Here is a 72089-nt window from a genome sequence, read left to right on the forward strand (position 1 = left end):
ATATTTTCAACTATGGAAGAAGGCGTTCTAGTCCAATTTAATGGAAAAATGATATCTCCGCCGCCTCCGTAAGGAAGAAAGCCGCCAAGGTCGGCGCCAGAGTCGACGCTACAATCTTTCTTCTCTCCCTCATCGTTTTTTCTTCTCTTCCTCATCGTTTTTTCTCCATTGAAGACCTTCTCAAGAAATTGATGTCGTCTTTTTTCAATTGAAGACGTCTGTTTTTATTTTGATTATTGATTATTGATAAATTTTTGTAGAAAGTTATTGTATTAAGTGTGTAATTGACCTCTATGGTTTTCTCTATTTGTTTGTGATTAGTTTGTTGTTGTATTTAGTTTTAATTTGCATCAATTGTCGTTTTATTTTCATGAAATCATCCATTGTTTACAGATTTTAGTGTTTTCTTGTCGTAAGTTACAGCTTGTAAATTTTCGACAAGTAATGTACTAAATTAAGTATATAATGTAGATTGTATTAATGTACGATTATGGTTGTATAATGTACATGCAAGCTTTGAATAATGTACATTACAATGGGTTTAATGTGTGACAGAAGTTGAATCCATTCCCCTTTGGGTTTAGTAATCCATGGGGCTAGGTTAGTAGTACCCACTCACAAAGGGAACCATCACAAAGGGAAGCGAGTTTGAATCATTCCCCTTGGGTTTAGCAACCCATGGGGATAGGCTATAGCACCACCACATGAGTTAAATTTTATTTTTTAATGCGTTTAAGATTTGGTACAGTAAATAATGTACTAATAGTATCTAATAATGTGCAGATTGAATAGATTAATGTTGAAAGGAAATTGAATTCATGCCCTTTGGGTTTAACAATCCATGGGACTAGGTTGTAGTACCCACTCACAAACGGAACCATCACAAAGGGCAGAGAGTTTGAATCATTCCCCTTGGGTTTAGCAACCCATGGGGCTAGGCTATAACAAGAAATTGTATAATGGATGAAATTAGATGAATAATGTACAGAATGTGCTTATTAATGAACTGCCCCGGAAATGTAATATACACCAAGTTATGTCATTGCGTACAATAATGTACATCTTCATGAATAATAATGTAGGTTAACAGTTTAATAATGGAATCATATTATGTGTAATGTACAAAATGTATCTAATAATGAACTCTACTTCAATAATTACGTACAGAAAGTTAAGTGCTTGTAGACAATAATGTACAATTTCGTTACTAATAATGTACATTAACAGACTAAAAATGTAAAATTATTATGCATAAATTGTTAAAAGTGGTAGGATTAATAACATTCGAAACGAAATGATAACTAAGACTAAACCGAAAACTAGAACTAATAACGTTTTTAGGTACAAGATACATCAAGATTTCCTCTTTCCCTTATGAAGCTCTTTATCTTTCACCGTCTCTTTAAACATTGGACAGTTTCTAGAGTCGTGATGTCCCATCTCATCACAAGCCTTGCACCGTCTAAGAGGCCTAGTAGCCTCCTTTATAGCCTTTTCCCTCTTGGAAATCAGACGGGAGGCAATAGGACCTTTGCTGCTCAACCAAGCTCTCCCTGAACTTTTGCGCAATCGCAAGTGGAAGAACATCATCCACCGCTTCGTCAATATCTAACCTAGGCTGCTTCGCCGCTGCCCAAAAATCAATAATGTATCGCATTAATGCACAATACTAACTGTATAATGTACAAAAGTAAGCAAATAATGCACCAATGAATATTACATTCTATCAACCATTGACCTTTTATAAAACCGATGCATTTAAAGTAAAACAAAAAACATAATGTACACCACTCCATACAATAATTTACACCACTCCCTACAATAATGTACAAATTGAAACAAATAATGCAAATATGAATACAAATTTCACTCAATTTTCAGGAATTTTATCAAACCGACTGATGTAGATTCAATCAAAAAAGTAATGCACGCCACTACCTACAATAATGTACACATTGTATCAAATAATACACGAATAAACATAAAGGCTAATACAAGACAAACCAAAAATCAACCCAGATACGATTTCATCTACCAAATCGCCCAAAACAAATTGGAAATCAGTCATTCACTACAAACTTCAATAATGACAGAACCCTATCAAAAATGAACACGATTTTACGATTTACGAAAATCTTGACCAAAACAAGTGTGAAAAACGTGATATTGTTTAGGAGAAAATATTGAATCGACGATTAGGTGGTGTGTCGGCTGTGAAAATAGGCGATTAACAGTGGGTATTACGAAAAATTGAATCATTAAATGTGTCGACCAAATGTGTGACAAAATCGTCACTGTTTTAATGACGAAAATTGACGATTAGAAGTGTTTCTTACCAAAAATCGGAACTTTTGAAACCCGCCTTGTTGTCGACTGTAAATCTATAATCGCGTGGCGAAGGAATCACATTAGAACTATGAATCGTCGACCGGCGGTGCTTTTCACGGTGAAAAATCGGCGCGAGTGGTGGTGTCTCTTCAATTTGAGTAGCGGCTAGGGTTTTTCCTATTTGGAAATGGGGGAGACGATTTAAGAATCGTGGGCTGATGGGAAGAGACGTTTGGAGTGAGAGAGAGAGTGAGCATATGGAAGGATTGCTTATATCTCGCTCATGCCGTTTTAATTCAAGGCTGTTTTACAATTTTACCCATAAAATGCACAGAATGAACCTAATAATGCAACACGGGATGATTTTGTGAGGCTTCATCTAGTCCGTCCATCATACTATTCTAATGGTTGATATTAAGAAGGAAATAGACACTAATGGGGCAATAGGACCTTAATGCTCCCCTATATATATATATATAGAGTTGTGATCAATGTCGAACCAATTTTAAAGACCGAACTAGAGACCAAATCTGGGCCATTAGATCTAGTTTTATACTTCATTATATAGGTTTATTACTTCATTCTGTACTTCAAATGCTTCTACACATACTTCATTCCAATAATTCATTACATTATTCCATGTGTTTATTAAACCATATTAGCGCCATGGCGTTGGTGATAGATATTGTAGAGAGAAAGAACGGCACGCGACGGCGAAACCACATTTACGTACTGGAATGAAGTAAAAACCTACTAGAATGAAGTAAAAACCTACTAGAATGAAGTAATATATTCTGGAACGAAGTTAAATCTTCGTAGCATGTTAGTATGACTTATTTACCTTCGTATGAATTAAAATAGGCTCGTGATGAAGGCGAAAATAATTTATAAATTTATGTATCTTATCCTAAAAAAAACTAGATCTAAAAGCTTTAATTTGGTAGGGTTCGGTGGTTCGGTCTTTAAGAGTGGATTTGTGGATAATGGGACTCTATATATATATATATATAGGGTCTTGTTAGGTTGAGATTATTTACCTTAATTGAGAAATGAGATGCAATATGGGCCACTAATCCATAAGATTCATGAAATGTCAACAGCTAGCACATTATGTCAACACAAGGGTATAATTATAATTTTATTAATAAAATGGGGGAAAACATAAAATTGTATTTCAAATCATTTTCTAATTTCGAAGACCTTCAAATCTGCAAATCTGCAAATCTTCATACAATTCACACAATTGTGCAAAATTGAAAACCTTCAAAATCCCACTGAAAAATCAGCTGGTCTTCAAATTTCAATTCGTAGACCTTCAAAATCGAAGAGCAAAATCGAACAGTTTTCTTCAATGACGATCGAAGAGCACAATCGAAGACAATCGGCTGAAGTGTCGATTGTAGCTGAATCGGCTGAAGCAACGATCGAAGAGAATCGGCATTCCAAATCGGCGGAGATCATGAGAGATGAAGGCGGAGAAGTGGATTTGACTAGCGTTGTTTCTACATTTCTGTTCCGGTTCATCGATTGATACTTTCAGTTTTGGCTCGGACTTTCACTTTTTTTCTTCACTCAAGTTAGAGATTCGATTTTTTTTTCCGTGTTATATGTCTTCTTTTTAATTATTTGTGTAGTCATTTTGATTTTGAACTGTCTGATGATTCTTGTGCAATGCCCTGATTTTCTGGTGTTCAATTGCTGAGAATAAAGTCTGATCGTCTTTTCTCATTTTTTAATTAGTTTAATTTGTGTTCTGTTTTTTAGGTTTGTTTATGTGATTTTGTTGAAATATTTTTAGCTGATAGTGGAGTGGTGAGTCTCTACATTTACTTTTTTGACATTTCTTTTAAATTTTGTAGGCGATCTGGTAGTAATTAGGAATCTTTCATTGCGACCTGGTTCTTGAGGGCATTGGAAAATTTGAGGTTTATTTTGTCATTTAATTGAAATTTATTTTCACAGATCGTTTCAGGAAAGTGTTTGTTCTTGATATTTTGATTGGTAATAAGCAGTGAAAGCTTGAATTTTTAAATTTTAAGTAATTGATTCAGGTTAAGAAATTGATTCAAATTTTAAGTATATTACTTCGATTTTAGTGAATTAAAACACATCTGCATTTGTTTTCTTATGAATTCGATCTCTGCTGAATTTTTTTGTTGATTAGTGATGGTAGAATCAGGAGAGATGGATGTGTTTAAAGTTTTAAGATTATTGACATTTTATACAATAGCTATTGACATAGCTATAATAACAAACTGTATGATTGTTGAATAGCTGTTGACATAATTTTATTCACATAGTGTATGCTTATTTGAATAGCTATTAGGATGACTATAGAAAACATGTGTATGGTTGTAGTAGTAAGTCAATAGCTATTGACATAGCTATAATAACAGATTGTATGATTGTTGAATAGCTGTTGACATAATTTTATTGACATAGTGTATGCTTGTTTGAATAGCTGTTGACATAATTTTATTCACATAGTGTATGCTTGTTTGAATAGCTATTAGGATGGCTGTAGAAAACATATGTATGGTTGTAGTAGTAAGTCAATAGCTATTGACATAGCTATAATAACACAGACTGTATGATTGTTGAATAGCTGTTGACATAATTTTATTGACATAGTGTATGCTTGTTTGAATAGCTGTTAGGATGGCTGTAGAAAACATATGTATGGTTATAGTAGTAAGTCAATAGCTATTACTTTGATTTTATTGTTATAAAACATATGTGGATTTGTTTTCTTATGAATTCAACTTCTGATGAATTTTTTGTTGATTAGCAATTGAAGAAGCGCAAGCTAATTAGACAGACGTGTTCAAGGCATCAACATGCAGCAAGCCATCTTGATATATTAATGTTCAAGGCATTTTGTGTTCTTAACTCTCTATCAGCTTCAACTGTCACCACATGCAGCAAGCCATGCTACATGTGATTCAGTTCAATTAATGATTAAGTTCATCCTCAACATCATAATCTATATTTCTACGTTTCAGTACCTACATTTCACAAGGGAATAGAGAGTGGTTGGGAGAGTGGTTGGATGTTGCTAGCTCGACGTGGCTACTTCGCGCACTTCCCCTTGCAGCGATTGCAGTTATTAGCTTCAGTGGACTTCCCCAACAAGGTTCGTTTTAACTCGTTGCTTCATTTTTGTTAACTGTTTTAGTAAACTAGGGCAGCTGTTTGAGTTATATGTAAAAATATTTGAATTGCATTAGACGTTAAATCCCTGGTAGAAGTTTATGTATTGATGAATTTTTGTGATGATCAAAAAAATCCAGCTGATGTAAGTTTTTGCATATTAGGATAAAAAAGCTAAGAAATCTATCAGGTTGTGCCTCTTGGCTTGCTGCAGGAAATTCGTAAAATTCATGAACATTTCACAGTCACTACATGCTTTCAAATTTGGACATTTCTTTGATGAAGTAAGTACATCATTTTATTTACATATGTTTCTCTGAGTTGACATTAGATTACTCCTACAGTTTAGATACTATAATTGTAGAAATAATTTACATGCAGTATGCAGAAGAAAGAAACAAAGAAAATATCCCTACATCGCCAATTTCTGATCCTAAAGCGGTGAGCCAAATCTTGTCTTTTGTTATTTAGAATTAATTCAAATTAATTTGATATTAATTATAAATTACTAATTCAATAGGCTGCTAAAGAAGAAGAAGTAGAAGGAACAAAAGAGGACACGATCAGTGATGACAATAATGAATCAGCCTCTGCAGGCCCAATGGATAACACACAGGTTGAAACGAACAAAGAAAAACAACAGGAGAAAGGGAAAGATAAAGAAGAGAATATTGTTAAAATAACTAAAACTAAGATTAAATAGCATATTGTTTTTATAAAATGACTGAATTGTTGTTGACGTGGCTTGAAAGTGTAGTTGACATTTGGCTATAATTGTTGTTGACATGATTTGTACGTGTTGTTGACATGACTTATAATTGTTGTTGACATGGTTTCTATGTGTAGTTGACATGACTTATAATTGTTGTTGACATGACTTATAATTGTTGTTGACATGGTTCTATGTGTAGTTGACATGGCTTATAATTGTTGTTAACATGATGTAACATAGTTGACATGGCTTGTACGTGTACTTGACACGATATGTACCGTAGTTGACATGACTTGTATGTGCCGTTGACACGATATGCACCATAGTTGACATAATTATATTAGTTGTTGACATGATTTTTAATTATAACTAACCTTAAAAACATGAATTATAATTTAGCATAATTAAATTATATGTTTAAGTAATCTTAAATTATATGACTATATCTCCATGTGTAAGTAATCTTAAATTATATAGTTGGATGGGTTTTAAAACTATTATTGTGGATTCTGAATTTTGAGCTTAGCAGTTATATCAAATGTTAATCAGTTCAACAAATTGTATTGAAATGTCAACAACCTATAACCAAATGTCAACAGTTTGTATAAAGTGTCAACAACTCTGAAAACAAATATTATAATTAATAAAGAAAATTATAAGATAGATGTCATTAGAGTGCAAAATTAAATATCAACAACTAATAAGATAATGTCAATAACTTTTAGTATGTGTTAACAACTAAAAAACAACCCTGATTGTTATTGACATGGCTTGTACGTGTAGATGACATGACTTATAATTGTTGTTGACATGGTTTCTATGTATAGTTGACATGGCTTGTACGTGTAGTTGACATAGTTTGTAACATAGTTGACATGGTTTGTACGTGTAGTTGACACGATATGTACCGTAGTTGATATGACTTGTATGTACCATTGACACGATATGCACCATAGTTGACATAATTATATTAGTTGTTGACATGGCTAGTATATATAGTTGACATGAATTTTAATTCTAATTAACCTTAAAAACATGAATTGTAATTGTAATTACCCCTCCAGGCAGGACTGGGGCAGCCTGGACGCCCTCATCAGTGAGTAGCACGGAGGCAAGTCTGACTCCAACTTGTATTGAAATGTCAATAACTTATAACCAAATGTCAACAGCTTGTATAAAGTGTGTGCAACTCAGAAAACAAATCTTAAAATTAAAAAACAAAATCATACAATAGATGTCAATAGAGAGCAAAATCAAATATCAACAACGGGTCTTGTTAGGTTGAGATTTTTTAGCTTAATTGAGAATTGAGATGCATTTTCAGTCACTCATTCACAATTTTCGCGCAATGTCAACTACTCAAACATTATGTCAACTAGGGGGCATAATTGTCATTTTCGTGATGTCAACTACGGAGACATTATGTCAACTACGATGTCAACGGCGAACATTATTTATGTCAACTACGATGTCAACAACAAACGTTATTTATGGGAACCACGATGTCAACAACAGACGTTATTTATGTTAACTATTATTTCAACAACAACATTTTACAAATAATTAATGTCAACAATGAATATTTTCATGTCAATGACCTATATTATTTATGTCAACAACAACAACGTTTTACATATAATTCATGTCAACAACAACGTTTTATATATAATTCATATCAACAACAATGTTTTACATATAATTCATGTCGTTGAAGCCGGATTTGACTGCAGAACAATACGGCAATGATCCAAGGGCCTTTGCTGCGAAGTCCACTATACGCTCTCTCACAGCTGCTTTAGACTTGATAAATGTCACCTTCCCATAAAATAGTTCCTGTTTTAATTTTCAATCAATCAATCAATCTTAAGTGCAGTTAGCATGTTATGCAGCATTGCAATCTTCAACTAAGTAATTCGAGCTTTATACTACACAACCGCGCTTGAATAAAAAGAACCACACACAAGATTTCATGAATTATAAGATCAAGAACTGATGTAGGAGATTCACAATGTACCTGATGGTGGAAAAAGCTTCCAATACATGAAATGTTGATGATGAGTTGATCTTATTAGCTATATGCAGAGCCTTAGAAGTTGCAAATGAATTATCATGGTAACTGCAATCCAATCAGATTCATCTCTCAAATTATGCAAATTGCATAAGCAAGCAATCATAAATTGGAATAACAAATCCTACAACATAATGGGAAAATATGTAAACAAACTGAAACAGATAATGCCAACTAGCATATCTTAATTGACCCACACCAGCACCAACATCTCAGACATCATATCATGGACTCTCAACCCTATCCATAACACCTTCCTCCACCAACAAACACCACAGCAGAGGCTGTTCAGACATGGGAGGTTGCATTTTGCATACAACTATTTTGTATTATCAACAAAATGTCAACAAAGAGTATAGCTACATAGAATATTTAACAGGTAACATACATCAGACATCCTATCATGGAATCTCAACACTATCCATAACCCCTTCCTCCACCAACAAACACCACAACAGGGGCTATTCAGACAGGGGAGGGTTCATTTTGCATAAAACTATTTTGTATATCAACAAAATGTCAACAAAGAGTATAGCTACATAGAATATTTAACAGATAACATACATCATGCCAACAGATTTGCATTTATGTCAATAGAACATCAATTTAAATATCAGCAGTGCAGTTATGTCAACAGAGTATAATTCACCAACATAACACAAAAAAATCATGTTGATGAAACAGAATATCAACAAAGACTATAGCTACAGAGTATAATTCACCAACATAATACAAAATTTGACAGGCAACATACATCATGTCAACAGATTTGCATTTATGTCAACAGAGTATAATTCACCAACACAACACAAAAAAATCATGTTAATGAAAATCAAACCAAATACCTCCACCATTCGTCGACGTCGACTCGGGATAAGATGAAGAATCCATCAGATAACACTTGGGTGTTGATTATGAAGTGAAATCGGAGCTAAAGATGAAAAAGCAAAAAAACAAAAATTGATTAGGAAGAAATTTGACTGGGCATCAATAAATAAAACATAAAAACAGAATCAAAGTAGATAAAATCGACCTAAAAACTTCAGATTCAACACCGAAATCCGTCGATTTGTCTTCTGTTTTTCGAAAATTGATATCCTGAGGAATCGTCGAATCAGATATCGTTGAAATCGTCTGCGTTCTAATTTTTGAGTCAATTGAATCAGAAATCGTTTCAATCAATTGAATCAGAGATCTCACGAAATCGCAATTCTCACCAAAATCACAATTGAAAGCTGAAGAACTTCAAAATCGGTAAAATCGACCGAAAAACTTCAAAATCAACACAGAAATCCGTCGAACTGGTCGTCTGTTTTTTGAAATTGTATCGCAAATCAGATATCTTTGAAATCGCTGAAATCGTCTGAGTCTAATTTCCGAATCAATTGAATCATAAATCGTTAAAATAGATTCAATCAGTGATCTGATGGAAATCGCAAAATCTCATAAGAATCGCCAATCTCACGTTAATATGCTGAAGAACCCTAGATTAAAACGCGAAAAGACAGTTTTACCCTTTCATATTAAATTAATCTAAAAATATTTATTTTGGGGCAAAATCTGGACCACTCATTTAATAAAAATGAGTGGCTGATATTGCATCCCATTTCTCAATTAGCCTAAATAATCTCAATTGATCACAATCCTATATATATATATATATATATATATATATATATATATATATATAGAGTCTCATTATCCACAAATCCACTCTTAAAGACCGAACCACCGAACCCTACCAAATTAGGGCTTTTAGATCTAGTTTTTTATGGATAAGATACAGAAATTTATAAATTATTTTCGCCTTCATCACGAGCCTATTTTAATTCATCCGAAGGTAAATAAGTCATACTAACATGTTACGAAGATTTAACTTCGTTCCAGAATATATTACTTCATTCTAGTAGGTTTTTACTTCATCCAGTAGGTTCTTACTTTATTGCAGTACGTAAATGTGGTTTCGCCGTCGCGTGCCGTTCTTTCTCTCTACAATATCTATCACCACCGTCATGGCGCTAATATTGGTTTAATAAACATATGGAATAATGTAATAAATTATTGGAATGAAGTATGTGTAGAAGCATTTGAAGTCCTACTGGAATGAAGTAAAAATCTTATTCAATGAAGTAATAACGTTCCTCAATGAAATAATAAACTCACTTGAATAAATTGCATTTTTAATCAAGCAAAAACCCACGTCAATGAATTTGAATGAAACATATGTTGAATCATTTCAAAACCTACTAGAAGCAAGTAAAAACATGTTGTAGTTTCAAGGTATTAGGTACAGAATGAAGTAATAAACCCATTACAAGCTTCATTTTACTCATTACAAGCCCATTTTACTTCATTACAAGCCCATTTTACTTCATTCTGTACTTCAAATGCTTCTACACATACTTCATTCCAACAATTTATTACATTATTTCATGTGTTTATTAAACCATATTAGCGTCATGGCGTTGGTGATAGATATTGTAGAGAGAAAGACCGACACGCAACGGCGAAACCACATTTACCTACTGAAATGAAGTAAAAACCTACTGGAATGAAGTAAAAACCTACTAGAATGAAGTAATATATTCTGGAACGAAGTTAAATCTTCGTAACATGTTAGTATGACTTATTTACCTTCAGATGAATTAAAATAGGCTCGTGATGAAGGCGAAAATAATTTATAAATTTCTGTATCTCATCCATAAAAAACTAAATCTAAAAGCCCTAATTTGGTAGGGTTCGGTGGTTCGGTCTTTAAAAGTGAATTTGTGGATAATAGGACTATATATATATATATAGAGGGATGTGATCATATCATAACCCATATTTATGGTGATAACCCAATAACCCTCATTTTATGGACGAAAAATATCATTTTATGGAACAGAATATCATTTTATGGAATAAAAGTATCATTTTATGCATGCTGAAAAAATATCATTTTTAGTAAAAATGATACTTTTGACCCATAAAATGATAGGGTTATTAGGTTATCACATAAATATGAGTTATGATATGATCACACCCCTATATATATATATATATATATATATATATAGGGGTGCACTAGGGTGCCACCATAGATAGGATAACACCATACCACCAATATAATCCGTTAGATCTCATCTATGGACGCCTAGGATTAAGTTTCGTGAAAAAACACGGGTTTGCAGTCTACTGTATTAGATATTGCAGTCTACTGTATTAGATATTGCAGTCGTGGTAAATTGCAATATTGTTGTGGTAAGACTGCAATATTCAATTAATAGCACTGCAATCTGGTAACGTAAAATCAGAAATTGCCTATTTTACCCCTCCGTGTTTTTACACGTGGCAGCATGACAAGCACACGATTTCCAGATCCAATGGCCTAAAATGGTGGTATGGTGTTACAATAAAGAGGGTTGTCATCTTAGTACATCCATATATATATATATATATATATATATATATATATATATATATATATATATATAGTCCTATTAACCACAAATCCACTCTTAAAGACCGAACTAGAGACCGAATCTTGACCACATGATCTTGAATTTGATGGATTAGATTAGATAATCAAAGGTTAATTTTCGCACTTCATTATATACTCAATTTACCTCAATGCGGGGGTATTTTTGTAATTTCATAATTAGGGTAAAAATTTAAAAATTTACTCATGCCCGCTCACGCAATTTCGCTGCATCTTCTTCTCTCCTCTCTCAAAACTTCTCTCCAAACCTAGTTCATCTTCATATCTTCATCTTCCATCAGTTATGGAAAATATAGAAAGTAATCGAAACATAAAAAATGAAATGGCAATGCCTACAGAGTTTCTTGCAGGACGCCTTGATAAATTTAAGCCGACCAAATCCCGGAGATACAAAATGCCAGGAGCAATACGCGGCGGAGTCCGGAGCCATGAGACTCCATTGCCGAATTTGAGATAGCCGCCGTACGAATTCTCCGGCGATTATCCTATTTCTTAGCTGCGGTGGAACGTACGAGAATATTCTGTGTTTGCCTATTGATATGTCGACCGAAATTTGTACAGAGGCGAAGTGGAGATTAACTGAATTGACACGAGAAGCTCTCCATCAATTTCATAGTAATTGATTTGCTTATACAGTTAGGTTTATTACCAAAATGAAGTAATAAAACATGATAATGAAGTAATAAATTGATAAGATGAAGTAATATAAATGATCTGTGTTCCTATTAACTATAATCTAGTTAGTATGAAGTATTGAATTCATATAATGAAGTAATAAGTTATGGTAATGAAGTAATATAAATGAAGATCATATAAATGAAGTAATAAGTAATATAAATGAAGTAATAAGTAATATAAATAAAGTAATGTAAATGAAGATCAGTTGGGATGGACAGTCAGGAAAGTATGCCATTGATATAAAACATGCAAATTATTGTTAGTGGAAAATTAAAACAAACAATTTATGCCTACAAATTTAGTTCATTATAACAACAATTTAGTTCATTCAGCTGTGTTATTACTTCATTATAACAACAATTTAGTTCAATAAGAGTCGAATTGATGGCATACTTTAATGTGCAAACAACACATCAGTTAAAGATGTTACTTCATTATAATATTTTATTACTTCATTTTTACTATGATTTACTTCATTATTATGTATTATTACTTCATTTTAGTAATAAAACCTACTGTATAAATAGATCATTTATATTACTTCATTATCATAACTTATTACTTCATTATATGAATTAAATACTTCATACTAACTAGATTATAGTTAATAGGAAAACAGATCATTTATACTATTACTTTATTATCATAATTTATTACTTCATCTTATCAATTTACTATTTTATCAAAAAGAATATGTAGTTCATTTTAATGTGTTATAACAACAATTTAGTTCAATAAGAGTCGAATTGATGACATACTTTAATGTGCAAACAACACATCAGTTAAAGATGTTACTTCATTATAATATTTTATTACTTCATTTTTACTGTGATTTACTTCATTATTATGTATTATTACTATAAAGCGAATTGACTGTATGGAGTGTTTTAAAAACGAAGATTTAACTTTGTTCCAGAATATATTACTTCATTCTAGTAGGTTTTTACTTCATTCCAGTAGGTTTTTACTTCATTTCAGTAGGTAAATGTGGTTTCGCCGTTGCGTGTCGGTCTTTCTCTCTACAATATCTATCACCAACGCCATGGCGCTAATATGGTTTAATAAACACATGGAATAATGTAATAAATTGTTGGAATGAAGTATGTGTAGAAGCATTTGAAGTACAGAATGAAGTAAAATGGGCTTGTAATGAAGTAAAATGGGCTTGTAATGAAGTAAAATGAAGCTTGAAATGGGTTTATTACTTCATTATGTACCTAATACCTTGAAACTACAACATGTTTTTACTTGCTTCCAGTAGGTTTTGAAATGATTTAACATATGTTTCATTCAAATTCATTGACGTGGGTTTTTGCTTGATTAAAAATGCAATTTATTCAAGTGAGTTTATTATTTCATTGAGGAACGTTATTACTTCATTGGATAAGATTTTTACTTCATTCCAGTAGGACTTCAAATGCTTCTACACATACTTCATTCCAATAATTTATTACATTATTCCATATGTTTATTAAACCAATATTAGTGCCATGGCGGTGGTGATAGATATTGTAGAGAGAAAGAACGGCACGCGACGGCGAAACCACATTTACGTACTGCAATGAAGTAAGAACCTACTGGATGAAGTAAAAACCTACTAGAATGAAGTAATATATTCTGGAACGAAGTTAAATCTTCGTAACATGTTAGTATGACTTATTTACCTTCGGATGAATTAAAATAGGCTCGTGATGAAGGCGAAAATAATTTATAAATTTCTGTATCTTATCCATAAAAAACTAGATCTAAAAACCCTAATTTGGTAGGGTTCGGTGGTTCGGTCTTTAAGAGTGGATTTGTGGATAATGGGACTCTATAGGAATGTATTCAAATCCTTTTCACATCTTTTGTCCTTTTTCCTTCTTAATCCTAGCCCCACAATTTTGTCATCTGACGATTAGATTAATGCCATATGTCATTTAATAATGCACATTTTCATTCTAATAATGCACAGCGGCTAATAATGCAACATTATAGACTAATAATGCACATTTTCATTCTAATAATGCACAACGGCTAATAATGCAACATTATAGACTAATAATGCATTGATCACAACCATCCAATTCAAGGATCCAAGGGCTGAGATTAAGAAGGAAATAGGACACTTAGGATGAAAAGGAGCCTAACGCACCCCTATATATATATATATCTCAATTAAATATAAAAAGGTGATTGATTGTGTAATATTAGTATGTTTTTTAAATGGACATAATTTTAATTAATATATACATAATGAGATCAATATTGATAAAATCTTGGTGAATGAATTGCCTCCACCAAAAAACAGATTATGTGTATATATATATTGAGAAGTTTTGAAATAATAGTAGTAATAATAATTGACTATGGTGGCTGGCCCTATAAAAGCAAGTAATCTCTATAGACTTGCGACCTAATATATACTCTCTCCCTCTCTTCAATATTAATCATGGACGGAGGGAAGAAGAATAAAAGTAAAATAGCAGAAGGTGTTGATGAAGTAAATGACGAAGAGGTGGAGAACTTCTGCGCATTGCTTAGAAGCAGCCGAGAAGCGCATAAACGCCTCGTCGCTAACGCAGATAAAAAACGACCATCGGCTGGTTGGACTCCCAAGTTCATTCTTGAAGATTTCGCGGAGGTGAAAAAAGAAGGCACTTCTGCGCGCCAAGGAGAGGAGAGTGAGAAAGGGAAGAAGTAAAAAGGATTGCATTTGGATCTCAATCTCTCTTTGTAGTATTATTATCGTTTTTAATTATTTCTATGTTTCTACATATTTTATCTGTTAGTATTATAATTAAGATCGCATGATTAAGAGTAATATATTTTCTCTTTGAATATGAAATGTTTTGAAATGATTAGTACAATGGAATGTGGAATAATGATTTAATTGATATGATATTTTTGTAGATGTTATTATTATTCTATAAGCCGTAGTGTGGAATGTTTTATTGTTACACTCATTGCATGAACGAGATCGGGCCATGCACAAATTATGGTTTACATGTAATTTCCCACAATATTGGCATATGGGTTCTCCTGCTTTTTAAATTTTTTTTTTTCTCTCTAATAAGTACCTAGTTTAAAATGCTGCAGTTAAAGTTTCTTTTTGCCTTGGTCATATCTTTCTTCTTATTGTCTATTCTAAAATCCACTCCGATGCACAATTTATCAGAACTAAAAGCAATTACATGTATACAGTGTAGAGATAATATTATTAATTAAAGGTAAACACGAGATATCAAACACAGAGACTAATAATAATGTTAAGTATCCCAATAAAGTTGCATACATTATTATGATAATCTCAAAGCAAGTAAATAACAAAGATAAATCAGACAAGATAAGGAAATTTTGGGGACATGCTTTCATTGACTCGTCAATTTATTGGTGCTCAATTGAGAAGAAGACATGAAATAAACTAATACACAAAATTAATTATCATCAGCACATATATACACATATCAAAAATTCAAATAACATTTCTCCTTCCAAAAATCAGGGGAACCAAATACCATACAAAGGTGGTGCAAAGAATCGCAAAGGATCTCCCATGAATCGCCACAAACACTAAAACCATCATCACTCCAAAACACAAGCTTCCAATATTCCATCTCTTACACATCATCATCTTCTCTCCTTTTTCCTCTCTCTCATCACCACATATTTCTTCATCCCTGCTTGTTGTAGAGTTGTTGGGACCAAATTTGAGGTGGCTGTTGTTGTTCTTGCCTCTCACAACGATAGGCCTCACGTTCTTGAAGCTGTCGGAGTAGACAAATCGAACAAAAGATACTTCCTCCGCCCCAATCTGATTGTATATCTTCTGCTTCTCGCCCTCAAGATGAGCTAAAAGTGTGTGAAATTTGTCCAAGCCGCGCTCTGCATAAGGGTTTGTCCTTGTGTTCTTGCTCCTTTTCGGAGTCAAATGTGAGCTTTCATTCTTCTCCCTGTCTTCATCCCGTATAAAGCTTCTTCTGCCACAGATGAACATGTAAAAGATTGATTTATTTTCCTTGTTTTGGGATGAGAGTTTATGTTAGGATTATACATATATTGGACTAATGGATTATATCATACATATTAGAATGTATACGCGTATGTTGGCATAATTAATTTTCTAGGAATTAAAAGTCTTGAAGCAAGAATTAAATAGTTTTGTGGAAGTTTCATACAAAATGTTTTGGATTTGTATAGTTGACTTGTTGCCTTGTTGGGGGAGTGACCAATGGAATTAATTAAAAAATAATGACATAGTAGAATAGTTCTCTCAAAAAGAAAACAAAATGAAGTAGAATAGTTCCGTGTGATTCAAGCAAGGTTTTTGTATATGATTTGTTTAATCCTAGATTTATGTCTGTTTTGACGGTTAATAAGTTTTTTTTTAAAAAAAGGATTAACGATCAAATCTATTTTTCTCACACGCGTTTTAGATGGTAGGCTTCAATTTACAAAGCTGAAGTTTTCTTGTGCACAAATAATTTTTCAATACAGGTGAAGAACATTGAATATCGAATTAAATTATTCTGAGTGTCTCGTTCAAATGTATGAGAGAGTCCAATCTTAGGATTTAAAGACTTGCTAGGTGCTGGTGTATCAATTAAATGACGTTACTTGTACTGAATTATGTATACGATTCTTTTATACTAATACTACTACTATAATTTGGCAACTTGAAAAATTAACCAAATGAAATAACTATGAACTTATTTTCTATTTAGAGTAAACAAAAGAGCAAAAACTAGTAAAAATACGTGGTAACATAATACAAATCCTAATAGCAAATGGAATGAATTAAGCTATAATACTAATACAAAATAATGAGTGGGGCATTCCGAGAATCGAACTCGGGACCTCTCGCACCCAAAGCGAGAATCATACCACTAGACCAAATGCCCTCTTTTGCTATTAGATTTTACATAAACAACTATATTCATTTAAATTTGTGCTTTAATTTTGAATCTTCTGTATTAATCTTGATCTGCACATTATCCGACAGACTGAAGCAGGTTTAAGAGTTTACATATCCTACCTATATACATACATAAATGTCTGTAATATGTATGAACATAAAGATCCAACAACTTAATAAAGAATTGAATGATCATAAGCAAATCAACAACAATGGCTACACTGCACGGCAGCATAACTCTATTACAAATATGTACAATGGAGTTGTTCCTCCTATTCTATTCAACTCCTAGGAAATTATCCTAGTATTTATTTGCTAATCCAAGTTGGAGGTCTCAACAACCATTGCTAGGTTCCACTGTATCAAGAAGGTGACCGTTTATAGCAATATGCTTGAGGTCGATAATGTAGTTGTCTCGTAGAAAACCAAACCCAAATGTCCCATTTCTGTACTGCCAGATCCTTCCTTCCACCTGCCTAGGATTTGCAGTAGTCCCGACTAAGTCTGGAATAACCAAGTCATAGCTCGAGTTGATGTAAAGCATGTGAGAGACAACTCCATTATCTGGAGTTGAAATAATTTCCTGGCTTTCATCTGCTGGCCTAAGGTGTGCCCGGCAATTGTATATGTCATCCTCTTCAGGAGAAAGAGGAGAATTGAAGAATGTCAGACTTGGGGTCCAGAATATTGGACCATGGTAAGTCAGAGGCCTATGAAAGTCCCCCACCTTTCTGCAAGCTATACCCCCAACATCGTCATAGCTCACTAGATAGAAATCCAAGCTCATGTCATCACAAATACCCTGCACGGTTGCACCAAACCATCAACAAGCCAGGCCTTGTTATGTGTTAAATACTCCACATAATGAAAACTATATTATGTTACCAAGAAAGGCACCATTTAAGGGTCAAATCAGAATGCTCAGTCACAAAGAGCAGGTTCATAAAGCTTATAATATGTGATAAGACTGGCCCATTGGTGATACAAGTCAAACTGGAGAAGTTTACATATTTCTACTATCAATAACCACCCAATAGCAGTTTCTGAGATGATAAGCATGGCATAGTGTTGACATAACAGGATAAAAAAATAGATGAAATACACATATAATAACAAGTACGCATCTTATCTAGATCGTGTTAGTTTAAAAAACAGTATGGTTGTATATGATTTTGGTTTTGCATATGAAGCACGCGGATAACTTCTAACTCTTGATTTTGGTTTTGCATATGAAGCACGCGGATAACTTCTAACTCAACATATTTATTTAAGACATTACTTATTAACATCAGAATATCAGATAAACAACGGCTAGGAGCGCATAACCATTAAGGGTTGTCCTTTGGCTCAACCTTCACTTTGCATCAGATAAGCTACAGAAAGATGCATATATTTGCATTTACCTCTTTCAATGGGATGCGAGTCAAGCCCAACTATCAGAGATTAATTCTAATCCTACCTCTTTCAATGGCAAGTTAGCTCAAATTACATAAATCACTAAAGGTCTTGAGATATCTTAAAGTTCCAACTTCCAATCCATCGTTATGAACAATAGATGAACCAATCAACCATTACTATTTTTATTTATCTAGGCTAAACCTCAATATTAAACGCCCCATACATGTGTACCACACACCATCACTGCATCAATCACTAATTGCACTGCCTAACCCAATTCAAAGGACCAAAATGCAACCAACCATATCAAGAAGCTCTCAAGGATTTAACACTAAAAACAAACTGAGCAAGAGCACTGAAACCATTTAAGCTCAACTGTCTGAGACTAATTCTAATCAAATTTGCACTAGCTATAACTGATCAAAGCACAAAAATGGAATCTTGATAGAGATGAGAATACCTTCCACAGGCCCTGCAAAGGGCGGGAAGGTTTGGGTGAGCAATTGACAATCTTGACAAAATTCTCGGGCTCCCATTTCCTAATCCTCCCCTGCCTCTGCTTCTCTTTCTCCCTCCTCCTCTGCCGCCTCGAGGATGGGCTCGTCTTATTCGCCAGATACTGATAAATCTCCTTCATCTGGTCCGGTGGCGACCCGTATACATCATCAGACACCTCACCTCTCAAATTGGGCGAGCTCGGATCCACATTGACCTCCAAATTCTCCTCCACCACCACATGGCATTCCCCAATGAAGCTCACATTCACCTGAATCAACTCACTCTCTGAAACCCCCAATTCTGCCATGACCAAATCTTCCGCATTCACCTCCGCCCTCCCCTCCGGATCAAGGTAATTCACCATCTCCCCTCCCGGCGCAATGCTCATCCACAGAAAGGGCTTTTTTATCACCCCGTAACCCATGTTCTTCGACGGCGAAACCCTGGAACCGGTGATGTAGAACGGCCCCCACTCGAAAAACACCAGCGGCGGCGGAGGCGCGGCGGCGGGGGCGGGGGTGTCGCCGAAGCGGCGCCAGAAGCCGATTAGGGCGTCGTACTCGTCGAGGACGCGGTAGAGGTGCCTGTAGGAGATCTTACCCCCGCCCCATTTGTTGATTAGGGTTTTGGATCCCCATCGGCGGTGGCAGAGGGAGAACCAGAGGCGCTGGTCGTGGCGGTAGAGGGCTTCGAAGCGCTTACAGGTGCAGGCGAACGCCGCCAAATCAGAGGGGTGGAGGAACGACAGCACGCAGAGCTGCACGTCGTCCGGGAAATCGCCGAACGACAATGGAATCACCGCTTCAATCATGATCGCAATTAAAACCTAAAAATCAAAATTCTTTGTTTTTCCTTTTCTTTTGCGACTGGATGCAACGATTATTGAATCTTTGAGACAAGAGATTGAAATTGTGGGACTGAATTGTAGGATTATAGTTGATTTTTGATTGGGCGATTTATGTGGAAGAAGCGAAAATGGTGGATTTTGTGAAGATGTTTTGACTTTTTTGTTCCCTAATCTGCAGAAATCTGGAAACGGAAGCCTGAGCTCAAAGGGGTAGTACTGTAATTTTCTATAAGGCTGGAGATGTTCTACGGGAATATTACTAAATTCCACTTTATTCTTAGAAATAGAATTCCATTATCGTTTTTCTTTTCTTTTAACACGCAAAATTTAATAGGAGCATATTCTTCATATTGAGTACAAGTAGCAAAAATTACCATGCTCACATTTATCTATATTGACAAAATCATAATAATATGTCTCACAAGTAAATAGAAAAATATTTATTTTTCACTCCAGTGTTATGCATGCACATATTTTATATGGATTTTACACTCAGGGTATGTTTGATAGGCCAAGTTGGAAAATCCAAGAGAATAAATAAATTCAGAAAATAAACCAAATTATGTAGTAAAGTTTCTCTCGATTAAAAACTTTTTAAAAATCAGCACATGTTTGATACACCACTAGAAGAATGAAATATCCCTTGTGTAGACATATTTGCCCTTATTCTTTTCCATTTTTATCAAATATACCACAATGTGCCCTAGTACTAGAAATATGCTGTATAATTTATCGTCATTTCGAGAATGATCCTTTTGTATCAAATTATGATCATTGTAAACATAAACCAGTCGATTTCATGTGTGCTTGATGTTGGCTGTCAAGAACAAGAAAATCAGAAGAATTGAAGCTAGGGCTGAGAACTTGAAGAATGCCCAAATTGAATTGAGAGAGAAAAATGAACACTAGGAATTTCAGAGAAAGGAAATCGCATTACTCTTGAAATGGGATACAGAGATGAGTATATATTCTCAAGAATCATAACACTGAATTGAGAGCTAACTGCTATTCAACAACAATCTAACAAACTCACAATAAAGAGAAGAGAAGATGGAATGGTGCTGCAAATCTGACCCAAAATCAAAGTGAAAAACGGCAGAGGTGAAGGTTTGGTGCTATAAATCTGACGGAAATTCAAGAATGGAGAAAGAGAAGAGAAGATAGAAGAGAAGATGGAAGATTGAGGCTAATTTTGGAAGCAATTTTATTTCTTGATGCAATGGAAAATAAACCTCTGCTGAAGCAGCTATAAGTTTCCACCGATAAATCAGTTTACACTCTTGGGTCTATGCGGGCTGAAGTGTTTTTGCGGGCTTCTTCAAAAAATGGGAAAGTGCATCAAACAATAGAAAAGCCAAGGAAATGGGTCATTAACTAGGATTTACTGGGTTATCAAACATACCCTCATGGTCTTTGTCTACAATTTACAAACATTTCCATCATTCTATCGATATATAACTCATTATCATCATACAAGAAAGTACTTGGTTACATATTTGGTAGGGTTGATAACTCATCTACGGATGGAATTCCATCCGTAGATGAGTTATCACCCATACCAAACATATACTAGTTTCAAATGAGCAAATTACATGTTTATCCACTTTGGCAATGTCAATAGTATCATGTCACGATATCTATCTACATTGATAGGAGTATTATTGTTAAAACACTACTTATAATTTTTGAAAATATATCAACATGTCACGAAAATTTCTCATAGACCACCATAAATCCACAATGCAAGTTCTATTACGTTATTGATAAAACCTAATCACTCATCACCAATATCAAATTGAGACACTGACCGTCTTCGCTCGATTTGAACACCACCACCCTCAAAAATCTTCCTCAACGACGACTCAATCAACTCCGGCGGCCGGCAATCCTCGACCACGACAGCTAAAGCCGGCATATTCGAGTCATAAAACTCCGTATACACGGGCAAAACAAGCCTCAAAGTAGCCTCCTTAATTTGATCCCTCAAATCCGCATCATACACAATGTTGTAGCTACAAATGTGTTTCTCACACATCTCATCAAATCCACTCATAAACGCCTCCAACTTGTTCGCTTCACCGCCTCCGCCATCGCTCTCTTTTTCCAGCAACCTCACTAGACGACCCCACGCTAGCTTTTGGTACAAGTAAGCTGACTCCTCGGCCGCGTTCCTATACCTCTTCTTCATGTAAGCCTCTCCCAACAGCTTCCCTAGCTCGGTGTTTCGAGTCCTCATGTATATGTACCAATACGTGTTCATCAGGAATATCTGTGCCACCACTTTGTCCTTATATCTCGATTTCTTTGACTCGATGTTCCTCTGGATCGCCTCCATCACATTGGAAATCGCATCTCTTAACAAATCTCCATCGTTTTCTAAGTCGGAGAGGGTCCCGCCTTTCCACAATTGTTGTGTTCTAAGCACCTGCGGACAGAGCCAGAAATACAGTTGAGACTTTTTTTCTGGCATCAGATTTAAGAAATTGAAATTTAAAGGATAAAATGGATAAAATAAAATAAGAGATAGAAATAGTGAATAAAGTGGAAATGATAATAAAGTTTTTTTCCGTAAAGGAAACGACTCACTATCTTGGACGACTAAAATAGGAATACGGCTCAACTACATTATGATGGAGAGGGGGGGGGAAGGTACCTTCTCCATGGGAGAGCTGTAACTGTCGATGGCGAGGTTCTTGAGGTAGTTGACGGCGTACCTAACAAGCTTCGGCACCGACCCATCCACCGGCGGCGGCAGCCCGTCTTGGCTGCCCTCAATCTGCAGCCCCAGCTCCCAAAACACCCTCGTCGAGGCATGGACAAGGAGCTTCTCGAGCTCTCTGAAGCGGGCGCAGATATCTGCGCCCGCTTCACCCTCAAACACCTCCTCAAACTCCGGCTTGAGCGCTTCGAGGGAATCAAACATGTCAAGGAGCTTGAAGAGCTTCTGCGGGGCCTTATCGCTCCTCGCAACGCCCTCACCGAAGCGAAAGAAGACAGCCATGATCTTGTCCGCAATCTTGATGAAGCACTCTGGCCAGATCGCGCCGCCCATGAGGCCACCGAGTACTCCGTGGCAGAGACGCTTCTCCGAGACGAGCACGGCTTTAACGGCGAGCTCTAAATGCTGCATCCATAGAGATATGGAAGTTTCTAGATCCTCCCATTGCATTTCGTCTATTTCTTCAGGCGTGTATCGTTTGAGATAGTCCGGGTTTAGTCGCATTAGAGCCTTGGCCGCTCTTCTGTACCGAACCTGGTGATGAAGTGCAACTCAGTTGATAAATCGTTATATTTTCAATATGAGTCATTAGTCTCACCTTAACAAACATATCAATGCATATATCCAAGCAATCATTGGCAGCCAATGTCTGTGAAATCTTCTCCAAAACCTCAATCTCCATCTCCGTCCCCAAACCCTCGCCGTCGCGATGCCTGATTCCGAGCAGCAAAGCTTCATACTCATCCTGCAAATTCAGCAAAGCCTCATCAAGCACTCCATCGAACCTCATGGCATCCACTTCCGCCTCGCACAGCGCCTTGAGCGTGGCCAGCGTCTCCCTCAGCCGCGCCGTGGTGTAGAGATCCGCCGCCTTGGTCCGGCTGAGAAACTCCACCACCTCCTGCAGCTTCTGGATAGCCGGCTCGCTCTCCTCCCCGATCGCGCCAATGGCTGCGTCGAGCCGGTCTACGCAGGCCACGTACTCGATCAGTTTCGCCAGCCTCTTCTTCGGGCTCTTCTCCGGGGCTAGCTCCGAGGCCGTGTCGAGGAGGAGGCGCTGCAGAGACTCGGCGGCGGTGAAGCTGGAGAGGAGGGAGAGGGCGGGCGAGACGGCGCGGTTGATCCTTGTGTCGAGGGCTTTGTTGGCGATGGAGAGAGATTGCAAGGGAGCGACGGTTTTTGATGAGATGGTTAGGCTTTCTTGGATGGATTGGAGGTTTTGGTGGATCTTGTTGTAGGCCGAGTCTATGGTGAGAGATTGGTTGAGGATGGATTTCAGATCGGAGCATGCGGTTTCAAGCTTCGTTATTGCTTCGTCGTCTTCGTTGAGGGCCTCCATTGCAATTTTGAGTGCGCGCGCAGTGTTTTCCATGTTTTGTAGGAAAAGATGGATGATAAGGAGGGGCGGAGTTTGAACCCGAGACACACCCGTACTAACATATGACTCAAGGAGAAAGGATCGAGAAAAAAATAGTTAGAGTATTGTTAATAGAAAATATGGCTGATATTTCTAATGGAGAAAATCTAACAAATGCTTATACGGACAATTGAAAAAAATAAGACATACGGAGTATTAGATAAGTAGGGTATGTGTGTCGTTCTTAATTTTAATGTAAATAAATGATAATGTGGGGGGATGAATTAATGGAATGAAAATATTTTAGGGGATGAATTGAAATAATAAAATAAGCATTGTTTAAAGTGATGATGGAGTACGAAATACACGAGATTAAAAAAAAGTACCGTAAGCAATGTTAGTGTCTAGTTTTATTTTTGTACTAATTTAGAAACGGCTATCTTATTAATTGACTCTATATTGTTTATAGGCAAGACGACGAAAAGGACGTTTTCAACAAGCATAGATTTTCGATGCAAACCACAAATGGCATTGTGGAATGGAATATGACAAACGATGTATTCGGAGAGTTCGAATATCACAGCCGTTGAGGATTGAAACAGTCCAAATTGGTCACGTCTTGTGTAGATTTGCAATTTTATTTTATTCTTATGAGAGAGGATTTAGAAATTCTTTTTAACATGATCAAGAATCAAGATGGTATTTTCTAATAGTAGTATTTCCTAATTTTGGGGATGTAAACTTCCAAAAAAAATAAATTGGGTATTAAAACAAAGTGTCAACATTTTTAATGAATACAAACTATTTAAATGGAAGGAATAATAAGACTATAAGGGGCTTCTTGGTACGATGGAATGGAATGGTGGAATGAAATGTGATTCATACTTCCATTCTATTCATTTGTTTGGTGTGATGGAATGAATGAGTTAATGGATGAAAATGCAAAGAAAATTCAAGAAAATTGATATTTCATTCCTATATTCATTCTATTCCAACCTCCATTTCATTCTATCCTTATTTCATTCCATCATATCAAGCATGCCCTAAGAGTATTAACGGTCTAGTATTAAAAAAAATCTTGCAGCAAAAAGATATACAAAGTATTTAGCTTTGCATGTTTTGAGTGGGATGGAAGGATACATAAAATGTTGTCTTCATCGAAATTGTACGAATGCAATATTATACTACCATCTCAAAAACCAAAATCACATTAAATTAAATATTAATTATAAACACGACAAACAGTGTAACACTAAAATTAAATGGACTGTTTTGGGCTTTAGGACGTCATACCACTGAAAGGATAAAAAGGAAATGGACTGTTTTGGGCTTTGGGACTTCATACCACTCAAATAAGAAATGCAGAGCCCATTGTTAAGCAATGGCTAACAATCGAATTAAATCACACGATTCTTTTTTATAATTTCTTGCTTATATTTTTTAAATCTTCTTTAAATTTGATCAGTTGGTTGAGTTTTGAATTTTATTTTCGTGAGTTGTTTATAATTGAAAAATATAAAAAAATATTATCTCCGTCCATCAAAAATAGTCATGATGGTGTACAACACAAGTTTTAAGTTAAAATTGTTAAATTAAGAGTCATTGAATGAAAAGTGAAGTTGAAGCATTGTTACTGAAAAATATGGTCCACCTTGACCTTATTAGAAAGCAAAACATATTAAAATAGATAGAGATTAATTTTATTGGACTGACTCAAAATAGAAAAATGTGACTATTGTTTAGAATGATGTAGAATATATTTTCACTATTTACATGTTTCCCGAATAGTCAATCTTCCCTCATTTTCGCTTTTGTTTGTGATTAATTATGAGATATTCATTTTACTAATTTTTTTCATAAACTTTTTATCCTGGCACGCATATTAAAAGAAAACAGAGTCCCCTAACCATGTTAAAAAGCTATCTTTTCTTATCCTTTTCCCTATAGGTTAATTTTAATTTGAACCGTCTCATTGATATAATAGGCTAATTATTCATAATTCTTAATTTTCAATGCAGTTGATTTAAAAAGATGGAGTATGTTATAGCCTTTCCCACCACCAGACAGAAACTGAAACAATAGTTTCAATAAAAAACAGATGTCATACAACGGACATGTAAACACCCAATATCCGCCAGTAGATCTGACGTTAAAGTTGGTTCGATAAATAAACACCTAAAATTCACTTGTAAATCCAACGGTGAAGTTGACGATATAAGAAAACACCCAAAATCAGCCGATAAATCCGACGGTAAAGTTGGTGCATAGAGTTAGACGCCGAAATCCATCGGTGGTGTATTATCACACAATAAATATATCCGCCAATATTTAGCTGATGGGATATTCATTTTACTATTTTTTTTTCATAAACTTTTTATCCTGGCGCGCATATTAAAAAAAACAGTCCCCTAACCATGTTAATAAGCTATCTTTTCTTATCCTTTTGCCTATAGGTTAATTTTAATTTGAACTGTCTCATTGATATAATAGGCTAATTATTCATAATTCTTAATTTTCAATGCAGTTGATTTAAAAAGATGGAGTATGTTATAGCCTTTCCCACCACCAGACAGAAAACTGAAACAATAATTTCAATAAAAAACAAATGTCATACAACGGACATGTAAACACCCAATATCCGCCAGTAGATCTGACGTTAAAGTTGGTTCGATAAATAAACACCTAAAATTCACTTGTAAATCCAACGGTGAAGTTGGCGATATAAGAAAACACCCAAAATCAGCCGATAAATCCGACGGTAAAGTTGGTGCGTAGAGTTGACGCCGAAATCCATCGGTGTTGTATTAACACACAATAAATATATCCACCGATATTTAGCCAATGGAAAATTTTCAGCCAATCAAACGCATTATTTTCTAGTCTTTCGGCCGATAAAAATGTGTATTATGAAGCTTTCATGGATCAGCCGATAAAACGCATATTTTTGTAGTGTTTATATTTGCGTTACTATACTACAGATCGCCAAATGTTAGACCCCCCATACTCAATTAGTTACTTCTGGATTATATTTTCATCTAATTAAGCAGTGAGTGTGATGTGAATCCGGGAAGTGCCAAACCAATAGAACAAACGAAGGCATCCAATGAACCACACTAGAGTTGGGGTCCGTTTCAAACATCAATATACCTATCAAGATGGTGTCCAAATTCTCTTATAAGACTATCATTGTCTTCATCGTCAAAAGAGTTTCGCGTGAATACCTTACACGCCTCAATCGGAGCTCGGATGAGGAAGTTATGGTCGTTTTACGAAAGCCGCGCAGTCCAACAAGCAAAACGCCCGACCATAGAGAAAATGAAAACGCCCGGGCCGGGCGTTTTGTCCGGAAATGTCAATTTTCAAGATATTAAAGACTATTTTCCCTATTACTTTTGTTTTAGTATAAATACTCTTTTGTAGGGTTTCATTCTCAGCTTTTGAATATTTATAAGAGATAATTTCTCCATATTTGAGAGCTCACCTTCTTCATCTTTTGAAGACTTATCAAATTCCTTCGGGTTGCATTCGATCTTTTGCCGGGCTAAGGTTGATTGTAAAGGTATGCTTGCTAGTTCTTGTGTTGCTAGTTTGTGGAGCTATTAGGTGTTCGTACGTGAGAGTGCCTTTGGGATTTCTTTCTTGTTCTTCACCTAATTCATAACACTAATCCATCTTCTATCCTTTTATCCATTTTTCTTGTTCCATTTCTTGATTTATCTTGTTTATTCGTTGGGTTTATTTACAGAAACAAGTCCGGAACAAATTTATGAGTCTTCAATCTATAAGATTCACATTCAAATTCATGAGTCTTCAATCTATAAGATTCACGTTAGAGTGCTAGTACCTAATAGTTTGCTTGGTTACATAATTAAACATATCACATGTATTCAGTATTTTGGCATCGCTGCCAAAATTCAATTCTACATAACATTTCTTGAATTCAAACCCCCAATCGCCTAATTATTCCACTTGTCCATCTCAATTAATCACAGATTCATTTATTTATGATCCCAGTGTTAATTCTAATGATCAATCAGAAAATTTATTGATATACATAATTTCTGAATTTATATTCCAAATCTTTATCTAACACATTATTGCATGCGCATATTATCATCCATATGACTACTCTCCATCCCCAACACGACACAAAAATATGTACATTTTGTCACATGTCACTAGAAATATTCATTTTTGTGATGTGATCATTTTCGTGGAACAGAAGCGAGTGAATATATTGAACCATAGTATCTTGTTAATAGTTTATTTATAAAGATACCCCCAGCAACAGGTAAAGAGACTAAATTTAATAAAATAAATAAATATCGATTTAATTGGCTGTACAACATGCTAGCTACAATTAGCTGATTTAACTTTAAGCACATCACATGTATATTCCACTAATTTAAACTGCATAATGCACATGCACTTAACTAAAGGGCACACACATATTTGAAAAAATATCAACAAATTAAATTACAACATACTCCATATAAGAGCATCAAGTAAGATTAGATATAATGATGCTAGACGAAAAGATGATAGTCTAAGTATACATATGATATAATGAAATATATACTTAATTCATAGTAATAATCAACATCCTATAGCTAATTATATCCTAATTAATTAAATATACAAATTACATAGCTGATTTAGCGGTATCAAACCTCCACAAAAACTGGCAATCTTTAGTTTGGCTTTGGCACACCAATTTGACAGCGCTGCAAGCCGCATTCACGCACATCTTCTTCTTCCCTTCTCCCTCCCATTCTATCCTCACCGAGCACGTAAACGCCGCCGCCTCCCTCGCCCTCCTCCCCGCCTCCGCGTCCGGGAACCTCAGCGACACCTCCCCGCCTATCCTCCGTCCATCCAGCCAGCAGCACTCCGGCTGCCCCACCATCTCCTTGTACGCCGAATTGCAAATCCTCACCTTGTTGCCCGAGTCCGAAACGATAGCCGGCCTCGCCTCCCCCTCCACCGCCTCCTCCACCCCCTTCGCCATGGACGAGCCTCGCGGATCTTCCGCGATGCTCTCCACGATTATACTCGACCCGACCGGCCTGACCGGCCGGGGCGAGATAACCGCCGCGGATGCCGGCGGCTCCGGGAGGTGGAGGTGGAGGTCGAGATCCTGCGGCTGCTCAGCCGCAGCCGCGTTGAGATCTATGGCGTTGGCCTTTGGGACGGCGGCCGCAGCGCAGTAGAGGAGGGGCAGGGCGACGTACTCGGCGGTGTCGAGGGGGCGGGGGAAGGCATGCATGTGGGCCGGGGCGAGGTGGTAAGGGGGGGATAGCCCCTGGAGGCAAGTTCTCGGCCGCTTCACAGAAGAAGCGGCCGAGAAGGGGGCCGTGCGGCCGCGCTTGCGCGTCCGCGTGGGGCGGGCCTGGAGATGGGCCCAGACGTTGCTTAAGTAGGGGGATTTGCGGATGCCGTTGGGGAGGGCGGAGGAGGAGGAGGAGTCGGTGTCGGCGGCGGAGGAGGGGGTTTCCGGCTTGGGGGCGATGGGGCGGTAGCGGGACATGATTTCGGCCGTTCTGGCGGTGGAGTAAGGGTTGATGGTTTGGATCATTTTGTTTATATATTTTAATTATTCTCTCTCACTCTGGGTAAGGGGAGAAAATGAAAATGAGAAATGGTGTGAGTGAGGAATGTGGGGTGAGATTATAAGAGGGGAATGGACGAATGAGAAGGCGGCAAACATGAAGCTGGAGTGACACGTGGAACAGAGGGGTGGGTACGTGTGAGAGATGGAGACATGTGGGATTTCGAATACTTTTAAACTTACATGCAAGCTTACACTTAACACTTCCTTTTCTCCTTACTTTTTTTTTTTGTTCCATACTTTCACCAACCCAATTTAATTACAGTTAGTTAGGAAAGGTACTCATTTTTGTTTTCTTGTAATTATTACACTATATAGAATGCATTTGATTTGTAAAGAAGATATAATTAAACTTTATTGCATTTTCAAAAATAAGTACTCATTTAACAAGATTTTTCATTTTGTATTTTAAAAGTTGAAGACTTACGAGCTAAGATGAATTAGAAGGTAGTACTAGCTAGCTTCAAGTATAAATTAATTACTACTCCAAAGTCTTTTATGGAGCACTTATTTCAACATGTGTTAAAAAGTTCCAATTTTGAATTTGGGAACAACCTAATAAATGCAGGTTATATCTGGACCTTTTTATTTCAATCTGCACAACATGTGTCAAATACTAATGCATGGGGATGAACTGATAATGGTTTGAGTGTATGCCTCAACTAACGAATACTTTTTCTGTTCCATTAAATATAATTGTTTTCCAAATTAGACTTGCAATAAGTTGCACACTGCGTATTTACCTTGAACACTGATACATGTTCTAGTTTTAATTACTGGTCTTAGTATTTAATATTCTTTACGTTCCAAAAGAATACGTACTCTTTTCTTTTCATTTCGTTCCACAAGAATATGCATTTTCTTATTTTGAAAAATCTTTCTCTCTAAAGAGGTGGAACCCATTCTCCACTAACAACACTTTAATTACTGTTTCTCTCTACCTTTCTCTTACTTTATCAATTTTACATTAAAATCCATGCCGAACCCGAAGTGTATATTCTTTGGAAACGGAGGGAGTATAAAGAACAAATATAGATATTCTAATTTTATAATAGAAGGAATTTTAGCACTGATTATTAACTCCATTTTGACAAATCAAACAGAGAGAATCCATTAAATCAAAGCAAGAGGTTATTCATAATTATTTTACACTTACCAGTATCTTCATTCGATTCGCTAAATATTGTTCACATTTGACTCAACACGGATTTTAAGGAATGTGAAGAAAAGTTTGTGAGAAAAGTAAGTAGAATGTGAGTTTCACATATACTATATATTAATTTTATAATAGAATGTGATTGTAATGAGTCGTGGAAGGTGGCTTCGTATAATTGAAATAGAAAAAAAAATAACAAAATGGATAATATTTTGTTAACGGACCAAATGACAAAAAATGGACAGTATTTTATGGACGACTGGTGTATATTTTTATAGTTAGTCTAACTAAGAAGAACAAGCATGCAGTCTCTAGCTGGAATATTACCGTTTGGTGTACAAATATATCAAACTATTTACTTAATTATAGAAATGAAGGTATTTGCATTTATCTCTTCTGAGTATATGAATATATAAATATTGTTAGAGAATTTGGTGAATATAAAATGGAAAAGTTTAATCATTTAATTATTAGAGATGGAGTAATGACAAGATTGATGAGGTGGGAGTTGAATATAAATAAAAAAGGAAAAAGGCAATAAATGCAAAGAGGTGATTGGTTGGCAGAGTAACAGCATTGAGGCGGCGGGAGCAACACGTGTGGACTGGAGGTGCATGCATGCCTACGCCCACTTAAAAAAATAGGATCAATAAAATATTTTAGTTTGGAATCTTATTAAAATCAGTCCGATCGAATTATTCAAAAATTTAGCTTAGATTTCATTTCTTTTGTACAAAATTCAGATTTTGGATCAGTTAAAAATGAATTTTAAATTCAAAGTAGGTGATAATAAAAAATTGATTTTAAAAGACACATAACTTTGATAGGATTACAACTAATTGTGGTTATTTAAAAGAAATTTAGTTTGCAAAATCTGAAATTGGAGGTGCAGGTGGGGGGAGACGCAGGGTAGAAGCTCTCAGAGGTAGGAGACATTAAAAAACGTGCCAAGAGGAGAGAAGAGGTGGGGTGTGCGTGGCGGAGAGCAAAAGCGCGCCTGCTTTTCCGACCAATGGAAGCAACGGTGACATGCAATTGGATGCTTTCCTGTTTTTCATTTCCACCATTTTTATTCACTAATCACGCCATACAATAAACTGACCTCAACCTCTTTTGTTTCATTCACACGAGTTTTTTATTTACATAAAATTTGAAATTTGATTTGTTATGACAAGTTGGGGATTAATTTTTATATAATTTACAAAATACTCATATCAATAAATATTTTTCAGGTATCAGAATTAAAATAAGTAGTATTCAGGGAGCGGTAAATGGAAAGATAAAGAGAAATAACTACCATATTTATCCCTTCTTGATAAAATTTCATATTCAAATACCTTCTTTCATTGTGAGAAAGTATCTTTACCTCTTATTGGAAGAAAAGGTAAAAAGTCATTACTTTTGTTGCCTTTTTAATTTACTTTTATTTCTTGAAGTTTATTATTTTTTAAAAATGTATAATTACATTTTTGAAAAGGTAAATGAGAAATATACCTTCTCAACTTAGATGCTTTAAGAAATTAAAAATCAAATAATACTGACGTGCGAAATTATAATATTTTCTACTATAATTAATGCTCCACATAGGTTTATTACATTTGTCTCTTTATATAACTATATTTAATCATACACGCAAACATCGTATCAGTAATTTTCGATGTTTTTGAGAAAGTGTTTCTTAATATGTACGTTTCTCGACTTCTTACTGTTCCAATTTTGAAATCACATAACATAATTCGATGGGTTGAACAAAAAGTGAGCTCACTAGATTCTTAGATGGGTTGTTGTTTACAGGCTTAATCGTGTTTTGTGCTCCAACGTTCACATTTTTCTTTAATCAATTTCACATTTTTCTATTTTACATACCATTTGTCTGAATATTTTCTAGAAAAACGTTGAAAGTTAGGAACACAAATTATAATTCGTTTTGGCAAAAAATTAAACTTTTCGTAAAATTAGGGATTCTTGAATAGAAGGTGAATTGGATATTTAGCGGAAAATTTCAAAATTTTGAGAGTTTAATGAATTTATTTGTACATATGGAGAAAGCAAATGTTGCATATTGAATAAAGACTCTACACATATTTATTTATAATATGTAATGATATAAAGAGATAGTACTACTATTTTATACTAAGCAAAATAAATCAAATTAAATCTCAATATGGGGAAGAGAGATGATGAAATAAGGAGAAACCGTTTGGGAGAGTTTAGAAAAGAAATTTCTTATACTAAGAAAAATAAATCAAATTCGAATAATTATGGAAATAAATTATAAATATAAAGCTAGGAAATATGCATATGTTAACTTAATCATGCACAAAATGAATAAATATTTCAATATTGAAACGCATAATGAAAGTTTATAAGAAAAATTATAGTATGTACATACATTTGAGTTAATATTATAAGCTAGAAGTGTTATACATGGAATATATGCCATCAGCTTATATAACACCAGAGCTGTAGAACTACATAGGCCCAGTCCAATTACGATGAACAAGCCCATTACTTGCTGCTGAGGAAATTTTCAAAAAGGCCCGTCATATATCTTCAGGGGATGGGCTTGGGCCTAGGCCCGTTAGTCAAGTACAGTTGTACATTCCACAAACTGGATTCATAGAGCAGGTTGAGAATGGTGTTTGTACCAAATTGCAAGAGGTATTTGGTTTTAAACTTTTCATGATAAAAAATGAGTGATAAAATAATTAATCAGTCTCATATTTATATTTGTAATACAAAATTTTCGAAAATAGTCTCACAATTTTTATTTTATTCTTTTGTATTTCACATAACAATTATTCACTCCAAAACACAGCTAGATGGGGGCTGGGGAACATACTCCAACCATTTCTAATGTGAAAATCAAAAATCACAAATTGCTTTCATTGAGAGTTGAACTCAAGACCTCCCGCTTACTAAACGGGTGCTCTAACCAACTGAGCTATGAAAGCACTTGTTTTGTTTTCTGATTTATATTAATTTACTCATGCTCCTACGTCAGGAGTGTATACAATCTGGCAATTTGGGTTACGACAAGAAATAGCTGGAGCAATGCTGACAACCCAATCCTCTGCTCAAATAAATAAATGAACTTCCATTAAAACCAAAGGCCCAGCTGAGTTGGTTTTTCTTTCTTTAAAACACACTCATTTATTTCTCTATATGTGACATCATTTATTCAACCCTAGCTACTATTGCATACTTTTATAATTTCTCTCATTTTATAATGTTAACTAAATTTAATCCTGCCTCGCCATTTCTTTCTTATTTTACTAAATAACCAAAAATATAATGCCCCATCTCTCTTCAAGTAAGTCATATATTCAGCAATTTTAAAATAGTAGTAGACTTCGAGTTTTACCTTTGTCCCCCCAAGTAAGGAAAATATAAAAAATTTAAAATTGAAGGATAAAGTTATAATTATTTGATAGATAGTATAAATCAAAATTATTCTAGGTCCTCCTTGAGATATTATTTCTCTGAACTATTGAGTTCCAATATAAAGATATAAAAAAAAAGTATAATTAAATAAGAGATATTGTTATTCCTCTAAACAAATTAATGAGTTTAAAAAATTTCTGATAGCTTAATTATCTTTTTTTTTTAATAATCGAGTTCTTCTCTATTTAATTTTCCCTTGTTCTTCCTAAATTGTGTCACAATTTTCTTAATTAGTGTTTGGCATTTAGCGACGTGTGAATGTTGATAAAATTAAAGAAATAAAACAAAGGGGGACAAAAATCTGAAGCACATGGGGTGGAACAGCACACGTGTGGTACTTGATTCAGGTCCACGTGAGTTTTTGACATTTCCAATTTTTTAATCAAAATTCCCAAACATCTAATTTTAATGATGCAAATAATAACAAAAAAGTAAAACAAACCAATTACTCCTACTATTTTTGTTTAGAGAGAGATGTGGCCACTCTTTTGATTGCACAATAAATGTTTTCACAATTCGAGCAATCTTCAAGTCTAGAAGAGTAATGAATGTCAAGAATGTGATCCAATTAATATACTAGATAGAATTTTAAGATAATTTAGTAGGAGTAATATTAAGAATTACTGCAAACTCGATCGATTCAGACTTTGAACTATTCCAACTAATTAAGATCCTCAATTTTACGATTTGTTGCAAACTAGATTTTTTTATAGATAAACGTTCGCATTATTACATTGATTGAAGGCCTTTTGAAATTAATTACTGTATTTAAATTGTTTCTATATATTATCAATTTTATCAGTTTTCAATTTGAACCATCAAAATGAGGCATAAGAGCAATCACAATAGTTGGCCGATGGAGAGGCCTTCTCGATCGGCCCCCATCGGCCAACCATATATTGCAGCGGAGGGGCGGATCATCGCCCCATTCCTCCACCCCCATTTGACCTGTTGTATCGTCCTTGGCCGATCTCATAGGGCCATCGATCGGCCCTCTATTGTGGTGATAGGGCAGATGGTCGGTCCTATGATCAATTTTTTTTTTTTTTTAGATTTTGCTGAGAGAGAAAGAGGAAGAAGAAATACGCAGGTGAAGGAAGAAAGAAGCGGCTGATCGAGGAAGAAAGCAAATGTAACCCTAATTTGTATTTAAACTAATCTTATTAGCCTTATTAATGGGCCAATAATTTTATTAAATAAATGGATTATAGATGGGAGATGATCTAATTTAGGTTTTTATCATCTAATTAATTAATAAGTTGTAATATATTTGAGATCAATTAAAATTTATTTTATGTATTATATTATTTTTACATTTTAATTTAATTAGGTTGATAACATATTAAATATAGAAGTGCTAAAAAATTAAAATAAAATAGTGATGACGTGGAAATGAAATGGAAAGGGATAGGCTCTCTGGGAGGGCCCTTCCATTATAGGGAGATAGGCCCTTTGACAAAATACTGATGTGGAACGGAAGGGCCCTCCCGGAGGGCCCTTCCATTGTAAATGCTCTAAGCTTTGAGCCTCACTCTTTGGATAAGGATTTTCAAATATTCTAATATTACAACATGCTTCATGTCCAAATAAAAAATTGATTTGTAATGAAACCTTATTTGAGGTTGAAAATAATAAGGATAGTAATTTATTGATGATTTGATGAAAGTAAATAAATTTTGTATCCATCTAGTCGCATAAAAAGATTTTTATATTTACATGCGATTAGATCATCAAATCATTATTAAAATTTTCAAGAGAGGAGCTAGAATGGGGATGATTGTTTTGAACTGTATTTATAGGGCTAAGCATGAAAAGTGTTAGAAATGTAAGGCCAAGAAGGAGAGTAAGTATATAGTACAATATCACAAATAGATACAACTATTTTCAGTGTAGTCAGTTTGAAACTGACAGGTAGATGCATACTTCCAAGTTCCAACTTAAAATCATAATATCAAAGATTAATTAAATTAATTAGAATGCTAATAAAATAGTACCGGAATTTACTAGACACTATTACATGAAGATGGAATCGTATATATTTCGTTTAATAGGATTAAGCCATGATTTAGTTGTACTTTTTCATAAGAAAGAAAGTGTTCACAACGACAAGCCAAACTGCCAAACACACTCACAATAATTTAAAAGGCCGATCTAGCAAAGTCAAAACTAAGTAAAAAAGCTCCAAGCAACCAACTAGAACATGAAGCAACAATAATCAAAATGCCAAGCCAAATAGTAGTAGTAAAAGATTGAATCAAACAAGTAAAATGATAGCAAAAACCAAGAAAAACAAAGAGGGAAGCAACCAAAAATCTGGTCGAATCAATTAATCCATCCTCTAATATTTCACTAATTATCAATCACCAGTCTCATTGAAAAGAGAAAAATTGGGCACCAAGATATGTTGTTCGGTTTAATAGACTCAGTGAAATACCTTGTCTCAAGATAGTGCCATGGATAATCGATTCTGTCTTATAGACTGTTAATCTAAGGTCAATTTAATTTTGAATTATCATTCATTCGTAAATTTAATTGAGAGAGTGAAATAAAACCAAAAAGATCTTTCTCTATTGCAATAAAGTGTGTGGATGCAAATTGCCTGTTTTTGAAATTGAATTTTTTGGTGTGTGTGTGGTGTGTTGGTGTTAGGTCCACTCATATTTATTGATCATATGCCTATGAATTATTGAGATAGGTTTTTTCTTCTCTTGAATTCACTCTCAAATCCAATAGGGTGATTAAATTTAAAGCCATTGGTTCACATCAAAGGGAACTGCCTTTGGAATTTTGTGTGTCATACAGCTTAGATATGAGGCTTCATTACCAAAAATATTTGTTGCTATATATTCAGATTTACACTCTCATGTGACCTACCTATATTATTTGTTGCTTTCATTTACCCAGATTTGACACATTGACGCACACTTTCAAGCATAGTCTATATATATCTGTGTGTACACCTATAGAAGGTGTTTTGGGACATCTAGTGTTGCATTATTGCTAGGGTTTTATCGGATAAAACAATCCAATAGTTAATGGAGTAGTAATATATTTAAACTTCGCATGATTGTATTTTAATATGTGAAATTATATTTGATGTTTGACTGACAATATCAAAGTATCGTTGAAACACTGTCGAAATGGCTTGAATTTAATTAGTTACATATATACTACTCCGCAAAAATAGTAGTAATGTTTTCCATTTTGGATCGTCCGCAAAATTAATCTCTATCTATTTATAGTAAGTAATTTTTTTCTTTAATGTGGTGGTTCTTATTTTCCACTAACAACAATTCAACCACTTTTACTTTATTAATTTTACATTAAAACTTGTGTCGTCTACAACTAAGTCCATTTTTCGTAGAAGGAGGTAGTATTAAAAAGGTTAGAATATGCATGAGGTAGGGTTGATTAATTGTGAAAGTAATAACGACTGCATAATTATTGATTTGTAAATTTGTACTATAAATTATGATATAATCGTAAAACGTTGGGATATAAAATGGTATTTTGACTATTATCAATGCAATTAATTAACCGAAACAAAAGAATTAGGTTAAGTTTTCCTATCAGATGCATGTAAGGCTAAGTATCGGGGAGCTTAAAGTACTTGTAATTACATGTGCAACGTATAAGAATAAACATTAAGAAATACTTTACTTAATCATATTGTTCACCCTTTAAGTACTTTATTTAATATTTACAAACACTACGAAATATTATATTTTTCTCATTTCTTATTACTTTTCAGTTTATTACTATATTTTATATGAAATCAATTATGCACTTCGCAGCTAACTGTATATTATCGTGTAATAGACAGATAAAATGTGCACTTAGTATTTATTTTCTTGCAGCAATGAGCATAGAGTTCGCGCACAAAGTGTTTTGTATTTATTTAAGCGTAAGCACTAGTGTTTATTCTATTACACTCGATGTATAGTGCACATAACACTTGAAAGATGTGAGGGTGTAAATTTTGTTGTTTCTCTGTCACCAACTTTATGTTGTATGTTACCATGCGCTATTAATGATCTAAACAGGTAACAACGTGTTTTTAATATTTTTGGTGAAAATTTATATAGTAAATTAAATAAAAAATGTTAAGTAACTTTCACAAAATTACACTGAAAGAACACTTCTAGTGCAGAATGGAGAATAGGGATTTAGGAGTCAATTGATGTAGACTTGGTTCTAGTTAATTCTTGGGTCAATTGTAATCAATGAAAACGATGGAAAACAATATACATATAAAAATAAATATATAAAAGTCCTATTTGTAGGAGGAATCTAATGGAAACCATTGGAACTTTAAAAGCTAATTCGAAGTTGCACTTGACATTACAGTTCTTAAAGAGGGACCATTTATACAGTTTTTCCCACATCTTTTATTTATTTGTAAGTATAGTATTTTGTTTGAGCCCATACTCCATATTCAACTTTGAGGCAATGCCATCTAATGCTGACAACTGTATATTCAAGCAAACTTTTACTTCATCAGATTTGGATCATGCATTTAATTATCAATATTCTTATCTCCTCTTTTTAATGAACACAAGTGATGACATTGCAATAAATCCTCTCTTGTCTTGTTCTACATTGATTCGATCCCCTCAAATTGATACACTCAAAACATCTAATCAATCTAAATATTTTGTTTTCTTTTTTCTATAATGTGGGTGATTCACCACCACATGTATTCGTTATAACCTAACACTTGGTTAAATAAAATTATACTAATAGCAAAACTCAACTTGAAAAATATTGGTAAAAATCACACTAATGATTATTGAACTTCTAAAATGAGTAGTCATTTCACTAATTGGTCATCTTTATTGAAGTTGCATATATAGATTTTTTAACCATAGACATCATATACTGTATTATTGCCTTTCAAAAACATCCTAATTTTTTGAAAAGATTCAAACACAATCCTCCAAATAATTCACCTTATAATGCCCACATGCATGACAATGAAAGATAAGAATTATGAACTAGGCCATGACACGTGCAACTTAAACATAGCTTAAAACATACGTGGTGTATAAACATTGTATTTTGTGAGTAAAATAATATAGTAATATAATGTTTAATTTCACTTGATATTAGTAACTTTTTGTAAGCACTGAACCTTTCTCTTTTATGGAACAGGTTTCTAATAATGGGACATCCTAAAATAATATACATGCCACTTTTAATGGGTTAGAGAGTAAGATATAACCACATGCAAAATTTAACTAAATAAGATTTTAGTGGTGATCATTACAAGATTGAGAATAGGCTAACGTTTCGGGACCAGCTGACTCACAAAGGTACATATGCATTAATTTCCATATGATAAATTTTTATGCAGTAGTTCTCACACTCAAATCATTAGTAATTAGTATCGTACAATTTTTAAATTTATGTCTAGGAAGAAAATGAATTAGCATAAGAGAAATTTTTTTATTCTTTTTTTATTAATATATAAGTTGTTGATATGAGCAATTCTACTCTTTTTCCTTCGAATGGGTTTTGTCCAATTTGGTTTCTTTGACAAAATTTTAACAGGAGCAAAAGCAATTCAAATAGAAACAATAACAAGAAATAAATAATATTCAAAGGGGGGTGAAATTCATTTGTTACATTATTCTCTGTACTCAACTTTCTCTCAACAATTACAGAATAATATGGACAAATTTCATTGAAGATATATACCAAGAATATTAGGTTGTATAAATAGCTAGGGATTGTTAACCATCAGTAGTAGGTGGTGCTTTGTGCATGTGTGAGTGAGTTGTAACTAAAGAAAATGTTAGTTATGAAATTAAATTAGTGAGTATTGGATGATACTAGTACAAAATAAAAGTGTGAAGTATAAAAATGTTAGTAGAAGGATGTAAAATTGAGTGGGTGTGATGAGTTAGTAGTAGAGTATCTATCATAACCTACCTGTGCATGTTAGCAGAAGCACATGATGGGCCTATGATCATATGTACCCTTTTCTCTTGGCTGGCTTCTGCACATCACAAATTTAATGGGCCATTCCTGCATTTAATTTATTCACCATCTATATCATCTATGCTCTCAACTCTCAAGATCAAATATATATTCATCAGAGAGAGAGAGAGTTAAAGAGTGCTTTTTACTATTAAAGTTTGTGTGTTTGTAAACTATTCTTGGTGGAAATAAATAAGACAAAAACTTTACATGCTAATCAAGACCCCTTTTTTCTTGTGTTTCACATGTCACTCAGTCAAAAAGTTTGTCTAATTGATTAATGATCAAAAGCTTTACTAATTCTGCTGTAGCACTTTATGTTTAATTCTTGTTGTGTATGAATCTGACCACAACTAAAGTTCATTCCTTTGTGAATAATTTGTGTCTCTCTTTCTCCCTCTGTGATTCTGGCTTTTCTTGTAAATTCCAAGAACACTAGTTCATCATGTCCTCAGAAAGTTGGACAGTGAAGATAATGATCCAGTCCAGTGGTCATTAATTAATTTTGGGAGTGTATAATTAAGATGAATAATAGTGGTAATTTTGGAGATGAATGAGTAGTCACATTTTAGTTGGCCTTTTTGTGCGAAATGTAACGGTTAGGCAGCAACACGGCTACGGACTTTTCTCATTGCTTCTCACAAATATGGCATGTTTTCAGTTCACGCGTTTTCAGTAAGATAATATACTTCCAATAATTTTGTATTGGTTGTAATTGTATAACGTAAAAAAGATGATACCAAACGAATAAACAAATCGATTCAAACAAAATTTGATTTATTTTCTATTTTTTAAGTTGCAGTTTTTTTTTTCTTAAAAAAATTGATTTCTCGTTACAAAATTTTCAGAGTATATATAGTGTGAGAATGTGTGAACTTTTGTACTAAAGTAAAACTATCTAGTATATTTGTAGTGAAAATTAAGTAGGAGTATACTACAACAGAAATATATAGTACGGAGTAGTATTATTTTTCCAAATCACAAATTATATTAGTGAAACTCAGTTTTTCATATCTTACCACACAACACCACATACAATCGAACCAAAAACTAAGAGGTGAGCAAAATATGCAATATTTGAAAATCTCATTTAAGCCAAACTAAAATCTGATTTTAGTTAAAATTAGTGTGGGACAATTCTAATGGTATTTGATTTTAGAGTTCCATAATTTGGTAGTGTATTAGATTTTCAAATTTGGTGTTGGATTTTTGGACAATTCAGATGATGGAATTCATTTTTCATAAATTTCATATTTTCGGACAATTCGGATAATCGGATTCATGTTTCATAAAATTTCATATTTTCGGATAGGATCGGATTGGGGATAGATCCAATCTGAATTTTCACCCATATACAAACTTTATAGTAATTAATTATTCATTTTAACTAACACTATGATTTCTGGACTTACAAGAAGGAATACAAAGAGATAACTGAATCGAAATTACAGAGAAGATTCGAAACAAATAAACTGAAAAGGAAATAGCCGAGTCGAGGAGGCCTCTTTCCGTAAGACGAGATACGCCCCGGTAGTGCTCTTCGGATTGGCGTTTCGTCCCCAAAGATAAAACGGATGCGTCTCTGGTGAAGCAGCACCGCTATCAACAGAGCTCCGGCGAACTGGATGGAGGAGAGGGCAGAGCTTCGACAGAAGAACAATGCAGAGGGAGGAGAGAGTGTATGATGCAGAGTGGATTCTAGTTTTCTGTGTAGAGAATGCTAGAATGGCTAGCTTATTTATAGGCTCAGTCCACTGTAGGGGTCAACGACGTGGAAAATCACGCTCAGAGCTAGAGAGGCTGAGTCTAGAAGCTTCTAGATTCGTTCACGACGTGGACAATCATGTGTCAACCACGGTGGTGGTCTAAAAAGAACTAGACCCACTAGACTTGGGCCAAGCCCGCAACTAGGCCCAAGCACCAAGCCCACGACTAGGCCCAAAGACCAATTGCCAAGGGCAAGGGCACGGGCTCGCGGTGGCGCGCGTGTGGGCTCTTACAGCCCATCTTAGTCCACAATAATTATTACATGTAATAATCCTTCTTATTAAATACTAGTTTAATAAGGTTGTAACTTCCAATGTGGGATAATTAACTCTCTTAATTATTCCTTAAGCTTCTCTCATAGCTCATTAAGTTTGCAATTTTGCACAATTTTAATCTATTATTTCTCACTCACCGGGAATTGGATTTGAGAAAATAAATATACCACGGTCATCTACTCCGAACGTAGATCGACACTATATTATTCAATTTCACAAAATTAAATATCTCGTTGAAATTATAATTGGTCAAAGTTCATTGATCGGGCATAGATTCCAAGACACTAGTGTACTAATTTGTGGAGTAGTAATCTGTAATATGCCCACAATGAAGAGGACAACTGGCAAGTTTGATTGTTGTGGAATGAGATATATAAAATATTGAGGTAGAGGAGGAAAGAGGCAAGTAGGCAACGACAAATAAATAGTCTAGGATTTGAGTCTCATTTATTTGGTCTCCCTCTCCCTTTCCAATTCCATTATATATACACACAAATTACAAACAATAGTCAAATTAACAACTCTTATACTTATAGTAATAGTGTTACTTGTCTCTCTGCAGCGATGAACGCATCAACCTCCAATTACTCCAGCGGCTGCGAATCCGGCTGGACTACGTATTTGGATCAAAACTCCTACAATTCCACAGATTTCTACACCAGGTACCATCACAAAGCCGCCTACGACGACGACGAGGATCAGTCCATGGTGTCCGACGCCTCGTCGGGGCCTCCGCCGCCGCACTACACCTACACCTACACCGCGGCGGAGGATAAGAAGAAGAAGAAGAAGAATAAGAGAGCAGACAAGCAGACGCCGTGCCTCGACGACACGGCCAGCTCTTCCATCCACCATTTCTCGCAGGTATTCAAATCTAATCCCTCCTCAATTTCGGAAATCAGATCCCTTCATTTACGCCGTTGTTGCTCAATTCTAGGGCAATGCACCTCCCGATGATGATTCCGCCGCGCATTTTCAGGTACCACGCCGATTCTCCCTCTCTCTCTCTCTCTAGTTTCTCTCATCTGAATTGTGCGATGCTGATGAATTTAGGGCGAATCGGTAACGAAGAAGCGTTTGGGTTTCTTCAAATCGTCCACGAAAGGGAAATCAGGTGACTTAGTTTTTCGAAACGTGACTTAAAATTACATGTTTTTCACATAATTTCTTTTATTTGGATTGATTTTTTATTAAAAAAATGCATTTTGCTCTGATTTTGTCAGCAAGTGTAGCGGGGAGAAAGAGGCAGTGAGAAATGGATGAAAATATATTTTTGTGGTGAAAAAAAGGGGGATAACATCTGAATTTCCAAGATTGTTGTCTGTGTATCTATCTTCATTTTAATCCATTTTTTAATCTTTTTCTACCTCTGCCTATTTCTTCCTGTCCATGCACTAGGGAACAACCCGTAGATCATAAATGTAAAAATCATGTTTCAAATATTTTATAAAAGAAAAACTTTGAAAAGATGTAATTAATCTATTCCTTTTTTAATAGAGGATTCTTCCAAACAAACATTTGTGGTTGTGCAAGGATGAGTTAATGCAGTCATGAACCACTCTCGTAGGTCCTTTTAGTCAAGCCATTGTCTATGAGTTCTACGCTCGTTCGCTACACCCTCTCTCCCTTTTCTATAAGCTATAACAAACCATTGTCTATGAGTCACGTGTTCGTTCTTCTACGAATATGTGAGGTCACCGTCCTAGATTGTGTGAGAGATCGATGAAACTACAACACAAATCAATGAAATCAAACGAGGGGTCGTTTGTTTAATCGTTCAACAAAATTGTTGAGAAAAATAAAAACCAAGGCTTTATAAATATGACGTGTACTTAAATCCAAAGATAGATAGACGCCAAAAAGATTTTAAACATGTCACAGAATTATAAATATCTTTTAATTGATTTTGACCCGTCGAATAGTCTAGCATTTATTTTTCGTAAAATAAAGTTTTAATAAAACAAGCACATCCCTAAAATAAGTCTATTTTGCCAGAAATAATTTAGTGTCTTTTTATGAGTGGCTGCATTTGTGTGAGTAGAAGAATTGCCAGGCTGGACAAGAAGTAGTTGAGGTGGACTAAAGCGAATAAATTTGTTAATATAATCTGTTGTAAAATACATATGCATCATGAAAATTTGGTGTTTCTTTTAACTCTAGTTTTGTTGTGTTTTCGCACCAGAAGGGACATCCAACCATTTATGACAGCTACATCTATAAACAAATTTTGTGATCCCCATAAGTTCATGCAATTATTGAAATTTGTTGAGATTGCATTCTTCAAAAAATATATCTGTATGGACTAAATTCAATGTTTAATGTTAGACCACATTTAAATATAATTGTATGTCGAACTGTAGTCAAATTCATTTGAAAGATTTAATTAAATAAAGAAATCTTGAAAGTCTTTTTAATTATTTGTTCTAGTTGGATTAGGATACTTGCTTTTATATGCATAATTGTGATAAAGAGTTCTAAATCGATTCATTAATTATACTTATTTGTTTCGAATCAAAACCTTTTTTCCTATCAAAATAATTTGTTATATGGATAATTTTTAGTGTATTATATATATAACGATGGCATGGTATGAACTAAACACAATTATTTTAATTGATACTTCAACATTGTCACAATAGACTGGTATCAATATGGTCTCCTCATATTAATGTTGCTTTAATTAGGGTTAATGGACGATTGAAACGTGGCATCACCACCTTTTATTTTTTCAGAATTAACATCTCCAAAAAAATTGGTCACTTAGAGGTGGCATGACATGCCTAAACCATAGCTGGCGAGACGTCTTTATAGTGTAATAATTTGACACCTTTAATATTGTTTTCGACCATAAAATGTCTCATATTTTTTTAGCCATGAAAATTGACAATTTTAATATTCTTTCGACCTACTAATAGTCTCAGTATATTTTTCTTGAAGATCCAAGGTTAAATATCTGATTTAATTTTTATTATTTTGATATATGGATCTCGCTTTCAGTAATTCGTGATTGACAAATAAATTCTTGAGAAAAATCGGAAATCTTAGAGTGTTCACGCAGCAAATTGGAAATTTATCATAGTACTTGTAACATTTCAAAGATGGTATCAAAACTGCGAAAAGATTAAATTTCTGGCATTAATTTGCAATTAACTCTTTTTAATTATGAAAATGATACTATTCGAATCAAACAGATAGCCTTTATTTTTGGACATTCTCATAGAGTTGGTTCATTATCATCCATCACATGATTGATGATTCCCTACAATTTTGTGCTAATCCAAATATTTCAAATTCACTTTCCAATAGTGATGGCATTAAATATACTCTTACAAAAATGATTCTAATCGAATCAAACAAATGCCTTTACTCATTGTGACAACGTTGGTTCATTGATCATCCATCACATGATTTCGCACAATTTTTATATTATTTCACTTTTTAATAATGCTCTGGGCTATTTTTAACATGATCGCACATTCGACTCAATATAATGAAATTCATACAAAAGAAATATATATAAAAGAGATAATTTTGCCCTCCTATCATTATTATGAACACATTTATATTCGTGGATATTAGGTAATTTGACAATATCATAACAACTGAGTTGCACTCCATCATCGTGATCTAGGTGTCACAAACTCATATAATTTCTAACTAAAATTAGTTCTTTCTATTTAACTTAATTAGCTTATTGAAAATTTGATTAATTGATTATATTAGGGGCATGTGCATAGATGTTTGGGAAGTAATTAGTCTCGGCTGTAATCAACTAAATTAGTATGCTTTTGAGTGGAAGTCCAATAGTAGGTTTTCTTTATCAATTGTTTTGTTACTAAGTCAAATGTTTGTCCCTTTTTCTTGATTGAAGTATTTGTCCACATTATATATAAAAACCAGAATTTGGCCCCAATTATTCTTTCCCTAGTTCTTTATTTTCATCAACTATTAAATAAAATTATTGCACACGCGTGCAGTTTAATTGCATGCAGACAAACCAAAAAGAAATTCAGACAAAAAATATTAAAATAAAAAATTATAAGTATATAAAAGTAAAGCATCGAGCAGCTAACTAAAATAATCAAATGGGATAAGCACCACGTGTACTCAGGTCTAATGCAAATTAAAAACAAATGTGAGATTATTCATAACTAATTTTATTTTACAATTCTCTAAAATTGAATTGACCAAACATTAATTTTTTTTTTATCACGAGAAAGATCGATGCTTATAAACTAAGATTAATCCTTCGTAATACTAATACTATGAAATTGAGTATTGGAACGATATTTCTTCAATTAACAACTCTCTTTAATAGTCAATTTTACTTTAATTCATCAAAACCAAACACCAATAAACCTACCATCGAAACAAAAGAAAGGAGAGAACATAGCATCAAAATCCAGCTGTGTGAATTGACATGTTCGATTCATAATAATTTCAGAATCCAATTATTTATGTTCTTTAAGTTTGGATTTTGCGGCTCTGCCCATAAATTAATTGGCTTTTCAATTTTTTATCAAAACAAATTACTATTATCAATCCCAATGGTACGAAAGAAAAATAAGTCCAAGCGAATGATTAAGAAGAAGAAGATAAAGTAGTTTATAAAAATAATGATAATTATAGTAGTAATGCATTGTTTTGGCTGTGAAATGGAATCTTACTACCTTTTTATTTCATCTACAACGTGAATTATTGTATGCTTCGCTTTTCTTACTCCAATACATACAACCCCCAGGCCCCATGAAAAAGTCTAATTCGGTTTAATTTAAAATTTATTTTATCAACTCAAGATTCCCTGATTCGATTTCTTCACGTTAAGTAGTTGAGCATTTTTTAAAATTTATACAAGTTTTTTTTTTCCAATTTATAGTATATTATAATTCAATAAATATATAAAATAAAAAAAATTAATAAAATGATGAAATAAGAAAAAGTACAATTGTGACTGAGTTGTTACTCCTTGTTAGTAGTATTGTGATTGAAATTTGTAATGTTGATTAAATAGTAGAAAGTGGCATTGTGATTTGTGACTATGAGTTTGGTGTTGAGTTGTGAATGACCTCAAAGCTTTTTCTTTAATAAGTAGGATAGAAACCGGCTAAAGTTCAATTTTTTTGGTCAATTAATACTTCAGATTCGAAAAGAAGTAAAATTTGAAATCAACGTAGCTTTTTCTTTAGGTAGAACCGAACCCAACCGAACTTCTAATTTTGATCAAATAAATCATAGGATCTAAAACCGCAAATCATGTTTTATTATCAATCACAATAAATCAAATCAATGACATTAACCTAACCATATTATCCAACAACAATCAACTCATGCGACAAATCTAGTGTCAAGTATAAGTTGTATAACAAAACATGTTTTACTCTTGCCACGTATCAAATCAATTAAACATCAGCCAAACCACATACTCAAAAACAATGAAATCAAACAACATAGTACTATTATTAATAGGGCAGTGATAAAATGCAAACTTATATATTGTACAAACTCAAAACTACTCAATACAGCTTTAACACACTGTAAAATTTCAAGATTTTAATGTCCACAATATCAACACAGCATCAATCATTGACTACCGTTGAAATTCTGTTGACATTTTCCTAATGATGTTTTTTATGATCTATTGACATTTTTCAAAAGTTCGAATCATAGTTTTGAATTTGTACAATATTTAGAGTTTTCATAAGATCACATCCCATTATTCACAACTCTAATTAAATTTTTTTTTTGTAGACTGAAATTTTAGAAGGTCAAAACTGAGTTGCTCAGAACCTTTTATTTTGAAAATTTGTATCCAAACTGAAATTGCAATTTACAGAAATCGAATATAGAACAAGATCCCATACAGCCCATAAACTCCTCAATCAAGACAGCAATGAAAAACTAAAGATTTTGTAAATAAGATAATAGTATTAAACATTGAATAACTAATTTGTTAACAAAGCTACAACCCATACATTGCACAACACGGCCAAGCCTCCCCCCAACCCACCCACATCCAACAACAAAAGAGTGCAAAAAAAGAGAAGCAAGATCAAAAATGATGAAGGCAACATTTGCCGCCTTCCCGCTGTACGAAGCCCATCCCGTAACAGTGTTATGTTCCAAAAATATGTCTGTGGACAGGCTGGGCGTCGAATGTGCCAACAACTTGTGTCCATGGCTTGTCTATGACCAAGAGAGAGTTTTTCGATAGATGCTCAACAAATAAAACAGGATCTCTGAATGCACAAAATTCAAAGTTCTTTCTACCGCCGTGTTTATTTTCTGAACCCTGTCGTTTCCGCTTACTCACTCCATTGCTGTGTACCTTTCTTGTTGTTGAAACCAGACCATTTGTCAAGTCCGTGTCATCATCCCTGTCGACAGGCATCCCAAAATCGATCAAGCACATCGCCCTGTAACACCAGAAGTGGTCAACTCAAGAAACAGATATACAGAAAGCAGAAAATAAAGACGGTTTTGGTATTCCTTGAGGTCTTGGATACTGATGATTAATCATGATTTATCAAATCTCAAGATTGAATTTTTGAGTAAAGTATCAGCTCGATATTTATACCATCTTGTATCATCTCTAGCCCAGAATCCTCTCTTACAACCCAAAAGAAGATTTTAACTACTCAATGTTACAATCTGTCTAATACATAACCAAAAGAGTAATACAAGAAAAACTATAGGCAAAGCTTCCCTATAATAACTATATCCCTCACCCAAAAAGCTAATTGTGCATGTAAGCTATCTAGCTAGCTCACAGCTCTAAAAAACAAAAATGAACTCAGCTCCCTACCGTGCCTGGGTTATGGAAGGAACTGAGTTTGTTACCCCTATATAGTCATTGGAACATTAGAGAATAATCTGGCCCTGGCAGAAAGTCCGTGTAAGGTTCTAGCCTGTACTTACATTACCCAGTTGATAAAGTCAGCCCTAAGTCACTAAGCTGTCTGATCTGGCCTGCATCTGTGCTATGGTAACTTTAGTTATCATGATTATCTAAGATGTAGTTTCCTGGTCATTACAAACAGCCTGAGTTCAACAAAATCTTCACATTTGCAATGAAATATACTACAGGATTACATTTAGTATAAGGGAAAATGATCTTACCTGGGACTATAGACAATGACAGAAGATGAAGTTGAGGATGGGTGGAACGAAAGACCAATAACTTCTCCGGGAAATTCTTGGTATCTCCTTGGCAGAGAAAATGTGTGATGCATGGACCACTCCCCCAATTGTTTAGCCTCCACATCTAATGCATAAACCTGATTTGAAGAGGTGGAGATGATAAGAATGTTGCTATTTTTAGGAGTAAAACCACCAGCAGTAACCGCAGCTCCATCCAGTCTTGATATGAACCAGTGTTGCCTGTATTCAAAATAATATATTTGAATGAGAATGCAAACTTCAAAAAGACTACTTCCGAGAAAAAAATCAGTGAGTCAGATTCATATTCTTCTTCTTACATGCTTCCCAGAATCAGTATTAAATAAAATAAGGGAAAGGGTCAAAGACACCCTCATATTTTCCTTGAAAAGTGCTCCTGTTAAAGTACAAATAAACCCCTTGTGAAATTGTCATTGTACTTTAACTAACTCTTGTCATGAGGGAAACATTGAGGATGAATGTATAATTGAAATTCCTTCGGACACTAGTTTAAACTTGCAGGAAATTTGGAGTATTTAACCCATTTTCCAAATTAAATATCATAATAGCGTTTTATATGCCACTACCAAATAAGCTAGGTACCTGAACAACACAGATTTAAACTACTCCTACATTTATGTGTTAACAGGGCTAGTAGCCATTGCCACAAGAGTAATAACTGCGGATCAGTATGAATATAGCAGAATAATACAGTACGTTAATATACATAAAAACCTACACCCTCCGTCCCATGTTACTTGAGTCACTTCTTGTTTGCACTCTTTTTGGAAAAATTATAATAAATGGTTAGAGTGGAGAAAGAGTAAAGTAAGAGAGAGGATACAAAAGATGAGACTCTTCTTACATTATTCTCCCTCTTACTTTATTCTCTCTCTCTATTTTAACTATTTATTATCATTTCTCTAAAAGAAGTGCAAAAAGAAGTGACTCAAGTGACGTGGGAAAGAGGGAGTATTAAACTAAGGTCAGAAACTTTTATACAACCACTAGTAGCTACAAAGACATGCAGTTAATAGAGAAAACTTAATGCATATCCAATAATTCAAATAAAAGAAAAAACGGCATCAACCATACCTCAGTGTCTCAAGATTGAAAGTATAGACATCTCCATAGCAGTTGACAGCAGCTAACCACTGGCCGTCATTGCTTGTGAACATTTTTGTAATGGGAGGTTCGCTAGGCGGGAGACCATCTGCATTCTCTTTCCGGCAAGGAGTGAAAGCATGGAGGAGATCCTCATTTCCAACATCTACAACCTACAACATGATCATATGTTTTCAGAGAAATGATAACAAAACCATTCATCAACAACTGGTTCATGGAAAGTCTAGGAACCCTGATTTATAATTCACTTTTCACTTGCAAGATAACATCTCATTTACTTAAGTAACAAGACGGGAGCCCTAACATATTTTAAACTCATTCACATCATCTACTTAGAAACACAGCAAGTACTCTAAAACTAAACACCCTGCAAAAACTTTTGTAAACTGAAGATTCATTATCTAGGCCCAAATCCCCAACCTTGTAAACTGAAGAAGTATAACAAGTAATGACCCATGCAAAGACTTTCAACATAAACAACTAATAAGAAATGTAATTACTGTTGATAAAGTTGTTACTAATAAAACGACAGAGAAACTAGTGATAACCAACACCAAGCACAAGGTGAATAAAACTTGTGAAGGTATAAACTGCACAAGAAAGTGCAGAATTACAACATTTTGTTCACACCTACAGTTCATTATGAATACAAAATCAGAAGTTGTTTTTGCAATAAAATGGAAATGGGGAATATGCTGTTTGGTAGTAAAATATTAAGCTTTTAAATTAGGATTATCTATCCCCTCAGAAAAAAGATATTTTTCATATGATCTCTCATAGTGCCACCCTAACCTACGAATAATAATAGAAGCAGCAAATAGATATCCATACACAAGAAAAAGGAAAACAGAATTCATACATATATCCTTCTGTCCTGCCCAGCCAGTATTAATTTCGAAGAGTCGGAGCTGAAAACCATGAAATGGGCAAATGGCAATCCCTGAGGGAGCTTCCTTTTATCTACAGACCAACCTGTGCCTGATTTGATTCTTTTTAAAAAAAATAAATTAGGTTTTATGTGATCTGAGTAGGCAACTAGTTCTCCTGATGAAGATATTGTACTACAGATGATCTTCCGAGAAACCTTGCATTTAATTCTGGCCACTAAATCAGTCCGTGCAGACCCACCAGATGGGCTAGGACCGATATCAGTTACACCACCATTTTGCAATCGCACGCAAAAGATGTCTAAGAAATTTGCAGACTGAACCAAAAGTAATGGTGTCTGATTGAAAAGTGTTTTAATAACAAGTTGCATTGGCATTCTCTGTGGTGCAGGGCATATGTCATGAGGAGAAAACTTAGTAAATTCCTTTACAGAATATGCAAAAAGTTTAGTGTCATCGCCTGCTGAGATAAGCATTGGCACACCCAAATGAGCCCATTTATGGTAACTGAAATCAAGGGGCTTGTCTGGACCTCGTGACCTCTTAACTTTTTCATCGGGAGGCAGATCTGCCAATGAGAGAATATGTAGGTTAGGTATCAGTAAGACTAAGGTGGTCAAAACTGGACACAGTTCTATTAAAAATTTCAGAAAATTTAGAACTATGCAAATCAATCTACCTTCAAGGCTGATAGGCACAGCTAAGGTCAATGCCCTTATATCATGAGTATGAGATCTCACATAGCTAACATAGACCCATTTCTTGACAGCTGGGACAAATTTTTCATCTCCAGAATCAACAGCCTCAGTAGAAAGTTTATACAGTATGATCTACAAAGTGGCAATTATCATAGGTTATAGTTAACATTACAGTATCAAAAATCATTTGCAAACATTTGCACTAAGGGATGATCATGCTTGCAGCAAAACAAGATCAGAAGATTGAATATTCAATAACCATTTTCAAGGCAAAAATAGCTATGAGTTAAACCATGATGAAAGAGTAGGATATTGTCAAAATCACAGAGCATAGATAAAAACTAGAGTATTTTACAAAAAAAAGCATATGAATTTACCTGACCATCAGAACCAGCAGAAAATATTCTGTTATGGCTGGGAGCTGCAGCTAAAGCATTTACATCACCTTTGTGATTTGAATGTTCCTGCAAAAGTGTTCCAAACTGACCATCCCAGAACTTCACACAACCAGTACTATCCCCACTGGCTATTGTCCCACACCTGATACCATAAAATGCAGACCAAAGTGGACAGTCTATTAGTAAACAATGTCATTCCAATATGTAAAAACACAGCCTCACATGCAGAAATACAAAATGAGCAATTTGACCCATTCTTACCTTAATGCAATTAATGACCATATGCAAAGATCATTATCACCGCCCAGATATCCATGACCAACAGTTATTCTGTATATCTCCTGAGACAACTTAGCATCCCAACACCTTATGAACCTGAACATGAAATAAAATTATATAAAAACCAATAAGTTAACAGAAACTTAAAAACAAAAAGTATTTAACAGTCTTGTGAAAACAATCCACAAGCCAAATGTACAGCATTTCAGAGTCACTCAACATTTACAAATAGAAAACTAGCATACCCATCGCTACTCCCTGAATAAATCCTACTTCCATCTGAACTCCAGGTTACACTAAGTGTGCGCCCTAAAGAAAGAGAAACAAATGATAAGTAATAATCATAAGCATGTTATACTCCCACACAAGTTTGACCAAAAAAAATTGCCAATTAAGCAAGGGCTTGATGTCTCACCACTGACCCTAGGCAACGTTCTATTATAAATAAGTTCTTCCGCATCAGAAACACGATAGATCCGGACACAACCATCGTCACAGGCAATTGCTAGCCGGGTACTTTCAGCGTCAATTTGCTCATGAACCAGCTCGGCATGTTTTTTATCATCTTCATCTTCACTTTCACTATTCTCCTCATCATCAATGTCACCAGTAATTGAAGTGCTAGTATGACCATTCTGATAAGTTTTTGCTTCCTGCCTCTCATTCGGACGCAAATGATTGCATGGCTCTGCAGCAATTTGCCAAATCGAGAAACCAATAGAATCTAGAACTGTCTGCAGTAGTACAAAACGGGAAAGCAAGAAAGCGAGTAACCATCAATAACTTCACCAAAATGTCTAAAGCTCGTATCTTGACCCAAAAAATGGAAACCTTAACAGACATGCTATTAGCCCTACACCTGAGGTCTAACAGACTATAATAGACATTAATACTACATGCTATTAGCCCTATACTGAGCTACTTTATGGTATCGTGCAATTGTTCAATAAAGATGGTAGTAAAATGCATCCTAATACCAAACATTAGCACTTTTCCATGCTACACATGCATCAAAATCTCCCAATTTGTAAAAATAAGCTCCTAAACAAGGCAGCTGATACATGTATTTCCTTATTTAATACGGAGCGGAGGATAAATCAAATGAAGAAGAATATCATAAATTAGCTGGCGCACAAACCTTTTGTCTCAAATCGAACAAATCCCACTCGGAAATGGAGCCATCAATGCTGGAAGACAGCAATCGGCCCAACGGTCCACCCCTCGGCCCGGACTGACACCAAACCAGCGAAGACACTCTAGAATTAGGGTCTCCATGTATCGTCTACACCATACCCAAAAAACAAGATTCTGTATAAAAATATGATTGATCAAAAGAGAAACAAGAAAAATCATAGGGTATGGTGTGGCATACGAGCTGACAGTGCCAGCCGACGGAACCCGGAGAGACAAGCCAAATCTCGAGCGAGCCGTCGGCACGAGCGGCGGCGACCTGCGAGCTATCAGCGCTGGTAGCTAGAGCTACAACCGGCGACGGGGTCCATTCCACCGAATTGATTCGGTGAACTTTTAGCATCTTCACAGAATCCTCCAGATTTAGGGAAATTTTAGCGACGACTGAAGAGAAGCATCACAAGGAAAATGAAGCGGGGACGAAGTAGGGTTTAGGAGCGCACGCCGATATGCCGGGTCGGATTTTATTTGATTTCTGTTTCCGGGTCTACATCACTCCACTTAGGCCTTTCTTATGACAATCCATCTGTTTGTGTTTTAGGCCCAATCATACTTTTGTCTAACCCGGCTATAATAATCAACGGCCCTTAAAGTGACACTCTCACACCATATATCCAGCAATATTATAAATATTATTAATATTGCTGGTCGAGAAAAATTATTGTATAGTGTATTAGATATTGTTGGCTCAGAAAATTTACCCTTTAACATTTTTTATGATTGCCACTTGGCAGCTGATTATTCGTCCACGTGTACAAATGATTGACTAGGAATGATAGTATGGTGCTACTTTAAGATAGTGTTATCATTTTAACGCACCTCATGCTGGAGTAATAGATAGAGTATTTAAATTTAGTTATATTGCTTAAAATAATGTATTACTAGTTCTAACTAAAGAATAGTCGAGAATCCTAAGCTACGTGCAATTTCTATTGAATAATCTGTTTGTCATTGCAATGAAATGAGCTAACTTGGTCAATAGATTAAAAATCACCAATAGTGAATCTTTCTTCTGAGGTGATAAATCACACTACAGAGTCCATCGTAATTCGATCTTATTTACATTCGAATAAACTAATTGGGTGCCAACAAACCCGATGCCTGATGGGACGTGATGTTTAGTTTTAACTTATTGAATTGTTAAGCACTTTGATGCAAATTCTATATCATATCTCTTCATACCAATCCACCAATAAAATCCTTCCTGGTCGCAATATATTTTAGTACTTCCATGAGGCATTGAACATGAACTATTGTGCGCTTCATGTAGCATTTCAATTTTCAGCTCTTCATCCTCCGACAAATATAAGTATCTATTAGGAACTTTGTTCAAATCTTCTATCCCTGTAAATAAACTCTACTCTAAATTAATCTTTAGATTATCACCTAAGTCTTTTGAGAATGTTTAATCCACTGAATAAAAGTATCGCTCTCAAGCACTCTTTTTATCCTACTCAAAGTGAAGTATTTCTAATTTAGTGGGAATTTTATGCATTATTGTTTTGTGTGTAAAGTATTAAAGTAAACTAGAGTGATGTTTCTATATTTTTCTAATTTAGTAGGAGGGTAATGTTTCTATATTTAAAAGTGTGTCATTTAGAGTACATCGTCCCAAAATGAAAATATATCATTTAAATTGGGATAGAGAGAGTGTGCAAATGATTTTCTTGTTGATGGACAAAAGCAAACTGAACAAAATCTAGATGCATTATGCAAATGAGGAAACTATGTAGTATGTTCTCCCAAAATGGGGCTGAGGGAGTAATGATTTAAAGACATAATGTCTCCATGCCATAATACCCTTATGACATTTTTACATAGATATATTTTTTATTATGACTACTTTACCCAATATCATATTAAATGGATACAAATTTAATTAAGGAATACTAAATAAAATTAAATATCTTTATCTAAATGCATATTTATTGATTTGATTAGAGATTAACTACAATCATGCTCGAAACTTTTTATATGTTTACATATCATTTTTTTCATGTTAATTTTATACTATACTCCCTCCGTCCCATAAAAGTTGAGTCGTATTCCTTTTTAGTCCGTCCCAACAAAGTTAAGTTATTTTCTTTTTTAACAAAAGACAAAACATCTAATCACTCTTACTTTATTCCATCATTTACTTTACTCTCTCTTATCTTTCCTACTTTTTTCATTTCTCCTATTTATTTAATATAAATTCTCAATCTCCGTGCCCAAAAGTTTTGTCTCAACTTTTATGGAACGGAGGGAGTATTATTTATTTAAAAACCATGAATTCAGATTATAAATTAGTTACTGTAATACATACTTAATTATTATTTAATAATAAAATAATTTGATAACTTCATATATTATTAGTTTTCAAATAAATTTTTATCTAATCAATTGATAATTTAATTATGAGTTATTTTCTTTTTTATGTTATACTTTCATAGCCGGTTTTATTACTTTTTTTTTTGTTAAATTTAGTATTCAAATTTGAATTGTATGATTAAATAATACTAGTACGTACTTAAGATGAATCATTTGTTTGCGTCATCTTTTGTATTTTTGTAATAATTTTCTTAACTTTTATCACATGTAATTCTTTTTATATTTTGATTGACAAGTACTAGTTAGACTTCGACTCTAAAATATTACTAATAGATAAGTTAGGACATAATTTTTTTTTATATATCTAAGTTAGACAATATCGTTCCAAAATTAAGAATTTAAAGAATTAAAAATTTGAAAGTAAAGAGTTAAAATAAAAATGTGAAATTCTTAATTCAAAATCGTAAACTTAATTAGTATTAATATATCAAATTTTAATTTGTTTTGTGATACGGTGAATTGAGCTACGCGCCTACGCATTCAAATTTTTAATAAGTAAAAGATTTTTTTTTAATATATAGCTTTATAATACATAGTATTAAATAGATAAATTAGAAACATATATGTGACTGTTCTTTTATGGATGCAACTATAATGTTCGAAAAAATAAAATCTTAAAAAATAAAGAATTATAACTCAAATCATGAAATTATTAAAATCAATGCCTTAAACTCAATTATCATTTGAATATAGTATATCATGTTTAATTTGTTTCATGGTATAGTGAATAACGCTAAGGATTCTAATATTTTATAAAGCAAATATTAAATATATTGCTTTAAAATATTAAATCGATAAGTTAGGAATATGTTTTTTTTTTTTTTTATCTTGGTTTGATTGTAACTATCCACAAATTACGAATTGAACGAATTAAATTTTGTAAATGAAGAATTTTTTAAAAAAGATAAATTTCTTTAAATTAAATTCATAAACTCAATTAGTATTAATATAGCATATACTATCAAATTTTGATTTTTTGCATGCCATAGTAAAGTGAGCTAAGAACTCTAATATTTTAGAAAGAAACAGAAAAAATATTAATTTTATAGCCTTATAATATTAAACAAATGAGTTAAATATGTGTGATTATTTTTTTAGTAGACAGACCAAAATAAATGTTACTAAGAAGGAAGTATTAAATTTTATATTTTTATAAAATTTTTAAAGCATTGGAATTTTTAATATTTTAGAATTGTCTGTCTGTTTTACTATATATTTTTCATTTTTAACCCAAAAAAATGGTAAAATTCATAAACATTTTCGTATCCTTTTTAATATTCTTTAGTTTCAGCAAGTTATAAATTTTTTTAAGGAATACGAGAAAAAAAAAATAGAACTTAAACGCATGGTCAATGCCAAAAGTTGTGGATCCCCGTTACTTTCATTATCAAATTAACCTTATCAAGATCTAATTAATACTACTTCCATATATAAATGCAGGGGCAACAAAATACATGTACAAAATTTTAATTTAATTTAAAATTAAATGTAAAATAAAATTACTATTTTAACCCCAGATGAGTGTTATATTGCTAACTCAATACTTAATTGATAACTATAACTAAATAATAGCCATTAAATATTCAAATTAAAGCTTAGATCATCAGCCCTGAAATGTCAATACGATCAACAAAAAACGTCAGTAAGGCCATAGAATTAAATTCAAAAAATATCAACAGGGGTATTAATGTCAATTAACTACAAAATTAGTTATATTTAACTTTTAAAAGAAATCTCAAAACTTTAAATTCATAAAACATATATCAAATTAAAGATAATTTTATAAGGATTCCAACGATATCCTACATGCATATGTTCCGACGTCAAAATTTGAAAAAAAAATCGAAATTTTTTAATTTTTTCGTACAGCAGAAATGTCAACATACTATATAAAATATATCAATATAAGCAATGAGTTAACATTCTTAAAGCATTGTGTTACATTCTCAAAGCATTGTGTTGATATTTTCGGAACACTATATTGACATTTTCATCCAAAACCCTAATTTGGAGTTTTTTTTTCTTTTTCGATTTAATTAATAAAAACGAAAATTACACGTGGCAAATTGTAGACCACACGTTTTCTAAAATCCTATGGCCTTAAATTAATTGTAGTTAACAATTAAATGATGAGTTAGCAATTGATCGTTCCCCCTTTAACCCCGTTATGGCAATGCCACCATGTCCCTAAACAATTTTCTTATTGTTATTATGATTAGTATTTATCATTTATTGTTGTCTTCCTTACATAATTATCTATCTAATCATTTTTTCCAAAATAAGTTTTTGAAAAATATGTCTTGTTTATGATAGGAGAGAGAGAGTACTAAAATCGGGCGACCAAGTTCTCATTATTCAGTTATCAAAATTGCAAATAAAAAGATTTTGGGTTTTCAATTTCGATTTTGGTTTCAAGGTATTTAGTATGCCAGGAACCGAGCTGAAGATGGGGTAGATTAAAAGTATTACAATAATACTTTATTATAATGTGTGTACGTCTGTATGATATCCTTTCAAACAGCAACCGAGCGAATATCACATTCCTAAGGTCATCTCCAATCCATTATTTTAAACTTAATCTATTTATAATTATAGGTCACATCAAAAAGTAATTTTACTCCAAACATTTACACCAATCTTAGATTTTACACCATTTTTGAATACATGTTTCATAAAATATTGCAATAGTCACATTACACACTCATATTTGGTAACAAATAAATAGACAACTCCTATCATATAGAGTATAATCACTGTAACTTTACATATCTTCACAACACTAGCAAAAATTAAGCAAGATAGTTTACTTTTTCAGTAAAAGTTAATTCTACGAACCTCTCTTCTCCCAATAATTTGTATCAGGGGCAATTGGATAGAGATCCACAGCAGGAGTTGAAGAGCCAATCCACGGCGCATCCATGAAAACACCCTCACCAACAGCTGCACCCATTTCCACTTCATCGAGTTTTATCTTACCAACTGAGCTGCTCGGCTTTGCAACGCCATCTTTCCCCTCGAGGTCTTTCTGCAGCTACAACATTTGTGCAAATGAGCGCCACATTGATAGCTCTAGTAATCTCTTCCTTGTTCAAGCTCGACTCTAATCTCCGATCGACTAGCTCCAACAAATTTCCTTTCTCCTTCAAGGATATAGCCTGATTGAAAATTGGAAGAGCTCTGTCAAACTCATCCCAGTGCAGAATGTTGAAGGGAAGATATGCATGCACATTTTTCATTTTTATTTATGTGATGCATGATTAAGTTAAAGAATAGTATAACTTTTTTTCCTATGCAAAGGTAAATGCATAAAATGTTACCCAGTCAAGAAGATAAAAGCTATCCTCCTTACGCCTGACGCTACTGTTGCTCCTCCCACTGACAATTTCCAAAACAACGACTCCGAAGCTGTACACGTCGGCTTTATCTGTCAAATATCCTCGCATTGCATATTCGGGTGCCATGTATCCACTAGCAATCGTATACATATATATTTAACGAATAAGTTTTGTTTTTTATATGAATATTTGAAGCAGAGACAATTAATACCCTTACAAAGTTCCAGCAATGCGTGGGCTTATGTGGGAGTCGTCTTCATCTAGCTTTGCGAGCCCAAAATCAGATATTTTAGGGACTAGGTTTTTATCAAGAAGCACGTTAGTAGCCTTGATATCACGATGGACGATTTTCAGCCTCGATTCCTCGTGAAGGTAAGCCAAACCTTTTGCTATCCCGACGCAGATCTTTTTCCTCGTTGGCCAATCCAAATGCAATTGGTGTTGTGCCGGGCCTGTTATGGACATGGATGTGATTAATTAAAATAAACAAAACATAGCATAAGATAGAAGTAATAACGTTAAAGTTGTCATATAAATTAACCAAATAATGCACGAGCAAGGCTATTGTTTTCCAAATACTCATAGACAAGCAACAACTGGTTGCCTTCTATGCAGCATCCGTAGAGCTTAACAAGATGAGGATGTTGTAAAGCGGAAATCATGCCTATTTCATTAATGAATTCACGGTTCCCTTGATTTGATTTGGAAGAAAGCTGCTTCACAGCGATGATGGTTTTATCTTCAAATTTACAAAACTTGAGACTTGCCAGAAAAATTAATTTAGAAAATTTCAATCTTATATAGGGAGTAATAAATATGAGTTGGCAATTTGGCATTACCTTGTACACGGGACCAAATCCACCTTCACCAATCTTATCAGCAGGATCAAAATTGTTTGTAGCAGCTCTAATTTGCCTTAGGGTAAATGACCCCGTGCGAAGGTCAAGACCCTTCAAATCTATAAGAAGGGCCGTATAAATCAAAGAGTGGTTCACACGACTACAAACTGTGTCTAATTTTCAGAGTACAAGTTGAAATAGATCAACAAGCAAAATGTTGGACTAAATTTGCACACACGAAAATAAATAAGATCCACTGTGTCCAAATACTCAATTACCATGATACATTGAGTATTTGCCCCCCAAACAGCCCTTCAACCTCAGAATACCCACAAGCAACACGAGTGCGAAAATAGGTGCCATCGCTATACCGACTTTAGCTCCTGTAGAGATATGCCGCTTCCAGGCTTATAAGCTGGACATATTGATGTATAGATAGGGTAAGATGACATGCAAATGTAATCTCTTTATTGGTAATCATCAAAAAAGTAAATTGTTAAAATCTGCACTATGATTTTGATGGATAGCCGGAACAAATTTGAAAACCTCCAATAGAAAGTGATACTACAATTTCACGTGCAACGGTGCAACCTACGAAATGAGAGCATGAAGAGAAGAACTTCGTTTCCTTTTAATTTGTTTTATGGAGTGCTATAACTCTAGAACCAGATCAAACTTACTAGCATGAACGACAGATATGGCTGAAATGAGAGGACCATATACAGATCTCATAGGAAGAGCAGCTGTTCCTTTTCCAGCCCAATAGAAGCGGATCTCCAAGGTGTGATCACCAACAAATGCATGATATTGCATTGTTTTTGGAGTATTTACTCCACCTGCTGCATTCTCAATGTTGAAATCCTTCTCAAAAAGTTTTCCCTGATTTTTAAAATTATCAAGATTGAATTTGGCAAATGAATATTTTCACATATCTATATGTAAAGTTGATGTATCGATGAGAACCTGAATATAAATATCAAAAATACGCCTTCCAAGGCTTCTGTAAGTTGTGTGATTAGTAAACATGATCTCCGCAAAGTGGATATCCACTCTGTATTTACCATTTCTCAAACAAAAAGGCGTGCTGTGGAGTACAGTTTAGATTCTTGCGGCCCTGAAATGCTAAAGTTGCTTGATGCAATCAGACTTTTTCCGTATCCAGATATTTTATTATAATCACAGAACTTGCCTGTGCTGCTGAATCCCCAGTTTGTACCTCGGTAGAAGTTTTCAGCAGAGCTATCAGCTTCATATTTACCGACTCTTTCTTGGCTTCCGCAGTTTATATAGAAAGAGTAGAAATCATCTGATGGAAAAAAACACATGTTTTGAATTTCGAATATTTTTTCCTGAACTTGAATTGACAAAACAGAATTTTCAAAGAGCTGCAAGGCATACAAATATCCTCAGTAATTTACACATTTAGAGTAGTTTTACAAAAAAAAAACCTTTTCTTCCAAATTACTAGAACTTCAGTGTCATTCTTCACTAATACATCTAGAAATTGACTTGGGGGAAAAGAATGAGGAAATACTCGAGAAAATAACTAATGTCCCATTCAATGCTTATCTCAAAAAGTTCTAATTTTAAAGGCATATAATATAAATGTGTCAGTTTATCAAATACAAGTCTGTTCATTGTCCCTAATTGCACTTCTTTGTTTCAGGTGGGTTAAAGTCATTGAAGTGCTGGATAAATTTCAAGAGCCACATATATAAGTGAGTTATCACTTACTTGACTTGCACTGCGGATTTACACAATAAAAAGCACCACTGCCAAAAGAACGTGATATTAAGATTCATGCTACATTAAATGATGAGATGTAAGTGAAATGCATCAAACAGAAATCAGCAACTTACTTGGTGTTTCCATTTGAGTTGGCATACAAGTTTCTGAAAAGGAGTGCCAATATCTAAGTCGGTATAATAAATCCGGACACAGTATACACAGAAAAATGAGCGATAATTAGTAATCTCACGGGCTTTTTGTCGCGCATCTTGGTTCTGGACTTACAGGTGTGAAGTTGTTGTAGGATAGGTCGCTGCAGTCAAAATGTAAGTTTTTAATCAAGTACATTGCTATATGGATTTTGGGCATGCAATTATCATTCTAGTACTACGATAAGTGGGAAATATTAAGTTCTGGGTGAAATGGAACCTCACATGTTTCTCTCTTATCTTTCATTAATTCAGGCACCTCCCCAGTAAAGGAATTCCCAGTCAGGTAGCTAGCAAACGAACATCTCAAGTTAGCAATTCAACAAAATATTAAAATCAGAGCCAAAACGTTAAAAGTAGATATAAATCATCACGTGAGGAGAGTTGAGCCATATAATTACCAACTACAGCCCATACTGACAGATGCACTAATTAACCATATGAACTATCACCACAATGATGTAAAAGCAATACTATTTGATTGAGTCAACTACAAATTGCTGAAAGTTGTCAATCAAACTGGTTTGGAGTAAAGGAAGAAGAAAGACAAGATATTGGAATTAAAACTCAAAAGAAGAACAATCCTTTTAAGAGGCCTAATAATCCTCTCACTGAGGCCTTCAGTTGTTACCGTCCTTAAACCTTTATTTTACAAGATATCTAGCTTATATAAAGAGGAGTTATTTATAGGATTCCTACAAATTCTATTCTAGGAAAGTAAATCGACATATAAATAAACAAGGAAAAAAATCCTCAACAGTTAAAGTAAACTTCAACAATCTCCGAAATAATGAAAATAATCTCAAATTCATTTCAAGAGATAATTGAGATCACTAGCATGATCTCTATCACAAACTCTTACATGTCTCCTTTTTGAACACCAAGAGCTGGAGGAACTGGTCCTGTTAAATTGTTAAAACTCAAATCTCTGCACAAGAAATGATGGTATTTAAATAAAAGTACAACAATAGGGCATGGTAAGGAATAAAGTTAATACATAGTATGTCATTTGACATTAAAAGTCAGGTAAGCAGCAGTATTATAAATGTTTTTCAGCCAACAAAATTACAAATCATTCCAAAACTTGCTTAATAATAATCAGTACAAGACAATTGAAGCTTAAGGTTTCTGGTTGTGAGTTAACTATATGATAGGCAACCAAAGTATTTATGTTCATATAAAAACATAATGACCTCAATTCAGAACACTAGAAACAACACATGTAGGAAAAGTTTATGAGACCTAAGGAATATTAGTAGGAGTATAATATTTAGTGTCTTGATTATGTCATAAGGTGTTTGCTCTAAGAAAATTAAACTATGCTTTGCATTAAAATATCAAAATATACTATCAATCTATTATCCAAAAGATAAATGATTATATTGAAATAATTTGCACGGACCATCCAATAATCAGACCAAATATATCTAAATGATTGGATTCTAAATAGATTACTAAAATTGCCATCAACTGTCACTGAATCAAATGTATTTTAGCTTTCAATTATGTATAAAAAATAAAGGGGTATTGCGCCAAATATCATTAAACTTTCCAAAATTTTTTTTTCCCACGAACTTAAATAGTTATTGAATTTCCCACTAACAACAAAATCCAGCTACATTAAATGAGATGGATAACCATATCTGGCTTCTAGGGACTTTATAATCACATAAATATTACTCCCTCCGTCCCATAATAAAAGTCACATTTTGCCATTTCGGTCCGCCAATAAGAGTCGCGTTTCACTTTTTACCACAAATAGTAAGTGGGTCCCACATTTTACTAATTCACTTCACTCACATTTTATTATAAAACTAATAGTATAAAGAAGTGGGCTCCATATTCCACTAACTTTTCAATCCACTATACTTTACTTTTCTTAAAAACTGTGCCCATAACGAGAGTGACTCCTATTGTGGGACGGAGGGAGTATCTGATGTGATGTGATGGCAAATGAGATGTAGCCAGATTCCGCCGTCGGTGGAAAAATTCAACAACTATCTAAGTTCGTGATATTATATGACAAGTTTAAAGTTCGTACACAATTTTTTGGAAAGTTTAGTGAGATTAGGCACCAATACCCCAAAAATAAATAGTGCCACCATAAAAACATTGTACTAACAGAGAATCGTCAACCATCAGATGTTCAATAAAGTTCGGGAGTTCCCCCACAATATTGCAACTCCTTAATATCCTGCACAATAACATCCAATGAGTCGCACAAAAGAAATGACTTATTTTCTGATAGAGAAGCGGACAAATATTGCACTCACACTTGTTCCCATTTAGTAGAGGTAGCAAGAATGGGGAAGTCTGATTGATTCCCATTAAGGTCACTGATTCTTCTGCAATGTGGAATGATCACAAACATAGATACCGAGTCTCGTAGAAAAAGGAAAGTCTGCTTTCATATGTTAAAAGCATACTCACAGGTCAGTTAACTTGGTTAGAAAAGTAAGGTCAGAAGGGATCGGTCCACTCAGACCACTAGCCTGAATCTCCCTGAGATAATGATTCAAGTTTAAATTTATTCATGATAAGAAACAGAAATCTGAAAAAGTGAATCAATGTACTATTAAATGACCAAATGCCTTACATTCTTTTTATATTTATCCAGTTCTGGATATAATTTGGTATGCTTCCTGTGAAATTGTTGTCACTAATTCGGCTGCACGCAAATGATGGTTACATATGAAGCAAACTCAAGATCTAAAAAAACAAAGGGTTCTTCTTAATGTATAGCCTGGAATTTGACTCCTTAGCGACCTTTTAGCTCAATTTTTTAAAGTAGCATGTCTTAATCTATGTTATTTGGATCAGAGTTTGTGGCCGGATTTCTGGAACAAATTTTTCAAATTTTCATGATTTTTTACGACTAGGCAAACAACTTAGATAAGTACAAGCTACCTTCATAATTTTTAAAATTCTAGCTGAAAAGTCACTACAGGACCAAAATCCGGCTACAATGTAAGGATAATCCCAAAAATATTAAGGGGAAACTAGGAAACTTACAACACTTCCAAAGTGGTCATTTTTGCTTGGAAGTAAGCTGTCTACATGGGGGATAATGTTAGATAATAATAATATCACCTAATAATATGGAGTATAATATTACTACTAGTCCAAGATAGAGTTAAATTATTACAATCTTCTTATAATATTACAGGAATATTTCCTGTAAAATGATTAGCCTCCAAAACCCTTGGTACCAACAAAATCGCAAACAAGACATCCGTAAATACATCAATAACATGATATTTCGCTCTGCAATTGATGGAAAAAGAGGAAGAGATATTGGTACAGTGATGTTGCCATATTCTGGTGGAATTGGACCGGTGAGACGGTTCCCGAGAACAGTGCTGCAGTAGGAATGCATCCATCCCCAATTGATTTCTTTTCCTTTTGGGATCGAATTCGGAACTACTAAGAAACGCAGTTCGAGAGGAAGACTTACATTTTTCGAAGGAATTCCATTGAACCCCATTCTGGAGGGAGATTGCCATTCAGGTAGTTCCTTCAAGGTTACTGTGTCGATCACCAATCAGTTAAAAGGATGTTAAACATGCAGATGCAGTAGTAGTGTAGTGGAGTACTACTTTCATTTCACACGTCATTTTTCACTTTGAAAAGTTTTTTTTTTTTTGTCATTTTCATATACTAGTACTATTATTTTATTTAAATAACTTTTTTTTAATCAAACTTCTTCTCTTTCTTTCATTTGCTCTATTTTATTCAATTTTTTTATTTTATTTTATTTTTCTCTACTATAAACGAGGTGTTTCTGTTAAGATATTATTTTATAAAAATAATAATAAATACTAATTAAAATAAAGAGAAATTAAAGTAAATTAGAGAGAAACGTAGATATGATTTTTTTCTATATTATTCTATCTCAAACTTTACTTTCTCTCTTTTTTAATTATTTAGTATCTTCTTCGTAAAACATTGATCGAAAGAAACGGCTCACTATACTGACAAAGAGTACTTTATTAATAATTCACTTAATATACTAAACATTTTCTTAAACTTCGTGCAAAAACAAGTACCTCAACTATGAACGGAGGAAGCACTTGGACATTGGTAAGCATTTGTAAGCGTGCAACTGAACTAATAGTAACTAGGAGTAGTTTAGCGTGCACGCTGAACTAACTAGGAGTAGTTTTCAGACCCGAAATACTAAAATTAAATGGAGGGAAAATAAATACTACTTCCTTCGTTCTATAGTAGTGGAATCATTTTGCTATTTTGGTAAGTTCCATTAAGTTGAGTCATTTTCTTTTTTAGTAAAAGTTTACACATTTCTTCTCATTTACTTTAGTCTTTCTTACTTTATTCTCTCTTCATCTCTCTACCTTTTCCCTTTCCTACTTTATTCTACTTTTACTTAAATCGCTTAACACAATTTTTCTTAATTTCCGTGCCGAAAAAAATGCGTCAACTACTATGAAACGGAGGGAGTACTAGCATAACAAAAATAAAAGAATAAATAAAATACTTTCAACAAAATAATAATAATAATAATAATAATAATAATAATAATAATTAAAAAATATAATTTACGAAATAAATTACTTTCTGCCAAAAGAATATTTGTCTATGTTGTTTTTTTATATGCTTATAAATTGAAATTCGCTAAGAAAATAAGACTATTAATAATTTCTTTGATGATAAAGAAAAATAATTGTAATAATAGTACTAGTAGCCGACTTACATATCTTGTAGGTAAGGGAAGCCAACAAGCTCTCTGGGAAGTGTGACCCATTTAGATTCTGTGTCTTCAAAATGCTGCAATTTGTTTTCGGTGCTTAATGTTAAACAGACTCAAAATTCTCGTAAGATGGAGCACAAATATACTCTCTTTTTCGGTGCTTAATGTTAAACATACTCAAAATTCTCATAAGGTGTACTCTCTTTTTTCGATGCTTAAATGTTAAACATACTCAAAATTCTCATAAGATGGAGAACAAATATACTCCCTCTGTCCACCGTCTAAAAAACCATTTCGCTATTTTAAGTTATCCATCATTTATAAAATCATTTACTTTATTTCAGTTTTAGTATATGGACTTCACATTACACTAATTTTTTACACTCACACTCTATTATAAAACTAATAATAAAAATGTGTCTCATATTCCATTCACTTTTTTTCTTCATAAAATCAAATATTTTTTTAAAATTCGTGCTAAATAAAAAGGACTCTTTAAAGGGTGGATGGAGTTATGATAATTCTTTAGGTGATGATCGTTTTTACTCAACAAAGAATGCATAAAGCACTATCAAAAGTTTGGGTGAATAGGAATTCTAGTGTCGTCAAAGCTAAACAACAGCAAAATATCTGCAATAACGACAGAAATATGTAGTAATAATATATTACTTCCTTCGTTCCGCTTTATTTTAATAGAGACGTTTAATTTTCTGCACTCATTTTTAAAAAATAATATTTATACAAAATTAAAGTGGAGAAAGAGTAAAGTAAGAGAAAAAATAATATAGAAAATAGTCTCCTCTATATTGTTTTCTCTTAATTTACTTATTCTCAACTTTAACTATTTATTAATACTAATTATTTTTTCAAAAACTAATCGCAGAAAATGAAACACATCTATTAATATGGAAATGAGGAAGTACTTAGTTACTAGGAGTATCAGTATTTTGCTATTGTTTTCCATTCATAAATAAAAACACATACGAATTTATGCTAACATCGATTCCAGCATCACTAAAGCCAAATAACATCGAAATATCAGTATAGTAACTGAATATCATCACTGCTACCGATATTTTGATTTTGTTTTCATTTTTTATTAACAATATATGTGGATCAATGATAAGGCTAATTTCATGCATTGGTTATATAGTGAAAAGCATCACATTTCTGTTGGGTCTAACATGTTTTATTAAGCCAGGTGTGTGATAAAGCGCTAGATCCAGGAGATACTGGAGGAAACAGTCTAGTGAGGAACAGAGCAGAAATTGATCAAAACTGAAGAAAAAGAAGGCTAGAGGAAGGGAGTTAATAGCTGAGGGCAACAAAATCTATCTATACCTCGCTGGGCCCCACCTCAACGCCTATAAATGGAGGAGTATGCAGCACGGAGAAAAAGGGGGGAGGGAGAGAACTTTTGCTCACGCTTAGCTCACACACACTTGGAAATGGGAATTCGGGATGGTTAAGGGGGTCGTTTTTGAGTTCAGTAGTTCCGACGTAACACCGTCCGCGTGAGGGCGAAGATACAATCATTTTAATTTCAGTTTGTTGTTTCTTGTTTTTTCGAACTTCACTTTCGGGAGTCGAATCTGCTGTTGATGTTGCTTAATTTCCTATGCATTTCTGTTTGGTACATTTACCTTTGTTGGAGTTGATTTTTGTTGAGCTATTTTCTCTGTCGACATGGTGTTTGATCTGGGAGTTCGATTGTTGATCCGTAATTGTTGTTGTTGATCTGTGGAGAATCCAAATCTGTTGTTATGGAGCTGTTTTTGGTTGGAGTTTTGTGTCGGATGCTTGGATCCGGAGTGGATTTAGCATCCGAGTTTTGGATCTGAGCAGGGGAGATAGATTTGTGCATGAATTTCAAGTGTTATGCTCTGTTTCTGTTTGGCTTCGTCTAGTGGCGTAGATTTTTCTGTTACCTTTTCGTATGTCACCTGCCTGTTTTGAATCTGATTGTTTGTTTCCGAATCGCGTCCAATTAAATTTACTGAGTGTTCTTGCGAGTCCATCGGAGAAGATGAAGTCATTTTTCAGTTGATGCTTTAGTTAGTTATTCTGCAGCTTTTCTTTTCGTCCGTATTTACTTTTTCAGCTTTGGGTCCCACTTGCATTTTAAATTCCCCGGTCTAGGTAAATTAGTTACGAGTCTTTAGATCTAGTGATTGTCTAGTCTTAGTTTTCATGCAATATTCATTTCTGCCTAGATCGAGCTGTTAGCATAGCAGAGTTCATTTCCAACCCTAGTTTAATTTCCTCAACCAAAAAAATGCGTGGCAGCAGCCAAACCAAAAAAATAGTTTCCAGATCTCTCTGCATAATCATTACGCATCCATCTCTGTGGGATCGATCCCTACTTCCATGTGCTAAATTTTAGTATTCGTGGTTGAGGGTTTTGAAGGAGTGTTCTGTGTATCCAACGACCGAGATTCTCCAGTTCCGAGAGTTCCTAGACCCTGCGATCTAGTCGATTCGCTGGATCTAGGAGGCTTGACAATTTTACAAGCACTAGGAAGAGACAGAGCAATCACTAAACACACTGCACGCTTCAATCAACACTGTTGTCATTTCTGACGTCGCTAAAGCAAATCAACAATCAAATATCGATATTAGTGACATAGTTGCAGTCACTACTCATCAGTTATATCGATATTCTGCTTTTTTCATGCACAAATATCAGCATCAAAGATGAAATAATCGTCGGCGGCGACAAATCCATAATTCGTTTAATTCATTCGAGTTGCAATAATTGACAGAATTAGCAAGTGAGTAAGAATAAAGTAAGTGACTCATATCTGAGTAACGTGACAAGTAGTAGTATTAGTATCATTCCCAATGGGGATGAAGCTGCAGTTTACTCCCTTTCCATCTATAACACTTTTATCCCACCATGGGAGCTCATTGGTGCATGGATCAACTACACCATCGAAATTCCAATCCATCTTCCCTAGCTTCCTTACCACCGACAATGCTTCCACTAACCATAATTTATTAAACAAAAAAAATATTGATTATGATCTAAAAAGTAGCAAGAATAATTAATTAGAGCACGTATAAGACTTACATTCTTGAGGAGGCAAACAAGATGATGCCACATAATTAGCAAACCCCAGAAACCAAATCAATGCTATAAGCCTTGATGCAAACAACATCACTTTGTAGTGTTTTGTAAATTTGATAATTTGATCAAGAAACGATATGAACAATGTATATGTATATGCATTTTAAGAGTTGTTTATGTTCTGATATATAGATATATGAGGGTAAAATTTTAAAATAATAAAAAAATGCGACCAAGACTTTGACAATTTGATAAAATAGCTCAATTATGTGGGAGTATTAATTAAATACTTTACATTCTAAGGTTGTACTGTTTTTAATTTACCCAAATTGTCAGCTAAAACACCACCTTCGAAATCTTTCTGAAGGTGACCCAAAAATCTATGGACTTTTTCCTCCTATAAAAGGAACACGGAATGAGAAACATAAAGTAAAATCAATTCATAAACGAAACAAGGTTGAAAACCCAGAAAGCAAACTCCATGGCACTTTTCCACATAACACCTAACGTGTACACATGTAGTCAATGTTCTTGTCGTCTTTCATATACCTAACTAAGCAGAACTAAGGCTTAATTAATCCACGAGATAGGTAATAAGTATCATCTTCTAGGATTATAGGTAAACACCCTAACTAAGCAGATTAACTAAAACTAAAATGACATAAACACCCTTCAGGCTTCAAGGCCAAGATAATAAAAGGCGAGATTGATTTTAGAATTTTTGTCCTTTTTAACTGAAAATATAATTTTCTTCTAATTCACTCTTTTCCTTAAATAAATATCGCATCACTTTAAATTAAACTGGTACAACTACTCTACTACATGTGAACATTGTCATTTTCTTTGGACTTCGACTTTTCCCACTTTCTAACTACCAAATCAAATTCCTTACGTTACGCATAAATTCATAGATGACATTTCTAATTATTTATGGACCCAATTTATTTTATTATATAATTAATCACTATAAAAAAACAGCACTTTTACCAACAGAAATATCCGTTGGTAAATTTAATTTTTCCACTGGTAAATAATACTCCATCCGTTCCTTGTTAATAGAGAGCCAGAGACGTTTCTTTTCGGCATGAAGTTTAAAAATAGTGTGTTAAGTGGATGGTAAATAAAGTAAGAGAGATGGAAAAAAAAATAAAGTAAGAGATGGTTACTTTTTGCCAAACATAAAGATAAGTTTTAGTACTTCAATGAAGTATTGAATATGAACTATTGTGCACTTCATGTAGTATTTCACATTTTAGCTATTTGTTATCTAACACATAAATTTCTTTTAAATATAATATAAGTATCCATTGAGACTTTATTCAAATCTTCTCTCCCTATAAACTCTGCTCTAAATTAATCTTTAGACAATCTCAAGTTTCTTGAGAATGTTTAATTCATTGAATAAAACTTGACCTCACTATCACTTCTACCACAAGGCTTCCATTATTTGATATTTTCAATTATGCATTCATCGCTTTCAAATATGCAAATGATTTTCTTATTGATAGACAAAAACAAATAAAACAAAATTTAATTGCAATATTCAAATGAGGAATCTATGTATTATGTTCTCCCAAAATGGGGTTGAGGTGTAAATTAAGTAACGCAATAGTGGTGTGTTAGGGAGAGACTCCCCAACAACGATAAATTCCTCCGTGAAGTCGCGGGAGTGCTTGCCCAACGATCAACGACGAAGAGAACTAGGGTTTGAACGAAAAGAAAACTTGCGTAAAAATATTTT

General features: G+C 34.1%; 6 protein-coding genes, 2 non-coding genes and 1 pseudogene across 10 annotated transcripts; 1 reads left to right on the top strand and 8 right to left on the bottom strand.

Annotated features, from left to right (window-relative positions):
- Nucleotides 1–15861: 15861 nt before the first annotated feature.
- Nucleotides 15862–16419, bottom strand: LOC125194762 (uncharacterized). Its single transcript, XM_048092989.2, has one exon. It carries the CDS (start codon nucleotides 16391–16393, stop codon nucleotides 15872–15874), a length of 522 nt encoding a protein of 173 aa, XP_047948946.1. The 5' UTR covers nucleotides 16394–16419; the 3' UTR covers nucleotides 15862–15871.
- An 806-nt stretch (nucleotides 16420–17225) lies between these two features.
- On the bottom strand, nucleotides 17226–17297 carry TRNAP-UGG (transfer RNA proline (anticodon UGG)). Its single transcript has one exon. It is a non-coding gene; the product is annotated as a tRNA-Pro (tRNA).
- Nucleotides 17298–17484: 187 nt separating this feature from the next.
- On the bottom strand, nucleotides 17485–20237 carry LOC125196738 (F-box family protein). The gene is made up of 2 exons (XM_048095352.2): nucleotides 19170–20237; nucleotides 17485–18113 (listed from the first exon to the last, which is right to left on the bottom strand). Exons 1-2 carry the CDS (start codon nucleotides 20016–20018, stop codon nucleotides 17646–17648), a joined length of 1317 nt encoding a protein of 438 aa, XP_047951309.2. The 5' UTR covers nucleotides 20019–20237; the 3' UTR covers nucleotides 17485–17645.
- A 1549-nt stretch (nucleotides 20238–21786) lies between these two features.
- On the bottom strand, nucleotides 21787–24224 carry LOC125196934 (exocyst complex component EXO70I-like). Its single transcript, XM_048095599.2, has 3 exons — nucleotides 23372–24224; nucleotides 22708–23307; nucleotides 21787–22479 (listed from the first exon to the last, which is right to left on the bottom strand). Exons 1-3 carry the CDS (start codon nucleotides 24143–24145, stop codon nucleotides 21829–21831), a joined length of 2025 nt encoding a protein of 674 aa, XP_047951556.2. The 5' UTR covers nucleotides 24146–24224; the 3' UTR covers nucleotides 21787–21828.
- A 4211-nt stretch (nucleotides 24225–28435) lies between these two features.
- Nucleotides 28436–29757, bottom strand: LOC125196563 (uncharacterized). The gene has a single exon (XM_048095125.2). The coding sequence runs from the start codon at nucleotides 29703–29705 to the stop codon at nucleotides 28773–28775; it is 933 nt and encodes a 310-aa protein (XP_047951082.2). The 5' UTR covers nucleotides 29706–29757; the 3' UTR covers nucleotides 28436–28772.
- A 4017-nt stretch (nucleotides 29758–33774) lies between these two features.
- On the bottom strand, nucleotides 33775–33848 carry TRNAT-AGU (transfer RNA threonine (anticodon AGU)). Its single transcript has one exon. It is a non-coding gene; the product is annotated as a tRNA-Thr (tRNA).
- An 8924-nt stretch (nucleotides 33849–42772) lies between these two features.
- On the top strand, nucleotides 42773–43828 carry LOC125193756 (uncharacterized). The gene is made up of 4 exons (XM_048091627.2): nucleotides 42773–43223; nucleotides 43297–43338; nucleotides 43413–43473; nucleotides 43583–43828. The coding sequence occupies exons 1-4, from the start codon at nucleotides 42924–42926 to the stop codon at nucleotides 43609–43611; spliced, it is 432 nt and encodes a 143-aa protein (XP_047947584.1). The 5' UTR covers nucleotides 42773–42923; the 3' UTR covers nucleotides 43612–43828.
- Nucleotides 43829–48250: 4422 nt separating this feature from the next.
- LOC125194450 (WD repeat-containing protein PCN-like) lies at nucleotides 48251–54569 on the bottom strand. 2 transcript variants are annotated; one of them, XR_016128957.1, is made up of 12 exons: nucleotides 54274–54569; nucleotides 54040–54183; nucleotides 53317–53635; nucleotides 53147–53210; nucleotides 52884–52997; nucleotides 52602–52764; nucleotides 52206–52356; nucleotides 51499–52094; nucleotides 50610–50791; nucleotides 49476–49736; nucleotides 49275–49379; nucleotides 48641–48772 (listed from the first exon to the last, which is right to left on the bottom strand). XR_016128957.1 is itself a non-coding variant. In XM_048092676.2 (11 exons), the coding sequence occupies exons 1-11, from the start codon at nucleotides 54433–54435 to the stop codon at nucleotides 48472–48474; spliced, it is 2457 nt and encodes an 818-aa protein (XP_047948633.1). In that variant the 5' UTR covers nucleotides 54436–54567; the 3' UTR covers nucleotides 48251–48471. The 2 variants fall into 2 exon arrangements, 1 of the variants encoding a protein (XP_047948633.1); XM_048092676.2 differs by lacking the exon at nucleotides 49275–49379 and having other exon boundaries at nucleotides 48251–48772; nucleotides 54274–54567.
- A 4560-nt stretch (nucleotides 54570–59129) lies between these two features.
- Nucleotides 59130–66102, bottom strand: LOC125194763 (putative LRR receptor-like serine/threonine-protein kinase At1g53440; annotated as a pseudogene). Its single transcript, XR_016137769.1, has 18 exons — nucleotides 65586–66102; nucleotides 65170–65241; nucleotides 65004–65075; nucleotides 64847–64918; nucleotides 64696–64767; nucleotides 63436–63501; nucleotides 62801–62863; nucleotides 62615–62677; nucleotides 62496–62528; nucleotides 62371–62408; nucleotides 61600–61942; nucleotides 61317–61515; nucleotides 60915–61051; nucleotides 60637–60755; nucleotides 60339–60552; nucleotides 60015–60249; nucleotides 59780–59930; nucleotides 59130–59617 (listed from the first exon to the last, which is right to left on the bottom strand). The product of XR_016137769.1 is annotated as a putative LRR receptor-like serine/threonine-protein kinase At1g53440 (transcript).
- Nucleotides 66103–72089: the final 5987 nt, after the last annotated feature.

This window comes from Salvia hispanica, chromosome 4 (assembly GCF_029641045.1).
Source record: "Salvia hispanica isolate PSC_SH4W2 chromosome 4, Shi_PSC_v1, whole genome shotgun sequence".
NCBI lineage: Eukaryota > Viridiplantae > Streptophyta > Magnoliopsida > Lamiales > Lamiaceae > Salvia > Salvia hispanica.

Bases quoted from the DNA above. Each gene is read 5' to 3' on its own strand.
- LOC125194762 (XM_048092989.2), bottom strand. From the start codon at position 16,393: ATGTTCATCTGTGGCAGAAGAAGCTTTATACGGGATGAAGACAGGGAG.
- LOC125196738 (XM_048095352.2), bottom strand. From the start codon at position 20,018: ATGATTGAAGCGGTGATTCCATTGTCGTTCGGCGATTTCCCGGACGAC. The intron at 18,114-19,169 runs GTATTCTCATCT...GCAACCGTGCAG, and splicing joins CTTTGCAGGGCCTGTGGAAG to GGTATTTGTGATGACATGAG.
- LOC125196934 (XM_048095599.2), bottom strand. From the start codon at position 24,145: ATGGAAAACACTGCGCGCGCACTCAAAATTGCAATGGAGGCCCTCAAC. The intron at 23,308-23,371 runs GTGAGACTAATG...CTTCATCACCAG, and splicing joins GCATTGATATGTTTGTTAAG to GTTCGGTACAGAAGAGCGGC. The intron at 22,480-22,707 runs GTACCTTCCCCC...CTCTGTCCGCAG, and splicing joins ACAGCTCTCCCATGGAGAAG to GTGCTTAGAACACAACAATT.
- LOC125196563 (XM_048095125.2), bottom strand. From the start codon at position 29,705: ATGATCCAAACCATCAACCCTTACTCCACCGCCAGAACGGCCGAAATC.
- LOC125193756 (XM_048091627.2), top strand. From the start codon at position 42,924: ATGAACGCATCAACCTCCAATTACTCCAGCGGCTGCGAATCCGGCTGG. The intron at 43,224-43,296 runs GTATTCAAATCT...GCTCAATTCTAG, and splicing joins CCATCCACCATTTCTCGCAG to GGCAATGCACCTCCCGATGA. The intron at 43,474-43,582 runs GTGACTTAGTTT...TGATTTTGTCAG, and splicing joins GTCCACGAAAGGGAAATCAG to CAAGTGTAGCGGGGAGAAAG.
- LOC125194450 (XM_048092676.2), bottom strand. From the start codon at position 54,435: ATGCTAAAAGTTCACCGAATCAATTCGGTGGAATGGACCCCGTCGCCG. The intron at 53,636-54,039 runs GTTTGTGCGCCA...GTACTACTGCAG, and splicing joins TGTTCGATTTGAGACAAAAG to ACAGTTCTAGATTCTATTGG. The intron at 53,211-53,316 runs GTGAGACATCAA...CTCTTTCTTTAG, and splicing joins AACGTTGCCTAGGGTCAGTG to GGCGCACACTTAGTGTAACC.